This window comes from Panicum virgatum, chromosome 9K (genome assembly GCF_016808335.1).
Source record: "Panicum virgatum strain AP13 chromosome 9K, P.virgatum_v5, whole genome shotgun sequence".
Lineage (NCBI taxonomy): Eukaryota > Viridiplantae > Streptophyta > Magnoliopsida > Poales > Poaceae > Panicum > Panicum virgatum.
In genome coordinates, this window is record NC_053144.1 from 60059528 (window position 1) to 60130172 (window position 70645).

The 70645-nt window shown below is 46.0% G+C and overlaps 5 protein-coding genes, 1 long non-coding RNA gene and 1 pseudogene across 11 annotated transcripts in view; 4 read left to right on the forward strand and 3 right to left on the reverse strand.

Moving 5' to 3' along the window:
* Positions 1-204: 204 nt before the first annotated feature.
* Positions 205-2139, forward strand: LOC120648847 (protein STRICTOSIDINE SYNTHASE-LIKE 13-like). Its single transcript, XM_039925496.1, has 4 exons — positions 205-821; positions 903-1187; positions 1294-1461; positions 1594-2139. The coding sequence occupies exons 1-4, from the start codon at positions 442-444 to the stop codon at positions 1997-1999; spliced, it is 1239 nt and encodes a 412-aa protein (XP_039781430.1). The 5' UTR covers positions 205-441; the 3' UTR covers positions 2000-2139.
* A 78-nt stretch (positions 2140-2217) lies between these two features.
* LOC120652929 lies at positions 2218-9737 on the forward strand. Of its 3 annotated transcripts, XR_005666689.1 has the most exons (8): positions 2218-2946; positions 3332-6284; positions 6412-6544; positions 6645-6751; positions 7004-7150; positions 8066-8728; positions 9004-9426; positions 9505-9737. It is a non-coding gene; the product is annotated as an uncharacterized LOC120652929 (long non-coding RNA). The 3 variants fall into 3 exon arrangements; XR_005666691.1 differs by lacking the exons at positions 9004-9426; positions 9505-9737 and having other exon boundaries at positions 8066-8555; positions 8640-8912; XR_005666690.1 differs by lacking the exons at positions 9004-9426; positions 9505-9737 and having other exon boundaries at positions 8066-8912.
* Positions 9738-10428: 691 nt separating this feature from the next.
* LOC120652928 (splicing factor 3A subunit 2-like) lies at positions 10429-13245 on the forward strand. The gene is made up of 7 exons (XM_039930880.1): positions 10429-10656; positions 10756-10925; positions 11683-11759; positions 12167-12232; positions 12346-12420; positions 12498-12572; positions 12665-13245. The coding sequence occupies exons 1-7, from the start codon at positions 10505-10507 to the stop codon at positions 12986-12988; spliced, it is 939 nt and encodes a 312-aa protein (XP_039786814.1). The 5' UTR covers positions 10429-10504; the 3' UTR covers positions 12989-13245.
* A 1457-nt stretch (positions 13246-14702) lies between these two features.
* LOC120652930 lies at positions 14703-17364 on the reverse strand (annotated as a pseudogene). Its single transcript, XR_005666692.1, has 6 exons — positions 16850-17364; positions 16400-16762; positions 16271-16314; positions 15420-15634; positions 15127-15251; positions 14703-15029 (listed from the first exon to the last, which is right to left on the reverse strand). The product of XR_005666692.1 is annotated as a mitochondrial phosphate carrier protein 3, mitochondrial-like (transcript).
* Positions 17365-34157: 16793 nt separating this feature from the next.
* Positions 34158-36254, reverse strand: LOC120648848 (protein NODULATION SIGNALING PATHWAY 2-like). Its single transcript, XM_039925497.1, has one exon. It carries the CDS (start codon positions 36123-36125, stop codon positions 34449-34451), a length of 1677 nt encoding a protein of 558 aa, XP_039781431.1. The 5' UTR covers positions 36126-36254; the 3' UTR covers positions 34158-34448.
* A 23918-nt stretch (positions 36255-60172) lies between these two features.
* Positions 60173-61442, forward strand: LOC120648849 (ethylene-responsive transcription factor ERF014-like). Its single transcript, XM_039925499.1, has one exon. It carries the CDS (start codon positions 60329-60331, stop codon positions 61067-61069), a length of 741 nt encoding a protein of 246 aa, XP_039781433.1. The 5' UTR covers positions 60173-60328; the 3' UTR covers positions 61070-61442.
* A 1076-nt stretch (positions 61443-62518) lies between these two features.
* Positions 62519-70645, reverse strand: part of LOC120652931 (vacuolar protein sorting-associated protein 9A-like) — an 8560-nt gene continuing 433 nt past the window's right edge. The window contains exons 1-6 of one of the 3 annotated variants that reach the window (XM_039930882.1): positions 68857-69146; positions 68692-68765; positions 67528-67675; positions 65306-65476; positions 64754-64933; positions 62519-63758 (exon numbers count right to left, since the gene is read on the reverse strand). In XM_039930882.1, the coding sequence (XP_039786816.1) occupies positions 62916-63758; positions 64754-64933; positions 65306-65476; positions 67528-67675; positions 68692-68711 (1362 nt within the window). In that variant the 5' untranslated portion in view covers positions 68712-68765; positions 68857-69146 and the 3' untranslated portion in view covers positions 62519-62915. Of the gene's footprint in view, positions 63759-64753; positions 64934-65305; positions 65477-67527; positions 67676-68691; positions 68766-68856; positions 69199-70645 lie in introns of those variants that run through there. The other 2 variants (XM_039930881.1, XM_039930883.1) reach the window with 2 other exon arrangements.

Genomic DNA, 70645 nt, shown 5'->3' on the forward strand with positions numbered 1-70645 from the left:
AAATTTCATGTACATGTCGCGCTAAGATACCTGCACCCCCTTCACCCCTTGTGTCATCTCACATGGTAGAAAAGGCTTGTTGAACCGTTCGCCTTGCACCGTCGCCCAAGCAACGAAAACGTGCAACACCGAGATCACTCTAAAGTGCTAGATTCCTTGGCTATTCTGAACCAAGAGGACACCTACTCCTGTCCTCAAAAAAAAAAAAAAGGAAAAAAAGAAGAAAAAAAGAGGACACCTACTCCCAAACAATCCTTCTTACTCATGCAACTTCCATGCAAGTCATTTCAAAAAAAAAAAACTTCCATGCAAGTCGATAGAGACACCTACGCACGTAGTCTTTCCTGAACAAATCCATTAAGATCACAGCCTCCCCTGTTTAATTTCCTCTCGATCCTCTGGTTCTGCATCCAAGCCGAAGCCCTGCAGATCCCGCCCTCCATGGAAGAGAAGAGGAAGCTGCAGTGGCGGCGAGGGCGCGATGGCATCGTGCAGTACCCGCACCTCTTCTTCGCGGCGCTGGCGCTGGCGCTGGTCGTCGCGGACCCGTTCCGCCTCAGCCCGCTGGCCGGCGTCGACTACCGGCCGGTGAAGCACGAGCTCGCGCCGTACGGGGAGGTGATGGGCAGGTGGCCCAGGGACAACGCCAGCCGGCTCCGGCGCGGCAGGCTGGAGTTCGTCGGCGAGGTGTTCGGGCCGGAGTCCATCGAGTTCGACGGCGAGGGGCGCGGGCCGTACGCCGGCCTCGCCGACGGCCGCGTCGTGCGGTGGATGGGCGAGGAGGCCGGGTGGGAGACGTTCGCCGTCATGAATCCTGGCTGGTACGTCTCCTCCATAGCTAATCACACGGCATGAGCTCGCACAGTGCTGACACAATGTGCAATTCGTCTTTCTTGGCAAAGGTCAGAGAAAGTCTGCGCCAATGGAGCGAACTCAACGACGAGAAAGCAGCACGACAAGGAGGAATTCTGCGGCCGGCCGCTCGGGCTGAGGTTCCACAGGGAGACCGGCGAGCTCTACGTGGCCGACGCGTACTACGGGCTCATGGCCGTCGGCCGGAGCGGCGGCGTGGCGACCTCCCTCGCGAGGGAGGTCGGCGGGGACCTGATCCGGTTCGCGAACGACCTCGACGTCCACAGGAACGGCTCCGTGTTCTTCACCGACACGAGCATGAGATACAGCAGAAAGTGAGCAAACAAACCAAAGCACTCTGGCCTCTCTTCGGTCGAGTAAAAAATCCTTCTGTCCATTTCTGCTGAAAGAAAGAGTGGCTGACCAGAGCTAGTTTTGCAGGGATCATTTGAACATCCTGCTAGAAGGAGAAGGCACCGGGAGGCTGCTCAGATATGACCCCGGAACAGGTGCTGTCCATGTCGTGCTCAAGGGGCTCGTCTTCCCAAACGGCCTGCAGATCTCGGAGGACCAACTGTTCCTTCTCTTCTCCGAGACAACAAATTGCAGGTGAAATAGACTGTAAACTCGATGCTCACGATTCTATCACACGCTACAAACTTCATAACCAGCTAATTAATGGTTCCAATTAGCACGATCAAATAATAATTTACACATCAAATTCTCCTTGCTTTTTATTAGGATCATGAGGTACTGGCTGGAAGGCCCGAGGACGGGCGAGCTGGAGGTGTTCGCGAACCTGCCGGGGTTCCCCGACAACGTGCGCTCCAACGGCAAGGGCCAGTTCTGGGTAGCCATCGACTGCTGCCGGACGCCGGCGCAGGAGGTGTTCGCCACGCGGCCGTGGCTCCGGACGGTGTACTTCAAGCTCCCGCTGACGCTCAGGATGCTCACGCGGAGGGCCGCCACGCGGATGCACACGGTGCTCGCGCTCCTCGATGGCGAGGGGCGCGTCGTAGAGGTGCTCGAGGACCGGGGCCGCGAGGTCATGAAGCTGGTCAGCGAGGTGCGGGAGGTGGGGCGCAAGCTCTGGATCGGGACCGTGGCGCACAACCACATCGCCACGATCCCCTACCCCCTGGACTAGCCCGAGCCACACCGTGTGCCGTGTCCCTTCGTTTTCAATGGCTCCTAGACTGTATGAAGTCTGATGGAGTGATTAGTGTTCGTTGTCTTGTTTGTATCTATCTATACTGTAAGGATCTATAACAATTGAAATAATTGTCATTAAAATTAGTCTCCGTACTTATTTTATAAACTCCACTTTAAGACTCACATATAAAAGACCGAAATGTTTAACAGGGGCCTGCCACACGGATTTCGTCGCCCCGCCCGTTCAATCGCGCGGGCGCGCCCCCCTCCGTGAGTTCTTTTTTCCACCGCAGGGTTCTCTACCCTCTCATCTGTACCCGCAATCGGATTGGCCTGGCAGCTTCAATTCACATGAGCCCTCCTTCCGTGATTGCATCCAATCCCCGCGAAACCTACCCTCCTCGATCGCTGCCTTCCCGTGCCCTTCCGTGATTATTGCAGCCGGCGCCCACGAGGAAGAGCTTGGCCTTCCGTGATTGCAGCAGGCGGCCTTTCGTGATTTTCTTCTATAGACCATCGTGATTTCCTTGGTTTCTTGATCCAGCCCGCCGGTTGCTGCCCCATCCACCTGCTCTCCTCGAGCTGAAGCAATTATATACGGCGGGCGGGCGTACCGGCCGGCACGGCGCTCGGAGAGGCGGTGGCCGGCGTATCTATGGAAGCTCCATGCGTCCCCACGCCTCCGCGGAGGCCGAACTGCAACAGGCGTGGCGGCAGCTCGATGGGGAGCAGCACGGGGGCGGGATGCCGCACCGGGGACGTTGGTGCCTCTCTTTCTCCCAGATCCGGCGGGCGCAGGATCCAGTGCCGAGGATGACCGGCGTGGGAAGGGCTCCGGTGGGGAAGGTCGGCGAGCGCGGAATCTGGCCGTGGGGACTGCCGGTGCGGGCGGCGGCCGCGGGATGCGGCTACGGCCGGTGCGTGTGGACCTCCGATCCGCAGGTACATATCTCTCTCTCGCTCTCGCTCTCTCTCTCTCTCTCTCTCTCCGATGTCGCATCCACACTCCGTCGCATCACTCCCGCGCCGCCATGGTGGACAAGGGAAAGCTCCACCATGGTCGACGAGGGCCAGCGCACCGAGGTCATGGTGGGCGAGCGCTGTCGAGATAACAGACGAGTCGAGCGCCGGCGTGGTGGTGGAGGCCTCACAATAAACGCCATGGCAGGTCCGCTGCCGATGTGTTGACGGACCACAGCTCCACACCCGAGCAGAACATGCCATCATCACCATCATTCATTCTTTTTTTTTATGGGATCTCCCTCTCCATTGGATGTTTGTCGATCTGATCTGCCCATTCTCTATGGTTTTTTGGGTGCGGCGGCAGTGGACGATGCCCGACGAAGGATACGCAGATGGAGATGGGTCGGATGTTTAGACTCATCTGAATGAGCATCGCATGATGAGATTTTTATGATCATCGTCAAAGATGAGTGAGCAGCTGGTGGTTCCAGAGGGGCTTCCCCTCTGCCTCCAACACGTGAAGGGATCCCCTGAAGATGACTTCAATCTCCATGTAGCTGCGTCCTTCCTGAGGTATTCCTGTCCTCATTTTTAGATGTCATGGTGCCATGATTTCAACAATCTTTCTGCTACAGGCTTGCAATCAAGATGCTCAGTATATCAGCTCTAATATTATATTTAGTGGAAACAATCATTCTGCTTCATTAAATCACATTAGAACACAATTTGTGTGAAAATTACTTTTGGCATTTGAACTATAATATGAATCGTTGTATGATAGGTTAACTATTCAGTTTGAGAATTTGAGTACCTGATTTATATCATGGTTTAAAGCACCTCGTGAACTCTACCTTTAAATTGATAGTATTCTGAGATCTTTTATTCTACAAGCTAATCTCATGATCATAAAATTAATTGGCGTCGTCCGAGCTGAGAACAAGGATCGACAGTTCTATAGTTTTAATCAAATCCTGGCAGATCTTATATGATATGCTTGGATAGCGGAGTGTGATAATTTTTTTATGGTGAGTTTTGTTTGGCAGAGTTGTAGGGGTGCCTTTTGTCCCCCTTTCACAGTTCATCCCATTTGTTTATTATAAATTCTGATTTATGGACCTACCTGAATTTGAAGTTTCAGTTAGATTAGTTTTACTTTTGCTCCCTGCAATTTCGCCCATCTACTTCTAAAAGATTAACTTGGTACTTGTCATGATAGGAAGTTTTTTCCCTAAATGGTTTTTTATTTCATGTTTGTTACTTTTGAGCTATTTTCTTTTGGTTCTTGTACTTTGGGTCTGCATGCTCATGAGTAGGGTGGTAATGGTTGTCTGATGCCTAGAAATATTAAGAACCTGGTGTCGGGTACCACGATTAGGGATACCCTAATCAGGGTACTAAGACCACCCTAAAAACACAAACACATATTAGGCAACTGAGCCCACGAAGGCCCACGGCCTCATTCCCAATCTGGAAGAAAGAAAGGGACTCAAAGAAGCCCAGCACGCGGCCCATCCGCACCCCCCCGGACCCGCGGGATGATCTCCGCCTCGCTCGAGGGCTCCCATCGGGACCCTCGACTGCGCCCCGCATCTCCGCCTCGCTCGAGGGTAGCGAACCTACCCTCGAGCGGGCGAAACATCTCCGCCTTGCTCGAGGGTAGCGAACCTACCCTCGAGCAGGACGAATCATCTCCGCCTCGCTCGAGGCCACCCGTCGACGTAAAGGACAAACGGCCCTTCCGCTCACCCGCCCGTCGTACGGAGGCATTAAATGCCAACCACTCCTCCACAGCGCGGACAGACGGCGTCAGGCCGCCATTCCCCACAGTGGCTGTGACCGGAGTCCCGTCCGCCACGTCCGCCAACTCCGGTCACTGCTTCGCCATCCCGGACGCTGTGGCAACACTGTGGAACCTGCGACGCGGGACGAGACGTGCTCGGCACAGCTCCCGTTACTATTCTACCAACTCCGGCTGTCCGGACTCCGGACTCCACCTCACCACACGTATGGCCCCGGGCCGGCCCCCTGCTCGGGAAGGGGTCCGGCGTCGCCACGTGCCCCTCAAGGAGGGACGCTCAGCGCTAGCAGCCGGAGGCCCGGACCTCCCCCCTCGAGGGGTCCGGGATCTCCACGTGACTCCCGGACCTCCTTAGTGCACCCGCCAGCACTCCGTCCAAGGGGGGTCCGGGACCGCCACGCGCACCATCACCGTTGGCGCACATATATACGCAAGACCATGACCTGCAGGGCTCATGGAGCGCCACCACGCCACATCTGGAGGACTGTACACCCTACAGCGACGACCACGCTGACTGCTGGAGCAGGCAGGACGCCGGTGCGATCTCCGCAAAACAAGGACGATACCCAGGACGACTGCCACGCCCGACGTCATGCCCCACAGTGTACTTTCCACAGTGCTCGACCACTGCACCCCCGCGATTCGGGGGAAACCGACGACTTCCACGTTCCCCTGCGCATGTACACCGTCCCTCCTTGTGACTATAAAAGGAGGAGGCGGGCTTCCTTTAAAGGGGACGTTCGCGATCATCGTCACGCAATCCGACCACTCGATAGAACACAACACTCAGCACCCGATATTGGCACTCGCCTCAATCAACTTCTCCTCTAGCAGAGACTTGGGAACTTCCCTCCCTCTCTCGCCTCGCCTGTACCCCCTACTACAGATACCTCCGGTGCAAGATAATACAGTGCCCTCGCACACCCCCTTTGCTGGACGTACGGCCCCGTGGCCGGAACCAGGATAAACCCGTGCGTTACTGTGTTGCCTCTTGCATCAACATCTGGGACGAGGAAACACGCAGCATTACTAGTTGGGATCCGGACCGCCGGGTCAGGACACCGACACCTGGCTCATGGATGGCTGTCTGATTTTGCAAATATCATATATCCATATCATGCAGAACAGGCTTGATAGGAGCACTCCATCTTCTGATCGACAAAATCTTGTGGACATGTTTAATGACCTTGAAAATGCAAGAGTAAAATGCGGGTTGATATCAACTCATGCTGGATCTCTGGGCATCAAACAACATGCTGCAAATCATGTAGTTCTTCTGGATGCATCCTTGAATCCAGCACACGATCTGCAACTGCAAGCCATTTATCGAGTTTAGAGGCAAGAACTTGTCACCTGAGTTGCTCATTAGTTGCACTTGCGATTATTTATTTGAGCTATAGATGCGATTATTTATTTATTCAGTGGGAATATTCTTTCCAGGTATGGACAGACCAAAGTTGTATATGCTTATTGCCTAATGACACATCGAACAATGGAAGAGAAAATATATAAGCAGCAGGTAATTTTGTATTTTTCTTCTTTTGGTCTGCAGTTCTCAGTTTGAATTATCGAAGTTATTCTCTTGCACTGGTAGATAAAGGTCCATCTTTGTTTGAAAAAAGTACTCATCTTTTTGGAATTTACAGGTGGATTGCAGGTTAACATGAACATGAAGCCCGTCTCCAAGGTATCAAGCCTGGACAGCTTACTGATTTGGGAGTACCTTACATCCTGTGTTGCAATTTTGATATGACAGCACGTTCCTGTTTAACCAGTGATGTATGTATTATTCAGGAACAAAAGCTTTCTTTTACTGTGTGTTAGGCTGTGGTACACATTATGATCAATTAGTGACAGTATCTTGCTTCTTGTTTCGCAGGTAACCAAAGGAGGTTATCTTGAGGTTGGGGTAACAAAAGGAGGTTATCTTGAGGTTCCCTAGGTGGTTTGGTTCGCCTTGATAGACACTTCATCAAGAACCCATTGGTACTTATTATCTATAATCTGTAATGGCTGGTTTCTATTTCTTAAGGAAATTCACATCATCTTTCTATCATTTGAGTGTAGTACATATTATCAGTGACAATGCGTGAAACATGAAATTTATTTTTTAAGCAATAAGTTTTACTGATTTTAGGATGTGCATTTCAGTTTACCAATGATAGGATCATATTTTTCTATGCTAACGATGGGTAAAAAAGAAACTTTCATTCAGATAGGATCATCTTTTTTCTTCAGGTTCTTTTTCAGAAGTGCTCAACATAACCTTATCAAGCTTATTTAGTATACTGTGGATGTTCTTGAAGCAATGACAGGGTATTCTTGAAGCAATGGCCTACATGGTTATATGCCTTTCACTGGCTTCATTAGACAATGGAAGATATTGTAACTTTCTATTTCTGCTTGATTCTCTTTCAGTTCCTGGGTCAATAAGTGATTAATATAATCATCTGTAAATAGTAAGTGTTTGAAGGTATTTGTTGCAAAAGATAGATAGTTTTTCACTAGCCTTGATCTGCCAATAAATTGTGCAAAGCTTGAGGATTCATATAGTGTCCATGAGACCAAGATTGATTATTTATAAGATATGCCATTATCAATTTACAGGGCCATTTACCATTGTGTTGAAGTCCAGCAGACCTGATGAGAGAATGTTTTCTTTTAGGCATAATATGGTCAACGAAATTCCTGCTATGCATTGATTCTATTATGTCTGTCCTTGGTGTTTGGTTTATGCATCATCACTGCAAACGGAAACGTAATAAGGTCGCTGTGTGTTCGCTCTCGTAATGGCCTTAACTCCCTTCTTGAGAGGAGCTTGTGGTTTAAATGTCCTGTGAATAGGAGTTGTTTACATCGAGTTTTGGTAGATTGATGCGGTGCTGGGTCTGCTATTCATGTCCTGCTGGGCTCTGAAATTTTCAGCAACTTCACCTCTATATCATGTGATGCGCGTTCATTTCTGTTGATCTCTGCACTGCAATTCTATTTATTGATTCAGTGTAACTGCAGCTAGCTCTTTTTTTGAATTACCCTGCTAATTATCTGTGCCAGATCTCTTGTAGTTTGCTAAGCAAGTATATGAATATTTATATTTAAAATATTTATTATCTAAGATTATATGATGCATATGTGGTGTTATGGTCAATATTTTTTAATTTTTCCCAAAATTGTAGAAAGTTTTTTGATAATGTGGATGGTTAAGAATAAGGTAAACAAATTAACGAAACTGATATCTTCCTATACTTAACATTTTATCGAGTCTAAACTTGAATTGATAATGGATTCTTTATTATATAGGTTCCTGGAATTTAACTTGCAGAAATGATACATAACTATGCTTTGGCAAAAGGTGAGAACGACAATTTCTGATAGAACTAGCTGGTCCGCTTGGTGTTTGGTGAAGATAAACAACCATAAGGTAGTAAGGTACATGACTATGCTTCTATTTTTTTTTAAAAAAATACATTTCCCCTACATCATGGCGTCAATATAATCTGCAGCATTAAGATTATATTTTTGGTAATTATTTTCTCATATTCCTTTATGCGTCAATATAACTTGCTCTTCAGTTGTGTTTCCTTCTCAGTTCTATTGTCACAACTTCTGATCTGTCACTAGCTCCACCATATTTTTCCTGTTACTCTACTTAAGCAGCTTCATTGCTTGGTTGCACATTGAATGTCCTGACAAATGGGAGCATTGCTAGCAGATTTCTCTTCTCTGGATAACCGTACCAAACATGAGGGAATCGCCTTCAACACAAGGGGAGCCATCTACGTCTGCTACAGTTTGTTGAATTTCCAAATTTTCCCTGCTGTTATCCCATGCACTGAATTGCCATAACTTCGTTCAACTCTTATCCCTTGGTCAGGCAGATTGCAGTGGAAGCCCCTCTCAAGAAAACACAGGTCAAATTGTGCCTTCACATGTTTTTTAGAATAGAGCTTTGCTGTTTCAAGGGTACAGTTTGTTCTTGAATCTTTATGCTTTGTTCCTAAAGATGCAAGTTCTAATCTATGCATTAAAGACTCAACACATGTAGTGCTGCACTTCTCATAGAATTTGCTATGCTGGGGATGTCTTGCCTATTCTGAAGATTAAACTCTACGTCTGAGAGTAGAAAATAAATGTCATCGTGATGCGATTTTTTGGCGCCAATTTTTTTTTGCGAAATCAAATTTAATGGATGTAATAGTCTTTCACGACATAATATGTTCCTTTGATTTCTTGTGCAGCCTTGTAGAGCGTGCACAGAAATTGTTCGGGATCAAAGCTTTTTTTTTTTTTTGAAGAAATGGATCAAAGCTTACCTACAATTGAGGATGGGACAGCCGGATTCTTGGAGATCTTGGACTCTGTGTGGTCAGCAAAAGCACCAAACTGAATGTCATTGCGGATGATTTGTAAAAATGCTTTCAATGAAAGATGTTATCTGAACTGTCTCATGTGAACCATCTCACTGCTCTTCAGAAAAAATGAGCAAAAGCTACCTGATTCAGTTGTTTACTTGTTGGTTCCAGGCCAGTCGGTTACCACGCGGATAGTGAGCTATCAGTTTCCAACTTTTTTATGCTAACATTTTTATAGGTCTGTTTAGTAACCATGGATACTTCTCCAAGATGGGTCTAGCTTGTCATATTGCCAAAGTTCATACTGAGGTACTGCCATTCATTAGCCTGTAATTTTCCTATCGATATTTGTTTTAATTAACAAATACATAAAAAAGCACCTTGCAGTCTTCATTGAGTAAAAACACAGGAGATAAAGGAATACATAGAAGAAATATTTTGGGGTCAAGGAAAACGAGCGCTACTTCTCGGTCATAGCAAGAGCAGTGTAGATTTGGCTGCAGTACTCGTCGTATTAGGTTATCCGCGCTTGTCATATTTTAAAATTTATCCTCTAAAAGAATATTCTATTCTGGTTATTGAGTTTTTTTCTCTATTTCCATTTCTCTTGCACTCGTCATACTCTAAATTCATTCTATTTTTAAATATAATTATTTTTTAAACACGTGCATGTGGCAGGCACGTGCAACTGACTATTCAATTTGTGTATTGCGAGACTACATCATTGTTACAAGGTTTCCTCAACTCTCAAGTGTGCATGCTCAATTTGCAATGAGGAGTTGGATTCAGCGGGTGATGACGTGTTATACCTGCCGAAGTGTATTCATAGGTTTCACATCTATTGCATCATCAAATGGTTCAGACAATCGGCTACATGCCCAGTGTGCTGTCATGATTATTCAAATTTTATTTATGAAGATTACATGCTTATGCGTGAGAGAATGTTGACTAACCATGTGAACGACAATCAGTAGATGAACCAACTTTTTGCCCCATTGTAATAAGCAATGTAATTTTCATATTGTTCGGATTGCTATTTATAATAAATATTTGCATTGTTCAGATTGCTATTTATAATATTTGCAATTGGCAGTATATATTTTTAAACACGTGCGTGCCACACGTGCACCCTACTAGTTTGCCATAATAATGGACAATTTCAGATTGAATAATAATATTGTTGGTTTAGCAGCAGCCAGCAGCAATCCAAATCGATCGATGTGTGCAAAGTATGTTTGGGCCGAATCAGCTCAGGGCTTTGTTACTACGGGCCAGCTCAGGGCTTTGTTTAGCAGCAAGGCATTACCGAGCTGAGCCGCAGCAGATAAACATCGAACAGAAGGGAGGCGTCGGCTCGAGAGGAGGCGAGCCAGACCGAGAGGACGCCATGGATCGCGAGTGGGGCTCCAAGCCCGGCAGCGGCGGCGCCGCCTCCGCCCAGAATGAGGCCATCGACCGGCGGGAGCGCCTCCGCCGCCTCGCCCTCGAGACCATCGACCTCGCCAAGGACCCCTACTTCATGCGCAACCACCTCGGCAGGTGACCCGCCCTAAACCCTAGCTTCCTCCTCGAGCTCGCGCCGGACTCGATTCGCTTCGACCTATGCGCTCACTCCGCTCGGTTTTGGTGTCCGCGTAGCTACGAGTGCAAGCTCTGCCTGACGCTGCACAACAACGAGGGGAACTACCTGGCGCACACGCAGGGGAAGAGGCATCAGACCAACCTCGCTAAGCGCGCCGCACGCGAGGCCAAGGACGCGCCCGCGCAGCCCCAGCCCAACAAGCGCAAGCTCGCACCGCGCAAGTCTGGTGCGTGAGAAAATCATAACCTTCTTTCTCCTTTTTGTTCTTCCCGATTCAGCTCTCTGGGGATTAAGCTGCAATTTATCAGCTATTGCTGTAACTCCGTGTACTAGTGCAAATTACCAACTAGGGCGCGCTATTTACTTTCTCCAGCTGCTTGGACTTTGTTTGGTTCAAAAAGTCTGCTTCTGCGCTCAGATTTTTTAGAGGGCTTATCTGGGGCCTCTGGTTATTATAAAAATAGACTCTTAGTATCAATTTATACTTATATCATATTGCCAGTCAGTAGTTACTTGTTGTAAGGATTCCATGGCTCATCAAGTTCCCTCTTGGTGTAAACCCAAGCGCTTGATTCCATTTGGATATTCACCGCAGCATAGTGGTCTAAAGGGTGATTCAACTTCAACTTTATCCAGCCAACTATTATGCCTTGCTTCTCGTGTCGATCCTGATAATCACTTAGTACAATAAGAGTAAGAAGAACAAAGATGGATGTGTTTTTCGGTTGTCCAGAACAAGGCGTACAATACAGTTGGTGATCATTATATATACTAGCCTAGCCTTCATTTGCCATTTGATGTTTAGATACAGTTTATGATTATATCCTTCGTAAATAACACACTTGGTGATTGTTGCTACTTTATTTACTATATTGTTGCCACCCTTTGGTAGTACCATACATTATCTATAACTTCAGCTGTCCACCCACAATTTAAGCTTTTCTCGGCAGTTGTTTTCATAACTATATTTCCTCCCTCTGCAGTTAAGATCGGCAGACCTGGTTATACAGTAACCAAACAATATGATCCTGACACCAAGCAACACTCATTTCTTTTTGAGGTGAGTATTCACTGTGTTCGCATTAGTTACGAAATCTTCACATGATTGACTGAATAATGTAAAATGCAGTTTTTTTATTTCCAATCTGCCCATATCAACGCATAATTTTTTTGTAATCTATTTTCATGTCATAAAATGTAGGCCACCGTTAGCTTTCAGATGCCAAAGGTCTTATAACGGTACCAGTTAAATTATTTCCAGCTTGCATCTTAATGTTCGTTGCATATGCAGCTAGTCTGCTGTATTTGATTGAATATAAAATGCAATCTTAATAAATGCTGCAGTAGTTGCCGACACATTTCGAAAGATGCTAATCTCCCATTGTAACTTATTTTTTAATGCAACTTATTCACAGTTTGAATAATTTCATACAATGGAGTGCTAACCTTTGATATTTTTCTGTTTAGATTGGTTACCCTGAAATCGAAGACAATACCAAGCCAAGGCACCGTTTCATGTCATCATATGAACAGGTAAAGCTAACCTCTGGACACAGAGGGCTGCCACGTCTGTTTGAACAGTTATGCTGCTTTGATGTTCTATATACTGTCTTGTGTGCTTAAATATACTTTTCTTGTTTCTACAGAAAGTCGAAACTTGGGACAAGAGGTATCAATACCTACTTTTTGCAGCGGAGCCCTATGAAATCATTGGATTTAAGGTAATTTTTCTTGCGGAACTGTTAGGGCATCTGATGCACTGGTCAATTAATATTATTAACACTGTTTTATGTCGCAGATACCAAGCACAGAGATCGATAAATCAGCAGATAAATTCTTCTCTTATTGGGATCCTGACAAGAAGGAGTACCTGGTGAGTTTTGTCCTTTTAACAAAGTTTTTACCTTGAATTTAGCTGGATTTGTAGCTTGGTTTGACGCCTACACTTTGTGCTTATGATAACAGCTGCAACTGTACTTCAAGCCAAGACCACCGGAAGCTAATAAGCCACCACCAGCTCCTCCTGGGACTTTGCCTAATGGGACTGGAGGTCCTAGTGCTCCACCAAGGCCACCGGGACAAGTTCCACCGCCCCCGCCACAAGTGCCACCACCCCCTCACGCACCTCCTCCTGCACCTATGGGAATGCCCCCAAGGATCCCTCCTCCACCAATTGGGAATGCTCAACCTCCACCACCGCCGCCACCTGCAAATGGACCTCCACGTCCAATGATTCCACCGCCACCTAACTTCACTCCTGGAGCACCACCACCACGCCCTCCAATGTAAGGTTTTCCTGGGCAACAGCAGTAGTTGACCTGAGTTTGAAGAAGCGATATCAGGTATCAGCCTGCAAGAGTTTAGCACTTGCCTAGATTGCTTGTGTATTTCAACTCAAAACTGTGTACCCATACTGAGCCTATCTGTGATAGGGTTGAATTTTGTATTTGATTTCAATCCATGTACCTGTTATCTAAAATCGCAAGTGCTCGTGTACTCTATTTCTTGGATATCATCTAATGTTGTGCACTTGTAGACTTCATATATGAGCAGACTACAGGAAACACGCTGGACGGTAATCTGAATTGGTGGGGGCAGACATGAGGTGGATATTGTTATCCGGTTATTCCCTTTCCTAATCACATTGCCCAAGGAATGTAGCCATCAGGCTCATTAGTTCTCCACATTTACTTTTCCCTCTTGTATAGTTTACCACTAGAAGTTTTTAAACTGTGTTAAAATTCTGCCAAAATTTTTTATCCCTGCCCATCTGACCAGGACCCTAAACCTGCTCTGCCTCCGACAGGGCCGGTTCACCACCCTGAAATTGCGTAAAAAAAAACATCACCTTGAAATTTCCTACTTCCTTCATCCGTAGCGCGTATTTTGAGAGGTTCACCAATCGCATAACAAAACACGTAGAGTGGTCTTCTTTTCAGAGTACTGTAATTCTGTAAACCTTCGTACAGGCTCTGGAGGCTTAACAAAAATGCTTTTCCTAATGATTGAACCAGTGTTCCAACGGTAACTCTTTCCGTTCGGGTTCTTTTGGGGTTCCCTTGGTGTTCCCTTATCTCATGTGATCATGTCTCATAAACGAAATTGAAAATCATTAATCATATTACTCAACATTGAATGGACTTAGTCAAGGAAAAAACTGAAAATCATAAACTTGTAACTGAGTAGATCGCATACACTAAGATCCAGTTTGGATCCTAGGGCTAAACTTAGGCTTCTTATTTGAATGTCAAAGAGGATTAACACACGGACTAATTATAAGGCTAATTGAACGAATATTAGCTAACTAAATTAGAAGCCTCCCCTGATTAGCCAATTTTTTTGGCTATTAACACACCTAGGATTAACTTTAGCCCTCCTGTTTTAGCTCATCTAAACAGGACCTAAGATAAAAAAAAGGGCTGCCTAAGCTCCTTGGAAATCCTTCTGAATGGAAAAAAAAGATGTAGGAATTATGTGTTTGGATGCTTCACGAAAGTACATACTCAAAAACAAAAGCGAGCAAAAGTACATGTAATTTTTCACAAGGTGCATGCAACTTGTCTTTTGAGATGAGAATTTCATTAAACCATCAGATCGTTACATTCAGGCAAACTGACATTTGGATCAGCATCAGTTGCACATGCTCTCCTCAGACCCGCCAAGGCATCTCCAATCTATTGGTCGATAGTCGCACGAAACTTTTTGAAGTAAGAAACATGTGGTAAGATCTCATGCCGCTCTAAAATGTGGAGGAATCTTTCGGCCACCAAAATTCCTTTTCGGGCAATCTTAAGACTAAAGGTACACCATGCATAGGAATTTTCCAATTGGATTGAATTCCTCCACTTCCCCTCCAAAATAAACAACACAAACTTAAGGTACAAGGAAATTTTCAGACTGGATTGAATGCCCCCACTTCCCCTCCAAAATAAGCAGCAGGCCTTAACTTCCTGCATAACCATAATCACGAGTAGCAAGTGCACAAGCATGTTCTTACCCTGAATAATCGAGACTGGGCACCAGGCCGGCAAACATCAGATCAGCTTGGCAATGGGCCAAATGCATTTCAAAAGGATGTACGATCATTACAGTGTTGCCTTTCAAGAGGTTTGGAAGAAAAGTCCCTTGAAAGAGAATGTCCTACCATCTAAAACTTAGTTCTGATCTTCAAACTCTAGTGAAAATCTGAGCCAACTCATCTACTTCAGTCTTCAGTACCGGATACCTCAGGGCAATATCTTCTCAAAACAGTCAGTTGTGCTTTTTATGACCCACTTGGTGCAAAGGGAAGGCAGCAGCACAACTAGAACTCCCTCCACCAGATGTTGGCCTGTACAATAACCAAACCAGCCATGAGATAACATAGTATCTCAGCATAAACAGTCGATGATGCCAAACATGCATGAAAGGCAAAAAGGTGCACTTACAATCCAACCAAGACTTTAAATGCGTCATATGTTGCCCATTGCGCTCCTGTGAGAGCACCGACCATAATAATACGAAGAGGAAGGCCGCGCGTGAAAAGGCCCCACATTCCAAGAGTTCTTACAGCCTGGAAGTATGATGCATTAAGAAACAATTTAGTAAATTATTAATAGCAGAATAATGAGATCTGATATTCACATAGGCGTAGTTGTGTAAGCTACTTCTTTTTTTGCATGATTTGTAAATTATAGTTCACTTTGAAACTTATTCTTTTGACATAGGACTAGCAGCTTACATCTGCCACTGTGGCTCCTTTTGCGTTGTTGAGGAAAGAGACCAGGTTATCTCCAGGTTGAGATATAGCAGCACAGAAGACTCCAGCAATATACCCCCCTGCAAAGCTTACTGCTAGCTGGAGTGGCTTACTGCATTGATCCTTCGGCTTTGGCACTGCATGCTTGTAGACCATCTCGACAATGGTTTCAAAGCAAGCAAATTTCATCATAGTGTCTGCAGGGTAGTATGTAAAGTAATTAGGCAACACAGGTGAACGCAAGGTAGAAACAGAAGCAACATATAGGCAAAGATTATCTACATGACTATGTTTCTTGCAAAGCACCTCCTAAGAGAATGGACAAAGGGTAGTCCGCTGAACAATCGACTTATTTATCCATAGATAGACACCATACTCGAAGATTGTCCTATTATTTTCTCTTAGGAAGAAAATATAATTGGTGACATACTTTATCAAATAGCACAATAATCCAATAATAAAGTACAACAGACCAAATGAAATGTAATCTGATACATACTTTAAGCTCTAGTAAATCATTGTGTGTTTGACAACTGGCTGACCTAGGTTTCTACGCAGAGCACAATGAATTGCATGGGTCTAAAAAAGCTATTAATATGATAATTTATCCACTCCGAAAGTTTTTGTAGTATTTCTGCACAAACTAAGGAGCAAGCAATGAAACCAAGCAGGTTCATTCATAGCTGAGGCACCGAGCAAGTGCTGCAATGGGGGCTAAATACAGAAAGTTTGGTATTCAAACTATAAAGTACCAGGTTTATATAAATCAGAAGTGGCGGTTAACTTCTAACAGTGGCAAAAAAAGGTAACTTCTAACAGACATTTTAACTTACAGGGAACTTGACGGCCCCAAAGAGGAAGCAGTCCTTTGTAAAGCCTGAAATTTGCGCATATAGTGTTAAAAGAATGTTGTCCTCCGAAACGTTGCAACACAAATTACACAAGGCTTGCAGTATCTATACCCAAAGACACCTTCAGATTGGACAATCTTGGGAAGCCCATCCATCAGGCACCGAGCAAATCCCGGCTGCGTCTGGACTCGAATCTTTACAGCCTCCATGGGGCAGAGCGCTACATCTGCAATCACCTCCGCAGACGCTGAAGCTGCAAGGTAGACCAATGTCTTGAGCCGTTCAGCATTATCGGGACCAGCAATGTTGGAGTAGCACTCCTTGAAGAACTCGTAGAACCCAAACTTGCAGGCCCCCCTGGCAGCTGTACCCAACCAGCGTGGCCATCCAGCCCTTGAAGAGCCCACCGATGCCTTGCTCCTGGAGCATGACACCAAAGGCAGTCGGAATGTCCCTGTACTTGCTAGGATCCACCTGGTGAGGGAAAGAATATCGACGCAAGCAGCGGCTCCGTTAGCCATTTGAGCCATCAGGAAGAACAAGCGAGGAACCTCCACGGACCTGCATGTTGCACTTGACGAGGTCGAGCGGCGTGACCGCGAGGTGGGTGAGGCCGGTGCTGAGGGTGCCGCCGAGCGCGCAGGTGACGTAGAACAGCGGCGTGTGCATCTTTATGGCCTGCGCTCTCCCCTCCGCCCTCCCGACCCCCGCCCCGTCCCGCTTCCCGCACCGGCCGCGGAGCGCGGCCACCCACCGCCTCCCGAGCTGGTCGGCGTTGGCGGCCAGCGCGGCCAGGACGCGGTCGAGGGGCAGCGCGGCCGGGGAGCACCCGACCTTGTCGCGGTTCGCCATCTCGGGTCTGGGCGGGGGGGCACGCGCATGGTAGGGGAGGGGATAACGGGGAGGGGGTCGCGGCGAAGGCCGCGTGCGCGCGTGGTGCCGCGGCCGGCCTCCTCCGGTCCTCCCTCGCCCCTCGGGCCTCGCCCTAGCTCGGGAGCAGAGCGGCTGGGGGCTCTCGCAATTTTCCTCCCGGCCGGGTCACGAGTTCCCGGCCGCGCGAACCGGCGGCGGCTGGCGGAAGTGGGGAGGCATATCCGGTGCAATCACCGAACTGGTGAAAGCACCGTGAAAGCAAACTAAAAAGGTCTTTAAAAAATTCTGAAAAAAATCATGAATGTACATCTCGGTCTACCCCATCTACATATAAATTTCTACGATCAAATTCATCTTACACTTGCAGTTACAAAAAAGACAAATTTTCTGACAATCATTAACGTTCAAATGCAGTCCAAATTTATCTTTTTTGTAACTGTTAGAGTAAGATGAATTTGATCATGAAATTTTATATGTAGATGGGGTAGACCGAGATGTACATTCATGATTTTTTTCAGAATTTTTTGAAAAACTTTTTAGTTTGCTTTCACGGTGCTTTCACCAGTTCCGTGGCGTGCTCCGCCAACGCGCGGCTGCCGCGGATGTGGTGGGGGCGGGCGGTGTCGCGGGGCACGGGCACGGCAAAGAGCCCACCACCGCTGGGTGTGGGACTGTGGGCGGGCGTGGGGGCGCTGGGCTAGTAGGCCGGAACGCGCCGGGGATTTTTGGCGTATCCGTGATTTCCGGGCTGGAGTTTTCCGCGAGTGCGGTCCGAGCCGGAGAAAAAGATGCGGCGCTGTTGGCGGAGAACTGGAGCCAACATATCAAAATGGTATAACGCGCAGCGAGTGATAGCACAACACATTATCGATGTTGTCAGACCGACCGGGTATACCGGTCAGACCGGTTGTCGCCGGGCAGATAGGAGGCGAAACCAATGAACATCGCCCAGGAAAGACTCGTCGGGGCAGCGCACGCAGGGTTATTCTAGGGTTGGCAGGCCACCTAGAACGTCCTCAATCGACATAGAAACGAAGGAGGAATAGCAGATAGTAGATGAGAAAAAAGCTAGGGCAAAAGAAATAGTAAAAAGATAAAAGTTTTTGTATTTGATCGATTGGATACCCTAATCGGCTGTGACCCTTTATATTTATAGGGTGGGGTGGACTTATCCCACAAAAAATCGTATTACAAAATCTAAATCTATTAAAATCTCTAGTTGTACTTGGATTCCACTTGGACCGGTGAGATCGGTCAGACCGGTCGGTCATGCCAGACCGGCTACAGACGCTTCGACCGGTCAGACCGCTTGAGCGCACCGGTCAGACCGGTCGGTACAGGTTGTTGCCAATTTTGATCGACAACATATGCCCTTCTGTTCTTTGGCAAAGATTGCGTGTCAAAAAACACTATTTTAGACCAAAATTGTCTAAGAGCGATGAATACATCGACCATTTTTTGTGCTAAGGGCGATAACAATTTATCGGCCGTATCTTACTTCTTCTTCAAACTGATGACGAAACAACTTGCTTAGGCCTCCATATCTGCTTCATAGTCGCTGACCTTGCCGGTACAACCTTCGCTTGCTGTTTCATGGACTTCTTCTTGCGCATCCGTTGCAGCCTTCTCTTTTGGGTGTGAGACAAGTCTGAGGGACACCACCTCGGCTGTAGATATTTTGAATATTGTTTTATGTCCTTCTCACACTCCTTGCTGCAATCAATGTCTCTTTTGACCAGATTATCGCTAATCGGTCTTTTTGAAGCAAAACTTGGATATATAAGAGGATAATGAATATAATACGACTGCCTGTGCATCTTAATATAGTTCAAAGGCATATAACAAGGATACCAGCAATACCATGGAGCAATCGGTCCATTAAATGATTTACCTTGACTTAAACTCGATTGCTCTTGAGACGATGATGGCTTTGTATCCTTAGCTTTGTCTGGCCGTCCCCGATTGCTCTTGAGACGATGATGGCTTTGTATCCTTAGCTTTGTCTGGCCGTCCCCTTTACTTCTGGATGACTCCTTTCTTCTCATATTTGGTCAAGAGTTCTTTAAAACTCGGTCTTTTTTGTTCTTTTTTGTTTCTGGAATTCTTTCCAGAATTCCCAGAGTGACCGGTCAGACCGGTTTCCAGACCGGTCTTCGCAGACTCGGCTTCTTTTTTCTGCTTCTGCCTCCCGAGCGTGGAATTATTCAATGAATCTTTAGGGATCTTCTTCGCTGGAGCTTCCTGGTGAGATTTCGAAGGCTCAGATATCTCTTCACCAATAATTATATTTTTTTCCTTTTTGCCGATTCGGCTTGATTTGGATAAATTAATACTTTGGGATTACTCAAGTCAAGTATATGTGTATGTGCAGGGAAAGAATTCTGATCCACCTTCATTTGTGAAACAATTATTCGGCCTTCATAAACAGCCGATTGAATCTGTCTCCGAAGTACATTGCAATTATTAGTCGCATGAGAGAAAGTATTATGAAATTTGCAATAAGCTCGCCGCTTTAATTCTTCAAGCGGCGCTATGACATGCGGCATCTTGATGTATCTATTCTTATATAATTCATCAAATATTCACTCAAATTTAGAAACATCAAAAGTAAACTTTTCTTGATCTTTGTGAATCAGCTTGAGAGAACCACAAACGCAAGATTTATCATTGGAAGACCAAACAAATTCAGCAGTATAAATATCTTTACCTTCATCGTCCGAATAATTGGAATCACACCCAAGCACATAAACAGGACGATTAGATTTTTCATTAGACTTTTGAGAGTCTCTAGCTTCTTTAGCTCGGTTTTCTTTAGTCAGAGCCTTTTGTAGGACTTGACTAACATTTAGAAACTCTTGTCCCTCTAGCTTTGTTTTATGAAAATCAAGTAAATCAGCAAAAGATAGATCAGCCAAATCTCTATCAAAAATTGTCAAACTATAACATCGGTTTCTAATATCTCTAAATCTTTTAATATACTCAGAAACACCATCATGTATTTTTTTATTTAACCGATGAAAGATGTGACAATCTCAATTCAGTTTCACCTGTAAAGAAATAATCATGGAATTTCTGCTCTAAATCAGCAAAAGAGAAAACTGAATTGGGTGACAATGAAATAAACCAAGTAAATGCAGCACCCGATAGAGATAAAGGAAATAACCTCAATTTGTAAATGTCATTAGTGCTAGCTTCACCATATTGTATAATAAATTGACCAATATGCTCCAATGTGGTTCTACTATCATCACCAGTGAATTTAACAAATTCAGAAATTTAAAATCCTTGAGGATATGCAACATAATCGTAATTCTCAAGATATGACTTTTGATAAGATCGGCATTTGGTTTTAGACTCTATACCAAAGTTTGCCAAAATATCTTAATCACCTCCTCTTTAATACTACCGGATCCGACATCATCGGCGTTAAGCCGATTTGTGATCGGTGTACTACTAGGTTGAGCAATGTTCGGCGGTGTAGAATGTCGCAACGAACTTGTTGCCCCATATGGCACATTGGCATTAGGTGATGCATTATAATTAATTCGGCTATGCTGATTAGCCGAATTAGTCGCAATAGCATTATTAGTTGGAATTGCCGAACCACGGATTGTCTTATCAGTATTAGATGTAGACGCATTATTACCGATATATTTCATACCAAGATGTATTTCAATTTGGCTAAAACAGTCATCAAACATATCATGCATATTTTGACCAATAAATTCCAACTTATTATTCATATGAGAAGAAACAGCATCATCTATAGCATTAGCTATTTCAGAATTAAGGACAGGCTGTTTGTTCTCATCAAAGTTTACCTCAAACTGTGAAGCATCGAAGGCGGCATCCGTCGTGACCTTCCCTTGTCAGTCGATGGAGAAGTGCGAAATGTACTGGTTCATGGCTTCTTCTAACCTCTGAATCTCCTCCTTTTCTTCTCTGATCTTCTAGATGTCATCAAGAATCTTCTGATGCTCGGCCGGAAGTTGTTGAACATTCAGCCTCCGGATATTGGCAGAATCAACTTCACTAGGTTTAGGAATACCGGTCATGTCAACCGATTTATTTTTCTTCCCCATCGGAGTCGCCAAAAAGTATGTTGGCGCAGAACTAGAGCCAACACACCAAAACGCTAGAACGCGTAGCGAGCAATGGCACAACACAGCGCCGATACTCAGACCGGTCAGACCGATTGTCGCCGGGCAGGCCGGCGGCGAAACCAACGAATGTCATCCGGGAAGGACCCGTCGGGGCAGGCGCACGTAGGGTTGTTATAGGGTCGGCAGGCCACCTAGAACGCCCTCAATCGACGTAGAGACGAAGGAGGAACAACAGATAGTAGATGAGAAAAAAGCTAAGGCAAAAAGAAAGTAAAACGATAAAAGTTTTTGTATTTGATCGATTGGATACCCTAATCGGCCGTGACCCTTTATATTTATAGGGTGGGATGGACTTATCCCGCAAAAAATCCTATTACAAAATCTAAATCTATTAAAATCTCTAGTTGTACTCGGATTCCACTTGGACCGGTCAGATCGGTCGGTCATGCCAGACCGGCTACAGACGCTTCGACCGGTCAGACCGGTCGGTACAGGTTGTTGCCAATTTTGATCGACAGCATGCGCATGGCGGAATCGAGATAGACACATTCGCGAATTTCGTGGCCGACAGCGAAGTGTCATCGTGCGATGGCGTCCGAGTGGATAGGAGTCTCATGGTTTGGAATTTGAAATTTTAACTTTCAAAAGAAAAAGAATTTGAAATTTGCATGACATGGTGTATCGCGTCTTGGTTGCTTGACCTGCGGACTTTCGAATCTGGCACTGGCGGTGTAGTTTGATTTTGGTCCTCTTTCTTTCTGTTTTTGATTTGCTGATCGGCTACATTTGACTTTGGGGCTTTCAGGCTTTGTATAGCTGAAGCCTTGAACTCTCATCGGCAGCATAGACGGAAGGCAAGTCGGGCAACGGACTGTCACTCCGTGTGCTGGTAACATTCTTCTTTTTTTAATGAGAGTTTTAGGCAAAAGTCCCCATCTCATTGAAAGATAATAGATAATTCAGTTACAACATAACTGCATAAGAGTTACGTACACCAACAAACACCAAAAGAACTAGGAACACTACTCTCACATTAGCAAAAAGGTAGAAAGCCAGATAGCACCTGCTAGCACTAGCAGGGACAGCTACGCCAGATCAGGCAGGGCCATCGGCCAACCAAAACATCATCTTTTGTCTTCAGGTGCCGCTCATTTCTAAAAAATTCTCGCCTTTCCTATTCCTTCACACTGTCAGCAATTCAGCATTCGTGGATTTTTGTTTCCCTAGATGTTGCAGGGTGTCTATGGATGTCTTCATATCCTTTTTTTTTGCATTGCCCAGAATTTGCGAATTTTGCATTAAACTCAAGATTTTCGTCAGAAAGACCTCCATCTCCTCCAAGCCTGAACTGTTCTTTTTTTTTTTCTCAGGGATGTATGGTTATTGCAGCGCCAATTTCCTCTATTTCCCTTTTCCCACGAAATAGAGCTATGGTTTTTTCTTACACCCATTTGTTTCAATGACACACCTAGGCTTCGCCGAGTATTCTACCAGGTTCAATCTTCAAAAAAAAAAAGTATTCTACCAGGTTCCGCTGTGGCGCTGTCCCCGTCTCCAAAGTCCAAACAGAAACAGGAGCAAGGCGTCAAAAACGCCTCAAAAACTGCCCTAAAGTGTCCCCTGTCTGCCGGATGCAAGGCTCCAAAGGCCGAAAGTGCCAACCAGGCCTCAACTATGCTCAACAAGATGGCAAGACGACATGGGCTGGATTAGGGCATTAATCGGCACAAGCACTACGCACCAAGGCGGTCGCTAGGATTTTTTTCTTTTTTATATTTAAAAAAACAAAATTTCAAAAATATATGTCGTTTTGAAAAATTTCAAAAATACCCCCGGTCGCCCTATGGGGGGCGACAGGCCCTAGATGTAATTTTTTTCTTCAAATTTGCAACGAGGTCCATGACCGAAAAAAAATGAAATAGGAGCCTGTCGCCCCCCCCCCCCACACGGGCGATAGGGGCCTGTCGCCCACCCCAGGGGCGACAGGGTCCCTCCCCCTATATAAGCCCTGGCCGCCATTCTTTTGTCATTTGAGCTTAAAAATTCAGGAACAAAGAGAGGGGTGAGGAGAAGAAAAGCGGCGAAGTTCTGCCGAATTCCGCACTTGTGATCCACCGGTAACTTCTGTATGAATCCGTTGATATTGTATAACAATTTAATTTAATTAGCGGATTAGCTGCATTAGATTTGTTGCTTTAGAACACTCGTTTAGTATTACAATTTGAGTACTATTACAAACTTGTTTTAAAATTAATTATGCATTAGAATAGAATTATGACAGTACATTACTGATATTGTAGCATAAGACAATAGAATTATGACAGTACCTATATTTTCACGCATCGATTTGGTATATGATATGTGCATTATTTAAATCATTGTTCGTCATTTGGCGCACCACACTATAGCGCCAATGTCTTCGTCAGGATCAACCTACATTCCGTGGAGCAAGTGTAAAGCCACCGTACCTGAAGGAATTGATGTGCCAATGTGCTTCTGCGATTCGTTATGCAAGTTCATGCAATCTGATGTTTTAGGAGATGACTACGGCATGAGGTTCTTTATGTGTGAGAACTACGAATATGATCCACCTAAGCGATATGGCAAAGACCGGGCCAAGGTAGCAGGACAACATACGCTATTTTTCTATATGACCTAACATTGAGTTATGATTCTAACTTGTGTTGGACAAAGTCTCCTCCGCCTCTTTGTGATTTTATGCAGTGGTTCGACACCGTGCAGTCGCAGCAGGCAAAGGATATTGTCGAACAAAAAGCAAGATGGGCTGCAGAACGTTGGCGCCCAATGAAGCACGAGGAACAGCAAGAGGAGAAGCGCAACAAAGAGCAAGAAGAGATCCGCAAGAGGATGGAGGAGGTGGATCGTAAGGCGGTGGCCGAACGTGAAGCTGACAGGGAGAGAAAGCGAGAGAGGGCACGCCGTGCGAAGGAAGCCGGGCCCGAAGCAATTAGGAAGGGCAAATATCCTAGGTGCACTCAGTAGAGTAGTACCATGTAATCCCGGTATTTTACATTCCATAAGGCATGATAGGTTTAGATGCAACAAGAAATTACCTTGTCGCGTGCACATGCCACTGCAATTATTTGTTTATGTTTTCAGTTGAGAGCTTGACTCTGTGTGTTGTAACTTTTACCATTAATTTGCAGTTGTAGCTGGGAATCTATGAAATCTTTGAACTTGTCCTTAATATTTTCGGAGCTTTTCATGTCACTAGAATACTAAAAAGCACACATTTAATTAATATAACGATAAGAAATAAGAAATGCAATACATAATGGGAACCATCAAGTTTACATCATAATACAATGACAATGAAACACACGTCACACATGCAGTGGCATGGCAGAACCCATTACAAACTACGGTAAACAGATTCTGGACTAACCTAACATGCCTCAGGTAATTAAAAAAACACAATAAACACAACGATGTAGCATGTCACTAGCACTAGGGTAGTCCTAGTAGCCGTACCCCCACGTAGCAAACTGCGTTGAGCCTTCTCCACAGTATCCACCCATTGCAGGTGGTGCAGGCGGTGGTGCCGGAGGCGCAGGGCCCTTCTTCTTGTGACAAGGGCAGTTGCAGTAACGAATAGTGCATGGTTCATCCTATGAACCGGCAGCATTGCTGGTATCATCATCTTCGCCGTCTTTGTTTCCCTCGCTCACTTCCTCATAATGGTTCACTTTGTATTCCAGATCAAAAATCTTTATCTGGAGGTACACGATGAACTCCTGAACATAATCAATTGGTGCAGAATCGACCCACCTAGTAAAAGCGCAGTTTTCTGGAGCATCAGAAGACTGCAAAACAAATTTCATGTAAGGTGTCTCATTGAAGATAAAGAAATGAGACAACCGAGTATTACCCTTGCGTGTGGACATTTAAAGAAACGCCAACCGTCATCCATCCCGTCGGTGCACATCTGCACTAAGCAGTCCTCACCATGTCTGCATTTTGGCCATGGTTCTCTACGGTTATCGTATTGTCGAAGAGGATTTTCATTGGTAAATTCACTCTTGTGCTGTGGTGGAAACTCAAACACTGGTTCCGGAAAGGAATCAGGTCCAAGAGGCCCCTCCCATATTATGGGGTCTCCCTTTCTTCCCCCTTTTCCTTTCCCAAAACCGTAGTAATTCTTCCCGCTAGACCCACCTCTAGACATTGGGTATACAATGAGCTTTGGTGTTTGAGTGCTGCTGGGAGTTCACAAACTTCGGAGTATTTATTGGCGCACAAAGGTCTGATACCTGGAGTGTGGAGTGTAAATGCACCTAAAAAGCCTACATGACAACACAGTGAAGAGGCTAGCTGACCTAACACTGAAAAGGCTAGATTCCATTATCGAAATGACTACTCGATGCATCTCTGTGCATGTAGACTCACAGCACTGCATTGCTGCGGCTCGGTCGATCGCGCCTAGATGCCGCCTTCCCCACTACACGCCACAGACATTCGCTGTAGAATGACAGGTCCGTCGTCCTCGCCAGAGAGACTGCTTTGAAGGTGAGCTGGTGTGGTTGGCCTGTTATCACATCTTTTTGAAATGGTGGAAGGGCACTGCTATTGGGTTGTCGTCTTTTGTCACGTATGTCTGGGCAAAGAATGTGACATTTGGAAAACCCGTGATCACTGTGCTGAACAGTGGCAACCTGTGATCTCGTACTCGCAGCTAGATACACTATGGTTCCTATTTTGATCTATTCGAGCGTGTCACAAAGTTTACACTGTATGCGGTAGTCGTCATCATCGTCTGCGGGATCTCGGCCACTAACTCCTACCGCACCTAACTTGTCCTTCATTAAATCACGGAAAAAATTCGCCAGAACTTCCCTTATTTCACAAGCATTATGGAACCCACAAATATAACAAGTTCACATCAATAGTATCTATAGAAACAAATGACAAGTAAACTAGCACAATCATAAACATCGGATACAAATAAGCGGTACACAGCTATCTCTTTACAAATAAACATCAGAGATACAAACATCAGATATATCTAACCACCCCTAGGGCGTCGGACCCTCTTAGCCCTCTGTTGGGCACGGACATGGCCCTCGGAGTAGGTGAGAATATCCGGAGACCTCACCTGTCGCTTAGGACGCGAAAGGGGCTGCGGTGTCTGCTGCTGAGAGATCCCAAGTGGTGCTCCTCTTAGCTGTGAATACCCCAAGACATCGGGGTCTCCTTGCGCGGCAGGCTCGTCTGGAGTCAAGATGTCGAGTTCGTCTAAGGTGAAGCCCTCGTTATCTGGAACGAACGTACTCGAAACAAACCCTGTGTAACATATAAACGTAAACCAGCATATGTTGCGTGGTAAATTAGTGAGTGTATTGAGAGAGTGTATTGTACCAGGTCGAAAGAAGGAAGAAGAAGGTCCGGCGCCCGCATCGGGATAGAATTCTACGCATAAAATGAGGATGTTAGCGTATGCTCGTGTCTTTCATCATGACATGTAGAAACCGAAATACGAAACATAAACTAACCTGTGTAGGCCGGTATCTGTGGCCCCGGTACCATCCCTGGATACGGTCCGCCAACTGGTGTTGTCCCTCTAAATATTGCAGTATGGCCGAACGCAGTAGCTGGATCGTATCCTGTTTGTAATATTAGTAAATATGTAGGAACACTTGATATAATTTTAAAGAGATATCTACATTACCTGCACTTGTGAAGAACAGCGACGTCGGCCCGTGCACGGTCGACGGACACGGGAACGACGACGAGGCCTGGGACAACCCGTGGCTGTCTTCGTACTGCACACGGCTTCCCAAGTTGTGCACTACCTGATGCAACTGGTCACACTACCTCGACCATGCCTCTGTCTGCTCAAACTGGGTCATTGGGGATCCGGCACGTACCCTCGTCAGGTAAGTCGAGCAGTCGGTCTCCATCATGTTGCAAAGGCGAAACTGCATCCATTCAGTAAAGGAACAGTTAGAAACACATGAATTAACTTATGAATATTAATATATATATATGCAAATATGATCAAGAGACTCACCGCGCCAGCTAGTGCCTCCACGTGGTGCCGGGCATAGCCATCCTGAGGCCTCGCCTGGTGTGGCTGCAGGTGAGTGTCAACATAAACCAGACGAGCCTGAGTCCGGGGTAAGTACCAGGTGAGGTAAGCCCTGAAGGAGCTGTCTGTGTGTGGTCCTGTTGGATGGACCAAGTGCTCATTTGCCTGTTCTCATTGGTCCACCCACGGCTACATCTTGGTGAGCCAATCATCAGAGCACGGCAAGCCACTCCTTGACAACCTACAAAAGTGGACCAAGAAGAAACGTTAGATTCGACACGAATGTATGAGCCAAGTTCATTCATAATTACCTGTGGTCCTGGCGACTGACACGCTCCAACGCGGTGGGCACCAGAAACTCCTGGCACTGCCCAAACTGTCTCCTGACTCTCCAGGGGCAATATGCCTCAACCGCGATGTCACAAACCAGGATGGCTGTAGTAAGCCACAGGCTTGCATTCGCGGAGCAGCACGAAGACAGGCCTGCTGGTGCACGGGTAGCCACAGTCTCTGGGCTGTAAGGCTCCCAGACAACGTCCTCGGGCGTAAGCATGTCGAGCTCCGAAACAAACTCAGGATATGCGCGTCTAACCTGCGGATGCGCCCAGGACCTCTGCATTTTGAATAAGTAAAATTAAATGTGCGCTAATGCATAATGTAACAATGAATAACAAAATTAGATTTATTGCGAACGTACCTGACGCCAGAGCTAGATAGTTCCCATAGTGGGCCTGTCGTCCTCCTCATCGCCGTACATGGCTCCGTGGTAAGGCTCGTGGCTCACCATGGGCCGACCAACGGCTAGCCTCTCGTACGACCAAAGCTGTAGCAGTAGTGGGCACCCTGCCAGGATAGTGTTCCCATGTGTCTTCATGCAGCCATCGCAGAGTCCACCGTAAGTGGCTGCAAGTACCGCCTCACCCCAGCTATAGGCTGGTACGTCCTCGTCTCCATCCGCAATCTCCCGTGCATACGGAAGGAGAATCATATCGACCGAGTTGCCATGAGTGTTGTTGAACATAATGTAACCAAACAACCAAAGTAGGTACGCCTCCAGCGATCTGGTCACACTGTACTCGTCGGCATCCGCAGCCAACAGGGCAGGCTGCATAAACAATTAAGATTAATGGTTTCAATTGACAATGCAACATGTGAATTGTAACAATTAAATTTAAATATGCAATGAATACGTACTGTAAACTGTATGAACCAGATCTTCGAAGGACCAGCTGCTCGCGGGTGCGGGTTGATCGGACCTGCTTCTTCCACGCGGTCAACTAGGGCAAAACGGGCCTCCAGGTCATCCTTCCACGAGGCCGCCACCACACGCAGACCTACAGCCTCCCCGACGATAGGGAGGCCGAGGAGGTAGGCCACGTCCCGCAGTGTAGGAGTCATCTCCCCACACGGGAGGTGGAACGTGTGTGTCTCCGGCTTCCATCGGTCAACGAGCGCCGTCAGGAGGGATCGGTCGAGCTGAATAGGCCCACCCTCGACAAGATGGCCCAGAGTCAGTAGACCGGCCTCACGTAACCTGCAATAAACAAAATTGTTGAAACCAAGGAATACCGACGAATACATAAGTGATAAACAATAATAGTTCATTACATACCTGTCACACCAATCGTGGTGTATAGAGATCGCCTCCCCGGGTGGACGAGGACGTAGCACCTCTAGGGCTCGGTGCTCAACTGCTGGAAAGTAAGACCTGTGGCTCGAGTCGATAACTGGGTCTAGCAAGGAGTCCATCTCCATACCTGCATTCAAAACTATATGAGAACACATAGGTACATATATGTTTCATACAAACTGGACGTGTGTAAGGATCACCGGGGTGTCCGACCCTAGAGGGGGAGGGGGTGAATAGGGTCGCTAATCACTTTTCTATCCTAGGGCTCAATCTAATTGCATAAAAATAAACCTAACACGTCCTACACAAGCTAGTTATGACTAAGGTTTATCTATGCTACCCTCTACTTACCCCAAAAGACTTGCAACCTATAGCCAATCCTAATCAAACTAACTAGGAAAGTAAAGGTAAGCAAGAAAGAGTAAATGCGGAAACGTAATGCGGTAAGTAAAGCGGTAAGGGAGAGGATATGCAAACTCCCGAGTAGACACGGTCATGTAACGTGGTTCGGCACAAACGCCTACGTCCACGGGGCACCGAGGCTCTTCCGATCACCGTCTTGCACTACGCCACCAAGGCGATGCCGGCAAGCAAAGGCAAGTGCGCACAAGACACCGAGTCTAGTGCACCGCCACCGTCTCTCTCGGTCACCCGGCCGAAATCCACTACGGAGCTTCTCCACCAAGGAGGGGGCCTCCTCTTCCCCCGCACAAAGTGTCGTTGCCACTCCACACCAAGACGGAGGGTCACACGATGGATCACAAGTTGCTTGCCGCAGCAAGACTTCTCTCAAGGGAGCTCTCGCAAGAACTAATCCCTAAACAAGCACTAAGCACTCTCACAAGTGTGCTTAAACCTATATGATGTACAATGAAGCTCTATGGTGGTTGGAGATGTTCTTGGGTGTGTTTGGGATGTTCAGCAACTCCAGCACACTTCAAATGGCCGGGGTGAGGCGTATATATAGGCCACCAAGTCTTGTAGCCGTTGCTCCAACGGTCAGCTGAAAATCTGCTACCACCGGAAGAACCGATGCCTCTTGGTGGGGTAGCGTCGGTTCATCCGGTCACTCACAACATGAAGTAGCCGTTGAAGTCCTGACAGCTGACGCAGAGACCACCGGTTGAACCGATGCAATGCACCGATGCCTCACCGGTTCAACCGGTGCTGAAAGAATCTTCTCCTGGATGCTGACGTCATTACACCGGTGGTATGCACCGATGCCCCATCGGTTGAACCGGTGCTGAAGACACTTCTCCTGGGCACCTGACATCGTCTCTGGTACAAAGGACAGCCAATGCACCGATGCCCCTTTTTGACCCGTCGGTTCAACCGGTGCCTATAGGCTGACTTGGCTTCGATTCACTTCTGCACCAAAGTATCAAGGCGTCGGTTCTTCCGACTACCATCGGATGCTCCGATGCCCTGGCGTCGGTTCTTCCGGTGCTCCTGAATCGAAGAGCTTTCAGGGCGCTGCCCTGAGACCCGGGTAGCGGAACCCCCGTAGGGGCAGTCCATCGGGCCTTGCTACGCCTATCTTCTCTTTCTCTTTGTCATCACTTGAACCTAAAAGCCTGAGAATGATCATCTTAACAATCATATTAGTCCAAGTGTTGTGTTGTCATTCGATCACCAAAATCACTCGAAATGGCATCAATGGTGCCATGTTCGTTACAACGTGTAATATTTATACATTACATATATGTTCGATACAATTGTGGATCATGACACCGAATGCCTTCCACGAGCAATTCTCGTCGATGGTCGTCTGAACGTAGGAGCTGCACCATCTCTGGGATTTCCGGAAGGATCGACATCAGCAGCATCGTGAAATGCATTCTGAGTACACTTCTTGTAGTTGTGACCCAATGCTCCACATTGGCTGCAATACTTTTGTGCCTTGCTTGCTTCGGACTCGTCCATACCATTCCTAATACGACGTGTCTGACGGCGGCCTTTGCCTTTCTTAGTGGCTGGATCAGGAATGGACATCTTATTCTCATTATCCTGAATGAAAGGCCCCACTATTCCAATCCCGTATACCTCATGTCCCCAGGTGGATACAGCTGCTTCCTTGCTGAAGTAAGGTGAAACAAATACTCCTGGCTGCAACCCAGACTCTGCACATGCCGTAATGAGATGCGAGCATAGCAAATGCAATAACTTATGCTTCATGCAGAAGCAGAAGGCTTTGCCATCTACTGTAATCAAACTCTCTTGTACCACTTTATCTCTACGGATACCACGACCAGTTCTATCCTTGCATAGAACCTCAAATCTATGCTCTATTGTACCTGTCGATATGACGCGGTGTAGTTTGGCCTTTTTAATCTTCTCTTGCATATATTGTGTCACTCTTGTGCAAAAATAAATTTGGGAGTTGCTGATATTTATGCTTGCAGCCATGTAACGCTCTCTGAAATACTTCATGCACCCATACATGATGAACTCAGCAATTCCCAGAAGAGGAAAGGCACGACAAGAACGCATAACCATATTGAAACACTCTGCATGGTTCGTTGTCTGAATACCATACCGTATTCCATTGGTATCATAAAGGAATGACCATTTCTCCTTAGGTGCACCTCGAATCCAATGTGAAAATGGCTTCTCAATTGAATCCCAAGCCTCTACAGCCTGACTCGTGCCTGCTCCTGATGCCCTTACCTTCACTAGCTCTGCAGTCAACTGATCAAGCATCTGCCATAATGCATTGAATTTTCTCTGTTGATTTTGGGTGCACAACCTCTTAAACATGTTCTTAAGATCCTTGTTCTTGAAGTGGTCATAGAAGTTTGCACCCATATGCCTAATGCACCACCTGTTTTGGACATCGGGCCACAGTGGAGGCGTTGTCGCAGTTCCACGTTGCAACTTCAGTATTAATTGCAGCAGACCTGCATGCCTATCACTAATAAAACACACATCTGGACGTGCAGCAACAACATGAACCTTCACTCGTTCAAGGAACCAATACCAACTGTCTAAGTTCTCATTCTCAACAAATGCAAATGCGAGCGGAACTATTTGGTTGTTGCAATCTACCTCGATTGCGGTGAGTATCTGACCTTTATACCTTCCAGTCAGAAATGTGCCATCAATGCAGATCACCGGAAGACAACACTGAAATGCTCTAACACAAGCACCTATGCAAAAGAAGGCTCATTGCAGAATGCTTTGCCCCCTAGTCACGGCTAGTACGAGGTATGTGTTATAAAAGCTTCCAGGATTTCTAGCAGCAACCTGGGATAACATATGAGGTAGGTTATCATATGCTGCCTCGTATGTGCCGAAACGCATCTCGAACACCCGTTGTTTAGCCCGCCATGCCTTCAATAACTAATGGTGTACTGGTAAGTCTGCTTAATATGTCGAACAATCATTTTGGCTCATAATTTAGGTTGTCCATAATCAACCCATATATTTGCTTTGCAACAAAGTCGCATGATATATTGCGATGCGAGGGAAGAACTTCTGACAGCAAATAAGTGTGCTCTGTCACAATGGACCATTTCCAGTTCTACTTCCATTTTCCCTTAAATGCATGTACTCGCCATGGATATCCATCATTCACACACTTCACCTCATATTCTTTACTGCCAGACTTTAGGACTCTAAATTCTCATTTCAATGATATTGTCCATAGTCTCGCAGCATCTTTTACGGCCTCAATGTTTGGATATGTTGCACCTTACACTACCTCATTCCTTCTGTACTCCCACTCCTGATTTCGTACGTCTTCTGCGACATAACTGCCAAAACCATGCTCCTTCCACTCTTTTGGCAATGGGTACTACTCGTCATCAGATGAGCCCTCATATTCTTCCATCTCTATTGTGGTTTGGTCTTCTGCCTCCATCTCGTCCACAATGCTATGTATCATCTCTCCCTCATCAGCAAGGCCCCGTGGTCCCATATTTTGGTTCTCTATCTCTTCTGGCTCATCTTGCTCAACATAGTTGGTCTCTCTTCGAATACTCGGAGTTGCTTGATCTGCACCATGTTGGAGTTTATTTTGTGTCTTCTCCCGGATTTGAACAAGAATGGCCAGAGGCCACCCACGCTCTAGAGCTGCTTGCATGTACTTCTGCCAGTCATCAGTGCTGTGTATCATCATCAATTCCCATAAATTACTTTCTACCTGCCAATTAACAAGCGACTAGACGGTCATCTCATGTGTCAATGGATCAACACGGAACCCACGCTGCAGCCACTTACATATGGAACCAAAACTCCTTTCCAGAGGTTTATCTATGGCGCTAGATGTGCACTTAAAGGCAGAAAGGTCTACTCCATTTGGCCATACAAAATATTGTAGTCACCATAAAATACTTGAAACTGCATCTTGGTCGACATATCTGTATATCACAGAATACTTATCGAGTTATACTTTATACTTCACTACCTTATTCAATAATCCGTAAAAACTAAGTATGAAATTTAACTACAACATATAAGTATTCATAACTACGTGATGACACTCAAATTCTATACTGCATATGCCAAATTCTATTCTAAATCGTAATTAATTTATAAACACGTCTCTAATAGTACTGCAATTGTAATAATAAACGCGTAGTACTAATTTTCTAAACTAATGTACTACTACGTAACTAAAGTATCATTAAACTCCTACTTAAATGGTTCTACTATAGCACTAATTAAATTAAATTACTCACAATACCAATGGAAAAATACATAAACTAAATGTACTAACCTGCAGATCACAAGTGTAGAATCCGGCAGGGCTTCGCCGCTTCCCTTCTCTTCACCCCTCTCTTTTTTCTGGATTTTTGGTGGATTTTTTGAGCTCAAATGAGGAGGAAATGAGGGGAGGCCTTATATAGGGGACAGTGACCCGGTCGCCCGCGGGGGGAGGGGCGACAGGCCCCCCTGGCGCGCCTGTGGGCGGGGCCCGCCGGTCGCCCGAGGGGGGGTGACAGGCCCCCCTTTTTTCGGCCAGGGACTTCGTTGCAAATTTGAAGAAAAAAATTACATTTAGGACCTGTCGCCCCCATAGGACGAGCGGGGTATATTTTTGAAATTTTCCAAAACGAACATATATTTTTGAAATTTTATTTTTTTTTAAATATAAAAAAGAAAAAAGTGCGCTAGGACTTCAGACCAACAAAGAACAAAGACCAATTTTTTTTAGGTGGTAGTACTTATTTGGATTATTGGACAGGCTAAAAATGTGAGAATCTGACAAATGGAGCTCGAGATATCACTCTTCGATTGATGATGCCGACTTCAGTATCGTGGACCAACAAACATTCTAAGGAAGAAATTCAACAAATTTTGTGCAAACGATCAGGCTGCGCCGTACTGAACGTATAGCCTTTTGAAGTTCAAGGGGATTGGCCACCAGAGCTAGCAACTCTCAACCTCTTGGATTCAACACCAGTGAAATTGGCGAAGCAACTAATCCCAACTTTTTACAACTGATGGACAACTTCTAAAACAATCCGGGCTAAGCTGCTGAATCGCTCAACCTCAACCTAACCGCGATCAAACTAGCGCGTAGGCAGGCTCGACGAGGAACGAGTCGATGTAGTCAAACTCCATCCGGCCCACGCCACCGCTGGCCGGCGCGATCCCCACGGGCTGGAACGCCCCCTCCGCCGGCGACGACGGCACCGACATCGGCGGCGGCGCCCACACGGACGCCGACAGCAGCCGCCGGGCCTTCCAGCCGAGCACGATCTTGTTCGGCGACGTCTCCTCCATGGTGTACCCGTCGTTGAACAGGCCGAGCAGCAGCCTGGCCTGGCTGTGGTTGAAGCAGCTCAGCGGCACGGCCCTGAACCCGTTGCCGCGCATCCACTCCCCCCACCCGGCCCTCGCCTCGCCGTCGCTGTCCACGGCCCGGTACGCGCGGCTCACGGCGCCGGCGATGTTCGGGGCGAGGATGGCCCGCTCCACCAGGCCGCGCATGCGGCTCTGCGTCGGGAACCCGGCCTCCAGCGAGTCCCACACCGCCGAGTACCGGTGGAGCTCCTCCATGAACCGCGCCACGAAGCCGCGGGCCTCCTCCTCGTCCTTGTCGGGCTCCCCCTGATCCTCCTCAACCACCGTCACGACCTTGGCCCCGAGCGTCGCCATGCCGGCCAAGAAAGACGCCACCGAGCCGGTAGGCCGCCTGACTGTTCTGGTCGCCGCGGCTTGGCTGAGCACGCAATTGGCGATGAGCGTCTCCCCCTTGACCATGCGGACCGTCGCCGGCCGGAACCTCTCGTCGGAGTCGAGACGGCACTGCCCGAACGAGAACGGCTGCCCGATGGACGCTGCGAAGGCGGCCAGGCGGCGGCCGGCCTCCTGCACCGCCCGGGCGCCGCCCCCGCCGCCTCGGGAGACGGCGGTTATGCGCAGGTGCGGCGGCGGCACGCCGTCGGGGCGCGAGATCATGGCCTGCATCAGCGACGCCCACTGGACGCCCTCGGCGATGTCGTAGTCGACGACGTGCACGCGCCGGTCGCCCGCCACCGCCTCGAGAATGGCCTGGTTCGCGGTGAAGTGCCCGAACTTCATGTACGGCGACATGTCCTGCAGCATCTGGAACGCCGTGAGCACATCGCCGGTGTGCTGGTGGCTGTGGTGGGACGCCGCCGCGGCGGCGTGCCTGCCGGCTCCCCCGACGGGGTGGGAGCCGTCGAGCAGCCCCTGCAGCGCGTCGGTGAAGTGCGCGGCGAGGCGCTCCATGTTGGAGACGGCGGCGCTGTCGCCGATGTGGGAGACCATCTGCTTGAGCCGAACCAATATCACCCGTGCCAGCTCCCGGCTCTTGTGTGGGCCGGAGAGCGCCTCGGCCGCCGCCATGAGCAGGTGGAGCAGGCGGAGGCCCTTCTCGGGGCCGTCGCCCTGCGCCGCGTCGCCGTCGTTCACGGGCGTGCCCGGGGTCGTCGTGGTAGTGCTGCTCGGGGCGGAGCCGTTGGAGCAGCAGTACACCTCGTCCGGGAAGTGGAGGTCGGCGAGCGTGTCGTCGCAGAGCATGGACTCGATGAGGCCGTGCAGGTCCTGGCCGCCGTCGTCAGGGCAGAAGGAGCCCCAGTCGGCCACGGGGGACAGACCATTCCACGCGTACATCCCCATGCCGTCGTCCAGCGACGGCGACGACGACGAGGTGGTAGTGGAGCTGCAGCCGGAGAAGTCGAGGTCCCCGGGCACGTCGTCCATGGTCACGTCCATGGCCTGCGCGTCTCTCCCGTGGATCGGTGTCGTGTCGAGCTGTGCTCTGGTTCGGTGCTCGCAAATGTTTTGGCCCGTGGGAGCAGGGGAGGAGGATGGATCGGTAGGAAGGGAGCAGGGAGGGATTCGCCCGAGTACGGGAGGACACAGGGGAGAGGCCTTTTTATAGACGAAGGCGCTCGCTAACCATTCCGGGCGCCGGGACCCGGACGGACCGGCATTGCCACGCTGAATTGGGAATTAACAGCATCACTACACTATCAGACACCGGCATCTCAATTGGGACTGTATATTGGATAGGATGGATGAGTTTTTGTTTTTTCCCGTCAAACCGTACAGAGTACAGTAAGTTTTGTCCACCGTGTTCTCGGTCTTACTGTTATGTTTGTATAATCTTTAAGACCTAGGAGCCGAGTGGTGTTAGGATCAAGATTCTAAATAGTGGGCTAAGGGATTTAGCGGTTGGACTAGAAAAACAGCTAATAGCGGACTAAATGAGGCAATAGCAGCTAAATTACACATAAGTTCAAATAGCGGTGCCATACCTCAAAACAGCTATAGCAGGCTATAGCAGAAGCTAAAGCGGGAGATTTAAAATCTTGGTTAGGATAAGTCATATAAATTCCACAAATAAACAAACTATTAACATCTCTGTTAGTGTTAGAGACACGTATGCCTCGTCATTTGAGCAAACAAACCACCATCGCTGGCATACTGTTTTGTCAAACTAAATGGCATAAGCCGTCTAGTTATGAGTTTTTCCTTGGAAGCTGTCATGAGAAACCAGCTATAATAATTTATTAGGTGTTACTTAATCCGTTGTAAAATATAACATCTAGTCTAGGATAAACATGAATATCAATACGTTTGCCTTAATTGTGACAATAATTTCTTTTGTTGTGAGGTAACAGGAAGACATAAATGTTTGTTCTTCAACTCATGTCAAGTTTGCCTTTTTCAAAAAAAAAAAAACTTATGTCAAGTTGCCAACACTCCCCCGCCACCACCCCACCCCACCGCACCACCACGACGCAACAAAAAGTTTATTTTACATGGTAATAATATGTTAAAAGTTTTCTGCAAGAAAATAATTTTTCAAGCTCTTAATGGTAAGATTTAAAAAGACATAAACTTCTCTGGATTTTGTGGAAATGTCTGTATGTTCCCACATTCCATACGGCTCTTAACAATTCATATGGTTTATCCTGTTGGGTACCATCAAACAATACAAAAGTAATAATTTAGCTTGCTTTTGTTTGCGTCCATGATTCCATCCTTTTCTCGTCGCTACTGTTGGACGGGAGCGCTAATTTGTTTGGTATTGTTTCTGGTTGCATCAGTGCACGTTGAGTTGTATAGGTTACAAATGATCCAAAAAGATTCTTCCAACTCACTAATTAGTAGTGAAGCTTTGTAAGTGAGCAGTACCTTGTGTCTAATGATGTCTCATCTGCTGGACTGGAGATTAGGCAATAACAACCTTGGTGGGTGGACTATGAAAGTATAGCCACAAGCTCTAATGATTTCGATTAATATATCTATTACTAATTATTATACAACTTTGGAAATCGGAATTTGCAGATCTTCCTAAGGAAAGGAAATTATCTCTGCAGCTTATTAACTAAACTTGCTGCAAAAGGGCCTCGCTTGTGCTTGCCAAATACTTCGTGCAATAGCAGCCAAATGAAGGTGTGCTCACAGGTCTGGGCCTACACCATAGGTGCCAAATGAAGGTTTCCACATGGGATTCCAAAATGGTGTCCCCCTATATTTGTCTCTCTGCTAGGGCTGCTAAGGACCTGTCTCTGTATTAGTAGTATTGATCAAGGAGCTAGCGTCCAACAAGGGGCCGGGAGAGATTGAATTATGTCCCATAGAATTCTTTGTAATTCCTCTGTTTCAAACAGGCTCTGAATTTAGTTGACATTTTCTTTGTGGACTTATGAGTAATAAGCCATATGCTAGTCCATATGGTGTTGCACCTACCAAGTACAGGGTTTACAGCACACAACAATAATAATCCATTTGACAATCTTATTTGCTTCCTTTACCTTTCATGGGGGGAAAAATCCACATTTGTTATTTGCGTTTTCTGAAGAGCAAATTGGCAACTTGACCTCCCAACTTAGTGAGCCATCAGCATTTAACTTCTTTTAAGTAAGCCATGAACCACTGTCAACCTGTAAGCACAAAAGCTGACAGCCTACCTTTTTCTGGAGCAACTTGCTCTGCAAAGACCAGTGGAGCAAATCTACCTTGAGCCTAACGCCTCCATGCAAACGTCTATGATTGAGAGCTCTCACTCACTCCCCATCATCGATTCCATGTTGCTCTGGAATCTTGTAATATGCCGACGCTCCCAGTGGTCAACCAAACACTAGAATTTCATGGATCAGGGGAAAGAGCCAGTGCCGGCCGGCAGTCCAGTTACCCGTTGGCATGATGCATCTGCTACCAGCTGATCGATCGAGGCTAAAAAAATATTAGCTCCAGCATCAACGCAGTCCCAATGCTGACATGTGGCTCCATGCATGGCTGCAAAGCGCCGCCTCGTCCTACGCTGGGCTCGGTGCGTTCCGCCATTAGTAAACGGCAAAGCTCCGGCCGGAGCCGTCGCGGTCGCCGCCGCGGTCCGGACGACGACCGAGTAGCGCGAGTAGTGGTGGGTGACTGGGAGGATAGAAGAAGAAGCACAGGGACAGGGGGGCAGCAGCTAGCCTTGTGTGCCGTGTGCGTCCAACCGGAACTGGGAGATAAAAACTGCGCTCGCTTCGCATCTTTGCGAGGTCCTCTCGCTCGGGATTGGCGGGCCGGCCGGAGATGAGAGCGACCGGCCGCCGTAGGGGCGAGGATGTCGCCAGGCAATTATTGCGATCCGGTCGCCAAAAAGCGCCCCGCTGTTTCTTGTTCCTGGAGGAGCGTTGTGTGCCCTACTACTGTGTCAGCGTGAACACTGCTCCGCGGTTGTAAACTGAATTTTTCATTTTTTTTTTCTTCTTCATAAAATGATGCTTAGTTCTTCTACGTATTCGAAAATAAAAAACCGTGCTGCCTGTTGCGTTGCTTCGGTCATCCGTGCAATTTTTTTAAAAAAAATTGTGGCTGGTGGCATTAAAGAAATGGTTGCGTCCCTCGTCGTCTTCTTCGCGTCCGACTAGGCCTACAACAATGGTGGAGGGGTGATAGATGGTTTGATGCTGACAGGGGCTAAAAATCATGTGGTGGCCGCTTTTGGCCGTCGTCTTGCAATTTGCAGGTTTAAACTAGGTTTTCCTAGCGAGCTGATCTAGGAGCTTTTGGAAGAAATGATTTAATTTGTTATTTGTATGTTCACTTGGACTAGGTAAAGTTTTCTGAACTTTATGACTAGGGTCAGTTACAAGGGTGAAATCTACAGAATTATACTTTAAGTGTTGCCGGCTGCCCGGCTCTCTCTTTAAAAAAGAAAGATCAAGTGTTCTTGCTGCATTGCATTAGTTACTTTAGATGCATCTATTAATCCATCAGGTTTCTTGTGTTGGCATCTGGCTTTTTCACACCTGGAGGGACTATGGACTAAAAGCAAGTAAAACGCTCTCGACAGTCTGTGACTGAACAGGGATACAAAGCAATCTGAATTCGAGCAGTTAAGATTTTATTCCTTGAAAGCAAAAGTTCAAACTTCCTTGTGATTAAATCCCTGGCAATTTTCGCTGCAGACAAACACTTGTCATTGCTATATATGCAGCCTGGTTTATTTCTCAAACAAAAGACCAGAAAGAACAATCTTCAGATCAAAAGAGGAGCAGAGAATAGAAATCTGAATCAATTCCAAGAAGAACCAAACAGATAGCAATCCCTAATTCGGCCACCTGCTCTGCTTGTTGTCTCCAACCCCATTCCATTTCCAGCTCCATCTGCCCACTTGACGATGCTCGATTAGGAAGACGGCCAGGGACAGCTTTCCAGTTTGCAAACACGAGGGATGAACCCTTCCGCTGTCTCTTCCGGCAAGTGCAGCCCAAATCGGTGGCATATTCTCGGCATAAACCCAGGCATAGCCTCCTGGCCGATTGCATCATCCGTTGTGGTATTACAGGACTTCAATAAAGTGGTTTCTTGTCGCGGCCCGGGTCAGACAGAGCAAGGAGAATCAAAATGTGATAACGTTAACATGCCGGGCGATGCCATCAGCGGAAGGCGAGTTGCTCATAAACTATGGATCGAGCCGCAATGCGAAAAGGCGCGGCATTTGTTTAGCTTCCGATCCGGCGATGGCCGATGCTCCGGTAAGCGAGGCTGAAATCATTGCGTGCGGTGGTTGTGGAAGCGACCCATGGATTCAACGGGCTCCGGCGGCTGAATCCTGCGGCGTGCATGCCTTATTTGACATCATGGAGCTTGCTCACAACCTAATAAGCCTTTTTTAAGGAATCAGACAAAAAAACTACCGATTATATGTGACAGACCCGCCGAGTTAAAACGCTTAATTAAGCGTAACCGCCATCATCTAGTGTATTAACTTAATTAAGTGTAACTTGACAGGCTGTTTCCAACCCACAGGCCGATCGAAACACACCAAAAGTCTCACATGAAGACGAGTGTAGAAGGTACCAGCACGATATAAACTTACAAAAATAGTAAATTATATTAAGACTTTTACAAAACAGCTTTAAATTTAAAATATACACAAGAAAATATAGCAGCGGGAAAGAATCTAACTTACAGAGTATTTTTATAAATAAAATAAACTAAATAAATCGAGAACTACCAAGATGTGGAGACAAGGCGCCACATCGAGCCCACCGATATGACACCTAGTTGGCTCCTAAACCTGAAATAGGATAAACAACAAACCCTGAGCAACTAATACTCAACAAAACTTACCCGACCAGTGGGTATAACTTAGCCCATATACCTAGACATGCAAGTCTTTTGGCTTGTGGTTATTTTGCATAAAATCACTAAAGTAATTCCTTACTTTTATTATTTTAGCCCCAAATTCTATATATAAATGAACTCTAATCTAATATTTGCAGAAATCAACTATACCAAACATGGTGAAGCAACAAATATTAATTCAATGGAGTAATCCTCATATATATATACCTTATCTTCCCAACATAATACTACGATGTGACTCGGTGACCAATGTGCTCATATTCGAGAGCGACTGACGGCGAATCGATTCGATTTAACCTTACAAGGTGGACCTAACCAACACGGCACGCAAAAACCCCGTCGGACCCCACGCACCAACATTTCCCCTCCCCGCCTCGAACTACAGGAACCAGCCCAACGACATATAGTCAGCCGAGCCCTATGTGAGACCACCAAAAGTAAACATATGCGACCCCTTTCTCCGCAGCCACTCGACTCGCCCTAGGAGTTGGGTGCGGGTTACTGTACTTTCGAAGCAAAGCAGTACTTGGCTTACCGGTTTCGACTACCTCCTACTCCCGGTATGCGGTTAGTACAATTCAAGCATGATCAGCAGGGCCAACAACGGTACGATCCTCAATCGACTCGGACGGGGCTAAGACACCCAGGAACCCTGTCCTGCTGCCATACCTATACATCATCATCATTCCCCGCCAGATCTCATATTTCCATATCAATTTCAACAACTCAAGTACTGTAGATAATGTAAGGATCACCGGGGTGTCCGACCCTAGAGGGGGAGGGGATGAATAGGGTCGCTAATCGCTTTTTAACCTAGGGCTCAAACTACTTGCATAAAATAAACCCAACACGTCCTATATATGCTAGTTATGACTAAGGTTTATCTTTGTTATTCTCTACTTACCCCAAAATACTTGCAACCTATAACCAATCCTAATCAAACTAACTAGGAAAGTAGAGGCACGCAAGGTAGAGTAAATACGGAAACGTAATAAGGTAAGTAAAGAGGTAAGTGTAAGAGGGATGCAAACTCCCGAGTAGACACGGTCATGTAACGTGATTCGGTACAAACGCCTACGTCCACGGGACACCGAGGCTCTTCCGATCACCGTCTTGCACTACGCCACCAAGGCGATGCCGGCAAGCAAAGGCAAGTGCTCACAAGACACTGAGTCTCGTGCACCGCCACCGTCTCTCTCGATCACCCAGCCGAAATTCACTATGGAACTTCTCCACCAAGGAGGGGATCTCCTCTTCCCCCGCACAAAGTGTCGTTGTCACTCCACACCAAGTCGGAGGGTCACACGATGGATCACAAGGATTGCTTGCCGCATCAAGACTTCTCTCAAGGGAGCTCTCGCAAGAACTAATCCCTATTACAAGCACTAAGCACTCTCACAAGTGTGCTTAAGCCTATATGATGTACAATGAAGCTCTATGGTGGTTGGAGATGATCTTTGGCTCTTATATACTTCCTTGGTCTCCAGCAACCTCAAATGAGCCGTGGGGTGGCATATATATAGCCCAACCCTCCAAACTAGCCATTGGGAAAAAGGCTGACGAAATCCCTTAACGCCGGTTAAACCGACGCTCCAGTTTTTGTCATCACCGGTTTAACCGGTGAGTGTATTTTTCCAGCAACTAGCCGTTACAATCTTCCCACGGCTATTTGATCAATCGACCGACGCTCTCAAAATTAATGTCGGTTTAACCGGTGAGTGCAAGCTCAAAAACCCCCTGAAAAATGGAGTCTCTGGACAACTGCACCGATGCTCACTTTTTCTTTATCGTCAGTTTAACCGGTGCCTCTGGGTCAGTCTTCACTTCAATTCATTGCACCGACAAGTTGTCTTCAGGCATCGTCGGTTCAACCGGCGCGGAACCCCCGTAGGGGCGGCCCTTCGGGCCTAGCTACGCCTATCTTCTATTTGTCATCACTTGAACCTAAAAGTCTGAGAATGGTCATCTTAACAATCATATTAGTCCAAGTGTTATGTTGTCTATATCAATCACCAAAACATTATATTGAAATATGGCATGAGAGGCCATTTTCGCTACAGATAAGTATATAACCTATATCTCGCGAGTAACCGGAAATTACTCGACTTCTAAATATCCTATATCTCGCGAGTGCAAGAAGGCACTCGACTTCTATCGAGAACTATTAAACATAGCATTTCTATCGTCCTATACATGATAGTATAACTCAGGGAAACCTAGGGATCATGCAATTAGGGTTCCACTCAACTCCTGAAACGTAATGCACAAGTAATAAATACATATATATGTATCATAATTTCAAATAATAGGATGTGCACCGGGGCTTGCCTTAATTGCAGGTTAAGTTAGTTTGATTGACGCCAAGCTTGATCCATGGCGATTCCACCTGGGTGAACTCCATATTGATCAACCGCAACTTCGTGAACGATAAGTGCATATTCCGGCTCTACATGAATGATAAAATGCTATGCATGAGTGCAATGGATGAATGCATGCATTTATGAAACAAACATAAACTACACAGTGAAGTGCGATGATTACTCGATAACCAACGGATAGGGCAGTCAGTTACCGAACCACTAACTATTTACTAAACCACTATAAGAGGCAACACTAGTATATCTACTAACAACAAGAAAACTATTTTAATTAACTAAGTCCTAATTAAATTCAACTAGTTTATCAAGCATAAAATAATTATTAGCAACTAACTAAATTATTTTGGCATGAACCCCAAAAATATGTTTTTAATACAAACTAGCTAAATTCACCATGAGCAAAATAGATTTACTAAAGTAGATCATGAGTACATTCTAGTGATGAGCAAAATCTAGCATGAAACAGCTATTGATACAGTGTTCTAATTTAAATTAACAAGATTTTTCTTACATATAATTTATTCCTTAATTTATAGATATACTAAGATATGGAGAACCCAATTAACATATCAAACTATGTTTTCTGGACATGAAATTTTTATAGTGGACTACACATGCATAAAATGAAGTACTGCAAAAATTTCATAATTTTTGGACTAGCATATTTGCAGAAATTAATTAATTAAGACTAAACACAATGTAAATTTTTTTCAAGGGTAAAAAGATCATTTTGCAAAAATTAATATTTTTCCCTTATAGATACAGATGTAACCACTCTAACAAAACTAATTTTGTATTTTTACTATTTTTTTTATTTGTTATGCAGTCTACAAGTTTTCGTCAAATGAATAAAAATTAGAAAATCCTACCCACTGGTAAGATAGGTCGCGACAGGCGGCGCGGCGAGTGGCTCCCGCCGGCGGCGAGGACGGCCGGTGGCAGGGCATGGTGGCTCGATGACTAGCGCAGCTAGGCAGAGCCGGCGTGTTCGGCAGTGCGGCACACGGGCACGTGCGCGCGGCTCTCGGCGAGCAGCACTGCAGCAGCATGGTGGCGGCGGCGACACCATGAACGAGCGCGGAAACAATGAGAACGCGCAAGAACGAGGAGAGCATGAGCATCACCGGCTCACGTACAGTCGATTTGAGCTGTTGGGCAGTGGAAACGATGACCAGAGGAGGATCGTCCACGTACTGAGGCTTGGGCGGCGATGTCGAGCTCTGTTCCGGCGATGAAGGTGGCTGGGGCGGCGGTCTGGCAGCTCAGGGAGGTGCCAGGGGAGGTGGTGAGTGGGTCTAGGAGTTTGGTGGAGCTCGGGGCGAGCTCGGACGGCGGCTCGGCGTGGGGCGTCGAGCGGCAGCCATGGCTCGGCTCTGCTGGCTCACGCTCGAGCTGGAGAAGGAAGGGAGGGAGAGGAAGAAGACGGCTGCTGTCTAGTGGGGCCTGGGGAGCGGCCGAGTAAAGAGCAGGCGCGTGGAGGCAGGGGCACGACGACCCATCTAGCGACGACCCCGTGGCTGGCCAGCTCAGTGGAGAGGGAAAGCTGGTGCGAAAGGCTTCGGGAGAGAGATGGGCAGGGAAGGAGGGAGGGAATGACAAGTGGGCCATGGGTGGCTGATGGGTCCAGTGGTCATAGAAAGAAGAAAATGATGACTACTATGGACTCTTTGAGTATCCAAAATATCTGGTAAATAAACTCTAATAATTAATTAAATTAATTTTTTTGTTTTATATCAAAACAACAAACAAAATAAAATTTTTAGAACCATATTACATAGGAAATATTTAGTTTTCAAATATTTAGGCATGAAATGTCATATGCACATTAAATGTGATATATATATACCTATATTACATCATGATCTTTAAAAAAATGCTTCATTAAGGCTAATACACATGTTTTGCGGATAATTTGTGCTTAATGAATTTTTCTAAACACCAGGGTGTTACATTATATTAAATAGAAGAAATGTAACCTAATAAACCTCTGAAACCGCTTCCTGGAGTTGATCCGAGGCATGGTTAGTTCCTGGTAGAGCAGTGGTAGAAAATGGTGGGTCGTCATCTCTTAAGAAGGAATGACCTTGTTTGTAGCCAAGGGCTTAGATTAGCTTTAGGCTTTTTACGTTCTATCCGTATGGTGCGTACGGATGCAGTCTCGTCTTTGTATATCGTGGGTGAGCTTCTGGCCCTTTGAACCTCTCAGAACCAGGGGTTTCGCGTTCTGGAGATGCCATGAACCCCCGCCTCACGGCACGCTCCCAATGCCTTGGTTCCCCCAACAATCTGTGGTCAAACTACACATAAGTAGCCCCTATCTCTATATATTAACACCTTTCGATTATAAACCTTATCATTGCTAAAAACTAAACTAAACGTTATATCATGGCACTAAAAATTCCTAATAATTTACTTGGTAGGTGTTGTTTGGGGCCTGACCACGTAATCATGGGGTTGTTTTAATCCTTGTGCTAGGAGTAGCGGCAGGCAACTAAACAATATTGAACCATGATGAGTTCTTGGCCTTTTCTGACGTTGCGCGCGCAACAAGTTCGTCATCGAAAAAGTGTTTCGGTGTCTCTACCCACAATTTTCTGTGCTGTCCCTTTTTGTTTTTGTGAAAGTCTCCATCACAAAAAAAAATGGCGGTTTCCTGGTTGGAGTTGGGAGCCAATAGAACCGGAGCTCTTTATATCTAAGCATGCAGCTGACTACAACCCGGAAAGATTAATTTTTGTAGAAAGGAACTTCAGGTTTTAGAATCTTAGAATTGCTAGCTCATTCAGCTCTCTGTTATTTTCTCTAACCAGTAAGAGGCGGTCAACAGGCTTCATAATGTCCATTTAATTAGAATGTTTTCATGGCTTCTAGAAGCATGAGTACCTACTAATCTTCTTGAAGAAACCACAAGTATACTAATCTAATTATGATTTTAAAATCTCGGTAGATAGCTTGTAAGTTGTAATTACCTAGCATTTCAATGGAACCAATTACAGCCACAATATAGGCAGCAAACTGCTTATTATACCCGGCCCCATCTAGTTCACTTAGATGTTGTTAAAAGTTCGCTTAGATCATTAGATGTCATTAAAAATTCACTTAGATGTTGTTAAAAACAAATGTTAAACTGTCAAAAGTATCTAACGCGCAGTTCGTAAGCTCAACTGTCTGTACGAGTGCCAACAAGTTTTTGAGGGCGTTCATCCAACTAGAATGTAATTTACAAGTTTTTTTTTAAAAAAAAGAGAAATCACAAGTAGTTTGCCCCGTCTTGGTTGTAAACTTCAGGTTGGTGAATGTAATTTCTGGGTATTGAAATGAAATCAAATAATGCTATTGCATCATCTATAATATGTAGCAAATTGCTTGCTTATTTTACTTTTGGATACTTCCTCCATTCAATTTTAGTAGGGGTATTCGAATTTTAAAAAGTCAAAGTTCATATATTTTGACCGTCTGGTCAAATACATGCATGGTTAAATATATAAAAGTCTAATACAACATTGATTTTGTAGAAATTGATCATATATTGGAAGAGAAATTGATGGTCAAAGTATACTTCTAAAGACCTTTCTGACCTAAGATGGGTACTATAATTGAATTGGGGTAATTGTTTGCTATTATTAAAAGTGCACATATGTTAGCAATTTAACAAATAGTACTTACAATTTTTCTGGCGCCTTATAAAGCCATAACATATAAGATCCTTTTTTAGATAAAGAAAATAATTCTGGCCTTGAACATTCACATGTGAATGTCTACAACCAATTGTTACAAGAATTCTTAGACTCTAAACCTCAAACAAGGAACTAAAAATACAAGAAAGAAAACTCTATAAAAAATCAAGAAGACTAAACTTATATTCTTCTTCTTTTCGTCAACATTTCATCTTTGCAAAACCTTTACGTTGCATCAAACCATCACATATCTCGTTTTCTTAGAAACTCGATGTCCAAACCGTTTGATACCGCTGAGGTAACTAAGTCAGATAGAAGGACCTCCAAGACAAAGCTCCAAGAAGAAACATCGAAACGTTGTCGGCGCCTTACCCAGCAAGTCAGAATTGAGTTTTCACCTGAAGATTCATCAATATTCGTAGACGCCACCGCGGCAACGTCTCACTAGGGAAACAACACCTAAAGCGCCATCGTTGTCGACACAGACACGATGTTAGGAAAGGCTTTCGTTCGGAACGCCTGCCAGTGGTACCACCGCCCCATGAGCGATGCCGCAATAGTAGATGAGGGACCGAGGCACTAAGCCTCCACCAGCGAGCCGAAGTTACCCCACCACCGCGCCAGCTTCATGGGGCGAGGCCGTCTGGGGATCCGACACTACCACCCCCAAGCGGTGTGCCAACGCCGCCGCAGCACCGGCGCACGGAGGGGGTCACTCAACGGCGAGGAATCATGACGAGGGCATGGGCTGCATTCGGCACAACCACAGCATGAACTGGATCTGGACGCGCGCCCACATGCACGCCGGCGACACTCCCCTACTCCCTATCCCCCTCCCCTCCAGCCAGGGGGAGTGGATCCGGCCGCTACAATCTCCACTGCCTTCAAGGAAGCCGCCGCCTCCACCACGAGCAGATCGGGGTGGGGGTGAGAAAAGAAAGAAGGATCAAAAGAGAGAAAGGAAATGAGGGCCCCGCCACTACCATCCCATAATATATAAGATCCTAATATTTTATAATATAACTGAATGTGTTTCATGCCACTCCATGCTCAATCATTAACAAAAACACATAAATATTGGCAATGCAACTAAAAGACAATTTTTTTTGAATATTTTTGCATTCTAAAGTAGGACATTGTGCTGACACACGGGTGCAATGTTTCTTCCTGATAAGCCATGCTTAGCCGCATCTTGTGGCTGGAGGCATGCTTTAGTGACACAACAGTTTTCAAATGTGAATTTGTTAACCAAAACAATGCCAAGCAAGCAGTACCATCGCATGAAGTAGCCTGAGCAAAACAGGCAAATACATTTCTGTATATTGAACCGAAAAACAAAGGTACGGTGCAGCGTAATGTAACATCAGTACAACAGATGGGACAGCACATGAGATATACTTAGTGCCCCAAATAAAAATTAACGAGTTTGTCTTGAAGTTTTGAATCACGACCAAGCAAAATATTTTTGTCAGCATGACAACAATGTTTTGATAAAAGAGTAATTTACGACCCCAGAAAAGCCTCTGAGCCAGGGTAGCTCCAATGTTTTGAGTAGTTGGAACTTGGAAGTCCTAATGAGTAATGATGCTATATGTCCCTTGTCAAGGGACCATAGATATCCTAAAAAAAAAGCGTACCCAGTGCTGTAGTCTTCCCGCACTGTACGGGGTCTGGGGAAGGATTGTTTTTAAGCCCCAAGCTTTACCCACACAAATGTGCAGAGGTTGGGGCTCGAACCCGGGACCTTCCGATTACAGACGGTAGGCTCTACCGCTGCACCAGGCCCGCCCTTCTGGACCATAGATATCCTAATGCCAAATTTTTACCAGCTCAAGTAGTGTCATGCCAACAACTTGCCGCCCGCCCTCCGTCCAACCATCGTCCGGATACATGGGGCGTTTGTTATTCTAAATAGTGCCCAGTTGCGTGCCAGTGGCAATTCAAAACACTCCTGTGCCTGAGATCATTATTAAGAGTCAGACAGGATACCAAACTCACCTCAATTTTCACATCCTCCCAGCAGGCAGCTCCATGCTGAGGTCAGGCGTGCTCGCCACCATGTGGATACTGACTGAATTGTAGTGATGAAGCTAAAGAAAGGCTTTGGACATGTGCCAGGGTTTACTGGGTTAGGTTCAGAGAGAGAGAGAGAGAGAGAGAGAGAGAGAGAGAGAGAGAGAGAGAGAGAGGGAGAGAGAGGGAGGGAGAGGGAGGGAGGGAGAGGGAGAGGGAAAAGTGGATTTTTTTCAGGGAAAAGTGCTATAATAATGTTCAAGTGGCTGAACGCGGAAATGAACCTTTTAAACGTGGATGGATGATGCATGAAAGCTACTAAGCAAAGGCATGGATCTGCAGACACTCACGGGCGCTGCACTGCAGACGCGGAAATGAACGGCTGCAGCGCGTGCGTGCTTCAGATTTCAGAACGCGCGCGGTCTCTCTTACATTGTTCTACTAGTACTTGAGGATTATAACAAGCGCGAGAGATGCTTTGAAACGTGGACGGCAGACACCACATGCTCAGGGTCGTCTCTCTTAATTTATGGACCATCTCTCGTGTGGAACTAGAAAAGATGGTGCGGCATTGCCGCACCTTAGGGCCCTTTCTCGAATTTTTTATATAAAATGTTGATAACAAAAGATTACCACGCGTGCTTTTGTTCTCAAATTTCTAATGTTAATATTGAACTGTGAACCCACGTGTTCCTTTTCTTTTGTTAAGTAATGTTTAGGCCTGTTTAGTTTCTAAAAAAATTCCTACAGTACCTATCTCATCGAATTTTGAACACATGAATAGAACATTAAATACAGTTGAAAAAATAACTAATTACACAGTTTAAGCCCTGTTTAATTGGTGAAAAGTTGTTGGTTTTGGTACTGTAGCACATTTCGTTGTCACTTGACAAATAATGTACAATCATGAACTAATTAGGCTTAAAAGATTCATCTCGTGCTAATCAGTTAGACTGTGTATTTAGTTATTTTTTCAACTGCATTTAATGCTCTATGCATGTGTCCGAACATTCGATGTGACTGGCACCGTAGAATTTTTTTTAGAACTAAGCAAGGCCTTAACTGATTAGAACGAGATGAATTTTTTAAACCTAATTAATCCATGATTGGTCATTAGTTACTAAATAACAACGAAATATGCTACGGTATCCAAATTCAAACTTTTTCTCGAACTAAACACACCCTTAGTGCATTTTTTTAACGATCGTGCCTAGACACGTTTTTAATTAAGAGGAAGATGTTCAGTGCATTTCTTGCTGCCGCTCATAGGGGTTTTTCTATTTCATGGCAGCGTGGTTATGTTGAGGGGTAGTAGTCAAGAATTAGTTGGTGCACTAATTATATATTTTTTACTCATGACAAAAATCTTCATACTACACATAACATTAATTTGAGAAGCTAATTTCTGGTGGTAGTGATGGCTGCACTAATACTTGCAACGTTTATTGACAGCATAGTCATTAGGTGTCTCTTCTTTCCTTCATCGTTTCTTTCTCTTTGCACTGACGGATAAATCAGTACATCACTCTTTTCTACTCTTTCATCTCCCTCGTAGCAGTCCTCTATTCTACGTAGAACAGTAATTACCAGTGCCCAAATTGGCCTCCAGGAACTGCAAATCTTGAAGTATGCCATCTCTATGCTACTCCCCCTGATGTTCTACTGCCGTCTCTCCCACTTTCCCCTTCGATTTTGGGCTCTAATGTGTTGTATTTCAACATGCTAGCTGGAGTCCCTGATTAAGGCTGGCTGATCATGTTCTCTGTGTCCCTAGCCTAGGAAAAGCGTGGAATGGGATGTGTGCGTGGCGCAGCGCCGGTCTGCTTGGAGGTGGAGGTTGACGGCCGCGTTGCCTGCTCATGCCTGTAGCAGGCACCGTCATCTCTGGTCGCCTCATCCGCGCCCCCTCGCAACTGACGCTGCGCGCGGCCGCTGGTCTGTTTGGAGATGGAGGTCGACGGCCGCCTCGCCCGCGCGTGCCCGCAGTGGACGCCGCCGTCGCTGGTCGCCTCACCTGTGCACCTTTGCAACTGACACCGCAGGCCTTCTCGCCACTCGCGCGGCCTTCCGCGCGCTGGGGCGCAGTGCGCGGAAGAGGAGCAGAGGGAGCCAATGCGTAGCTGGGCTGGGTGAACCGGGAGTGGCCGGCAGGAGGGCGGGACGGCGGGCTCGGGAGGCGTCGGGACATCGCGGCCAGCCGAAGGACCGAGCGGCATGGCTAAGCTCGAGGAGGGAAGCAAAAGGTGAAGGCCGGCGTGCGGAGCGGCAGCCGCCAAACGGAGAGCACGACGGTGAGCTCGTGAGGCAGCGGGATGGCGGGTTGATTTCTCTAAGGGGCTTTTTGCAAAACTACTGGGAAACGAACACTCTGAACCATCCATATAGCCGATCGGACGGCCGGGAAACACACGCTCCGTGGCCACGCTCCCAGACCAGGGAATGGATCGCGTTGGGACGCCCTTTCGTGTTTTAGAGATCAGAGAGGACAACGCCGGCCTGTGATCTCATCACCCGCGCAAATTAAAAACCTTTTAAACGTCATGAGGAATCAGAAGTGGGTGGGCGAGCACTGAACAGCAGCGGCGCTCAATCTTACACGAGGAAGAAGTCGCCTGCAGTTCTACGGATCATATAGGGAACAAAATGGAACACGAAGCGACTCAGAGGATAGATATCTCGTGTGATCAGAGCCTGAACGAAAGATTCTTGGTTCCTGAACGCATAATAGCTTTCTTTTTTCTTTTCCTGCGATGCACACAAAACTTTTGTTTCGTAGCCCACCACACCACTAGACAGTTGGACTCGTACATGGGTCGGGCCTTCGTTCCGCGCGAGCTGGGCTGACCGGCGTAGAGTACCTGGCGCCGAGCCCACCACACACACACACAACGCGGCTGGCCTCCGTAGAAAGCCCAAACGAACTAACGGAGGCACAGCGGTGGACACTCGATTTCAGCTCTGCTGTGCTGGCCCTGCTAAAAACTCTGATGCCATCTTCCACTCGGCTGCATCGTGAATTCGTGATCGGCTACAAGTGAGGCGCCGTTTAGTTCGCGAAAAAGTTTTGAGACTACAGCACTTTTGTTGTTATTTGTTAATTAATATTTAATTATGGATTAATTAGGTTTAAAAGATTCATCACGTGCTAATTAGTTAGACTGTGTCATTGGTTATTCTTTTAATTGTATTTAATGCTCCATACATGTGTTCGAATATTCGATGTGATGTGTTCGAATATTCGATGTGATGGGTACTGTATAAATTGTTTTTGGAACTAAACGGGGCCAGCTGTCAGAGTCCGGAACCCTCCAGCTTGCGGAGGCAGTTCTCCGCTCAGCGCAGAGCTTGTAGCGGAGGCTGCGCACTGCAGCAGCCATGACAACGTAGCGCACTGGCACTGATGTCAGATCGGGCGCTCGATTCCTTGGGCTGGAGAAAAGCAAAAGCGGAGGGGCTCGGAAGAGATATCGACGAACCCAATCCACTGGCTACTGTGTACTCGGTCCTGCTCCTGCAGCGTCTAGCAGAGCACAGCGCACCCGCCGCTTCCTTCCGTGCCATGGCATGCAAGGCGCCCATGCAGGCGCACGCTCCATCGAACCCCTCCCATGTGCGAACGTGAGGTAAAGTGCCCGGCTAGGCTAGCTCCCTAGGCGTATTCATTCATGGATGCGTCCTCCTCCTTTAATCCTTTTTGGTGCGCAGAGAAATACAGCTGTGCGTATACTGATCGAGCATTTGAGCCCCCTGCACAGGTGTGGCGTTTTCGCGCTTCGATCGATCTCGCGCAATGATGGGTGGTCGGGAACGAATCCATCGATTGGCGCCCACCTATGAACAAGAAGGAAGGGTTGTGTTTAGATCCGCGAAAATATAGCAGAAAAGGGCATATCGGACACTGTAGCATACTGTAGTTTTTTTCGTTTATTTGTGGTAAATATTGTCTTATTATAGACTAATTAGACTCAAAAGATTCGTCTCGCAACGTACATCAAAACTATGCAATGGAAAGTGAACACAGGGCGTCTCTTCCTCTGCAGACGCGTCAAGGCCTGACGCAGCGGGGACCCAGACTGAGCATCAGCAGCATGGAAAGATCAGTCTGTCTGCAAAACTCATCTGCGAACCCAGGCCCAAATTCCACATTAGAGATGCAAGCGGGCACTCGCTTCTACAATTTTCCTTTTGTTGTTCTCATTTTAAAATTAAAATCAGTTCATCTCAGTGAGTTTTGAGTCGAGGCAATAATAATTAAGACTTCAGAGAAAGCAACTCTCGCGTCCCTTATTAGTATCATCATCACGAATATCGATGGATCACGGGCGCGCAGCAGAGTTGGTAATGGTATTTGGTAGGTGCCCCACGTTTCCCGTGGTGGTCTTGCAGCATCTGGCTTTGGCATTATTACCCCACTAAAACCGTGGGTCATCAACACTAATGCCTGTGAGATGAATCAGAGGGCAGATGGATGAACGCCGGCCCTGATCTTAGGTGCTAGGCAGATGCGTGTTGAATCTATATATTGATTGGAAAAGCCCCAACCGTAGCATACAAATAGGTGTACACAGATCACAGTCCGTAACTCAAGGAGCTATATTTGGTAACCTATAATTACATGACATTCTATTCTCAATGAGATCCTAAAAGTCCGGACTGTTCTCTGTATACACAGTTTGTTACACAAGGCAAGATACACACAGCAGATTCTTCTAGAACTCTTTCATCTAACATCCTCCCTCAATCACAGCCGAGATAGGTTGAGATTGAACTTGAATTGTTCCAGAGATCGAACTGGCAATGGCTTGGTGAAACCATCTGCAACTTGATCACCTGAAGATATAAAATCAATATCCAGAAGTTTTCTAGTTACTCGTTCTCTGACAAAATGATAATCCACTTCTATGTGTTTAGTCCTGGCATGGAAAACTGGGTTTGCTGACAAGTACTTTGCACCAATATTATCACACCATAGTTTAGCTGCTCTTGGGCAATTAATCTTGAGTTCATATAGTAAAATCTGGATCCACATCACCTCAGCAGTAGCATTGGCAATTGCTTTGTATTCAGACTCAGTACTAGACCTTGATACAGTGGGTTGTTTCCTTGAACTCCAGGATACTAAGTTTGATCCTAGAAAGACAGCAAAACCACATGTAGATCGCCTGTCATCTATATTACCAGCCCAGTTTGCATCAGAAAAGGCACTCACCAAGGTAGATTGTGACTTATGTATTCTTAGTCCCAGTCGTGTACAATACTTTATATATCTCAAAATCCTCTTTACTGCTTCCCAATGCACAGTAGTTGGTGAGTGTAAGAACTGGCAGACTTTGTTAACAGCAAATGCAATATCAGGTCTAGTAAGAGTAAGATATTGCAATGCTCCTACAACACTTCTATAATTAGTTGCATCTCTTGGACTGAGATGAGTACCTTCATATAAGGACAATTTCTCACTTGATGCCATAGGTGTAGTGACAGGTTTACATTCGGCCATATTAACTCTCTTAAGCAAGTCTGTAGCATATTTCTCTTGAGTTAGAATAATTCCATCCCGTACCTTATTCACCTCAATGCCCAAAAAATAGTGAAGCTCCCCTAGATTTTTAAGTGCAAATTCTGCTTTTAGATCTTGTAACAGGGCTGCCGTGGCCTTTTCTGTAGAGTTAGCTACAATGATGTCATCCACATAAACTAGAACAAACATAGTGACGTCACCTTTGTTATAAAAGAATAAAGAAGAGTCAGCCTTTGATGCCTTAAATCCCAGCTTCATCAATTTAGCACTTAGACGTGAATACCAGGCTCGAGGAGCTTGTTTAAGGCCATAGAGAGCTTTGTCCAACTTACAAACATATTTGGGTCTAGTAGAGTCTTCAAAGCCTGGTGGTTGCTCCATATACACCTCTTCATCTAAATAACCATGCAAGAAGGCATTTTGAACATCAAGTTGCTTCAGACTCCAGCCTCGAGAAACAGCAATAGACAGAATAATTCTTATGGTTGCCGCCTTTACTACGGGACTGAAAGTATCCTCATAATCTATGCCATATTGTTGTTTAAATCCCTTAGCAACCAGCCTCGCTTTATATCTATCCAGACTACCATCAGCTTTCCTCTTAACTTTGTATACCCATTTGCATCCTATTATATTCATGCCTTTTTGAGGAGGAACTAAATGCCATGTTTTATTCTTCATAAGAGCATCATGTTCTAATTGCATAGCTTGCTTCCAATCGTCATTTGCTAAGGCTTCATCAAGACTGTTGGGTTCACCAGTACTAGCAACGAGGCCATACCTAACAGTTCCGTCCGTGTAGACCTTGGGACGCCGGATGCCATGCTGTAACCTAGTTCTTGGCGATGAAGGACCGGCTGCAGGCAACGGCACAGAAGGTCCCAGCGAATCACCGTGCGCAGGATCCAACGGAGTAGAAAATTTGGGCTGACGCCGTCCCCCCTCGGTCGCATGTGCGGGCGCCGGTGCAGTCTGTGTTGGCCGCATGTCGCCGCCAGACTGGGCCTCCGTCGCTCCTGAAGGCAGCAACGAGCCAGACTCAACTCCCGAAGATGATGCGACCGTTGGTGTCGCAGCAGCAGGAGGCAAATCCTCCTCGTACTCAGTGACCGGAGGCAGCATAATGTTAGCTGCGCTGGCTAGCTCTTCTGAGTTGTTTTCTTCAGGATTTTGCGCCAAGTTTTCTTCCTGCTCATCAGACAACTCAGTAATACGGTTAGATGAAACATTAGCATATGGGTTAGCCACAGATTCACCCCTAAAGAAGGAACTTGGGACCCAAACTTTTGGTGGTAGTTGAATAACTTCAGCACGTAACTTTGCTCCAGCATTAGGATTGAGGTGGGAAAAAGGATATATTGTCTCATCAAAGATCACGTCACGTGAGACATAGATACGTCCCGGGGCAACATCTAAACACTTGAAACCCTTGTGGAGGACGCTATATCCTAAGAAAACACACTCTTTCGATCGAAATTGGAGTTTGTGAGAATTATAGGGTCGTAGGTGAGGCCAACATGCACATCCAAAGGTGCGCATGGATGAGTAGTCAGGTTTCTGGTTGGAGAGACGCTCAAGGGGAGTTGTGAAGTGAATGACACGGCTAGGTAGGCGATTAATAAGATGTACAGCAGCAATGAAAGCCTCGTCCCAATACTTTAGAGGCATGGAGGCATATGAGAGGAGAGAAAGGCCGACTTCAATGATATGGCGATGTTTACATTCTGCGACGCCATTTTGTTGATGTGTATGAGGGCAAGACACGTGATGCACGATGCCAATTTTAGTAAAAAAAGAATTAAGTCTCTCATATTCTCCTCCCCAATCACTCTGCACAGTAAGGATTTTCTTATTGAACTGTCGTTCTACCATGGCTTGAAAATCTTGAAACTTATGAAAAACATCAGACTTGTGCTTAATAAGATAGATCCAGGTAAATTTGCTAAAATCATCAATGAAGCTTACATAATAGCGATATCTCCCCACAGACTCAATGGCAGGACCCCATACATCAGAGAAGATGAGCTCCAAAGGAGAACTAGACTTGCTATCAGATCTAGTGTAGGGGAGTTGATGACTCTTTGCCTGTTGACAGGCATCACAAACCAAAGAACAAGATGCCTCACCTAACAAAGGGAGTTTATTCCTATTGATAACTTGCTTCACTATAGCTGACGAAGGATGACCCAAACGACTATGCCACCGTGAGAAGGGGACTTTGGTGGCGATGTAGGCTTTCTTATTGGATGGTGCTGGGAAAGGGTAAAGACCATGGCGACACTGCCCTTCAAGAATGACCTTCTTCGTGTCCTGATCCTTTACCAAAAAATAGCTCGGGTGAAACTCAAGAAAAGCATTGTTATCAGTGGCAAGACGATGAACGGAAATAAGATTTTTTTGAGCTTCTGGAACATGGAGAATATTTCGTAGATGAATATCATGATTACTAGGGGTGTGAATAGTGGCATGCCCAATATGACTAATGTTCATACCTGAACCACTTGCGGTGTGGATCTGATCTGTGCCGTAGTACTTGTCACGGATGTGCAGCTTCTCAAGTTCTCCGGTGATGTGGTCGGATGCTCTAGTGTCGGTGTACCAGGTAGGATCTACCGGTGCACGATTAGCAGCAGCAACAAGTCTTTTGTTGGGGACGAAGTCTTCCTCGAAGCGATGCCAACATTCAGCAGCAGTGTGATTTGGCTTGAAGCACACCTGGCAGAGCGTCTTGTCGTTGGCGGTGTTGTAAAGGTTGCGCTGATTATAGTTGCTGCTGTTGCCGCCACGGTTGTAGCCACCATGGCGCCCACCATTGCTGACTTGGCGTGGCAGCTGATACTGACCAAAGCCACCATCACCTCTTGCTGGCCCCCGTCCACATCCACGAGAGGACGAGCGCCCGCCGCATGATCCACCGCGACCACGCCCGGAGTAGTTTGCTGAGCCGCCATGATTATGGCGCCCGCCATACAGCAGCTCCAGATGTGTCTCAAATGCAAGGAGCTGTGAGAAAAGTTCCTCAAGAGAAACTGGTTCCGTTCTAGTGATCAAGGACGAGACCAGCGGAGAGAACTCCTCATCAAGTCCAGCGAGGATATACTCGACGAGTTCGTCGTCCTTGAGCCGTCGTCCTGCGGCCGCCATGTCGTCGCCGTAATTCTTCATCTTGGTGTAGTACTCCGTGGCAGTCATGCTGCCCTTCTTTGTGCTGGAGAGAGCCATGCGCACATTCACAGCCCTCGCTCGGGACTGAGATGAGAACGCACCCTCGATGATTCTCCAAGCCTCGGCTGCTGTTTCACTTGCGTTAACCTGAGTCAGAACGCTAGGTGATATATTTGACAGCAAATAACTTAGAACCTGCTGGTCCTGAGCTCGCCACAGCGCATAGGCCGGGTTCGGCTTCTTCTCTTCCTTGCCGTCGGCTCCCTTGATGATGATCTCTGCATCAGGAGCCTTGTTTGCTCCGGTGAGGTAGTCTTCAAGCATGGCACCGCACACGGCAGACTTCACTTGCGCTTTCCATGAGGCGAAGTTTGTCTTCGTGAGCTTCTCAGCCACGGTGAGTCCTGCGAGCGGATTGATGTTGGCGGTCGAAGAAGAACTCGCCATGGCAGGAGCAGATCTACACGATGAACTCTAGTGTTTGTTGGCTCTGATACCATGTGAGATGAATCAGAGGGCAGATGGAGGAACGCCGGCCCTGATCTTAGGTGCCAGGCGGATGCGTGTTGAATCTATATATTGATTGGAAAAGCCCCAACCGTGGCATACAAATAGGTGTACACATATCACAGTCCGTAACTCAAGGAGCTATATTTGGTAGCCTATAATTACATGACATTCTATTCTCAATGAGATCCTAAAAGTCCGGACTGTTCTCTGTATACACAGTTTGTTACACAAGGCAAGATACGCACAGCAGATTCTTCTAGAACTCTTTCATCTAACAATGCCCACATGATCATCATGAGCTAGCTGATGGAACTGAAGGAGCAATACTACTCTACCGCTGCGCCCTAGCTACCTCTCCCCCCTCCGTTCGGGAATGCTGGCAAATTATCACCTGATCACTTGCCGTGGGGAGCAAAACTTTCCCTAAATCGCTTGCTCAGTCTTTACATATATAGGGCACTCGATCATCACCCTGCTGGGCCCGTCACTTACATTTTTGTCCTTGTGGTTGTGGGGCTCCTGAGGTCTGAACTTGCATTGCTTGGATATGACGATTTGCATGCGACTTTGATCTGGGAGTACTGGTGCTTGTACAGTTGTACTTCAGCTTACAGGCATGCATGCAGTAGGCAAATGGTGTCCGATCCTGTCCTCAGAGAAATCATGACCATGCTGGGTCCATGGCCATAAACGAATTTACAGACTGCTCCAATTAGATGCCCAACGACCTTAGTTATTCTGCTGCAGATCTTGAACTAGTAGTAGTCCAATAAGAGACGTAACCTAAGCTTTGTCAGGGACAAAAAAAAAAGAAAATGAATAAAAGCTTACTCTGGCTTTTGTATTTTGCTTTCTGGCAGCTAATCGATCTAGTTTTATGATTTCTAAATGCAGACTTTATTATTATTGGTCTCCGACAGCATCAGCGAAGTTGGCAGTGCGTGCATGTGATGGTTTCCATTTCTTTTCTTTCTGACGCCGAATAATATTTCCTGAAACTCTATTGGGATTTGATCCGTTCCCCTATTGCCATGTCTAGGTACGTAGCTTCTCAAGTAAGAACAGCCAAGAGCAAAGTCGGGTTCAGTTAACCTTTACTGCTGTGTTGTGCAGTGCTGCTTACACTTCAATCTTCTCTATGTATGTTGTAAAAAAGGAGGTGCAAAATAATTGTAATAGCCTTTTTGGCAAATGAAATTAAGTTTAAATAATTATGTATAATAGAAGCATGCATTGATCCCCCACACGAAATTGTTGTAAAACTTAAATTTCTTCCCTTCCAACTTAGATTAAAATGAAAAGCAGGAAGACAAAAAATGAAAGCGGCTAAACAAACTCCAAAGTTACGAAATGTGGTTCCACCAAACATGATTATCTCAATCTAGGACAATGTCAAACCACATATCACTAGTACTTTCTCAAGTAAAAAATGTCACTTTCACATACATCGTCCATATCCTTTATTTAAGCTTTGTTATATCAGTGACATCTTCTAAATTATTTGGAAGTGTAGTCTAACAAGATCGAGAATATCAAAAACTTGCAAATTACAATATTATTTCATAAACATATCAAAGTAGGGAGCTCTCTCGTTATAATGAAGGTCTCAGTGTTCAGAATTATGCTTTGATGTTTTCTTGATGATGATGATGTCTGAAACAAGGATGTTTTTCACTGCACATACCGTGTTATAGCACGAACTCGACCAGGAGGCTGGAACCACAGATTTGTCCCAGCTTGTATGTGAACGATCAACAAGACTGGAAAAGTTGAGCATCCGAGAAGTACATATGCTTTGTTAAAGGAAGGTGAAGAGTGGTGGCATGACACCTCAGCATGCGCGTCTTCCAAATCTTTCTAGCCCCAACCCTTTCTCCACTGCTACTAGCTGGTCACCCCCTTGCTTGCGCGTGTGAACAGCCCAGCGCAGCGCTTGCCCTTTCCCACTCGAGCTCCTCGACGACACTATAAATACCAGCCCACTTGCTCACGCATCACCCTCCCCCTCTCCCCGTCGAAGGCACGCACGGAGGAAGATCTAGCGCCGCGCGGCGAACAGTGATGGTGAAGAACACGAGCAATGGCGTCGCCACCGCGGCCGCCTTTTCGGACGACAACAAGGCCAGGCCGGAGAGCGGCGTAGGCGGCAAGTCGGCGGCGAGGCCGTACAAGGGGGTGCGGATGCGGAGCTGGGGGTCGTGGGTCTCGGAGGTCAGGGCGCCCAACCAGAAGCGCCGGATCTGGCTCGGCTCCTACGCCACGCCCGAGGCCGCGGCGCGCGCCTACGACGCCGCGCTGCTCTGCCTCAAGGGTTCCGGCGCCGTCCTCAACTTCCCCGCCGCCGCCTCGTCGCCGTCGTCGTCCTCCTCATCCTCCCCGCACCACGTCGATACCCGCCACTCGGACCCGGCGTCGTCGTCGGGCGCCATGTCACCGAGGTCCATCCAACGCGCGGCGGCCGCGGCCGCCGCGGCATTCGACGCGGGCCTCGGCGCCACCAGCGTCGACGACAGGTGCTCTTCAAGCGCCGGCGCGACCACACCGACATCTGCGGCATCTGCCTCTCTGTCAGTGTCAACGCTGTGCAGCGCCGATCACGTCCAGGAGCACACTACTACCTCGTCGTCCGCTGCGGCCAGCACCGGCTCGCCGGCCGAGGGGGACGAGCTGTGGACGGACCTGGATGCCTTCGCCTCGCCCAAGTTCATGGATCTGATGGCCGCCGGCGCCGCGCCGTTCTCGTCGGCGTGGGAGGATCCCGAGGACGACGGCGAGGTGATGAGGCTGTGGAGCTTCTGCTAAAGCCTATAGGGAGATCACGCCCTGTTCAGCAATACATTGTTCCACATTTTTCGTCTCCCCTGTCAGCACTGCAAGCTAGGTGCATGCATGCCTAGCGTTTACCAAAGATTCTTTCGTTTTTTTTATATAAGATCAAAAAGATAAGTTATATTTTTTTGTTCTGAACAGTAAGTGTGTGGATTGTTGAGCGAGCGAGAGCATTGGATACTTGCTAGATTTGCATCCATTTTTGTTAAATTATAGGCTTGGCGATTACTTAATGTAATCGGAAAGTGCTCGGAAGGACGCGCTTTGTGTCTCCTGGAAAGGCTTCGTGTTTAAGCAGTTTGCAGTTGCACGCTAGCTGTGCTGTGCAGCTGATCTATCTGATCCATCATAGTTTTTGGTGTTGTAAAGGTGAATTCACACCGATGCTTTCGATCTAGCTCGAATCTAGCGCTACCGTCGTTTTCCTTCCTTTCACATTAGGTTAAGTGCGTTGCGGTTAATGACACCCAATCTGTTCATTCAATGTCGTCTAACCTGTGTTGACAATGTGAAGAGGAAGAGTTGGTAATTTAAACGGGTCGTCTGTTCATCGGCAAAACTTCAGTCACAAACTCACACGTACACATTTGTTTACCACATGATATCGTCAAATAAAATTCTACTCCGGCGAAGTCCGATCCGGTGACGACGCAGGACCAACCGGCCAAAGAAAAGACAACGTACATGGTACTGCTTCATAGATAGCAGCCTAGCTAGCACATTCCATGTTACTATGAGATAATCTAATGTATTTGCCGTGACCAATAATTTGTTGAGCAAGTCCTTGTTTAGGATAAACAAACATCGGATTGTTCACGTCGGCAAGTGTTCAAACAAACTAGGAGGTACACGCGTCCGTTCTGGAGCATTTGAATCGAATGGTGTTTGAATTGACTACGCAGCAATTGGGGGGCTACAGGCAGAAGTGCGCATGTTCTGCACAGCTCAACAGAGGAGGAAAAGCATTGTTAATTTGTTGATGCGGTACTAACCTTTCGTAGATCTCGAGTTCTCGATTCTTCTCCCAGTGGATCCCCTATGATTGAGCCGACGAAATTGTACCATCGGAATCTACTTGACGGGTGGTAATCATCAATCAGCCTCCATAAAGTTAGCACAAGACACTCGGAACACTGCTATTAAAATTTGTAGAACCGAAACAGACAGCAAGTAGCAAGATAGTTACCTCATTCCGTGCATTGTGATACACTCGATACACACGGTGTCTAGTGGTCCGTGAATTATCGTGCTGATGTAGCATTTGGTTCGTGTCAGTACAACCGTTGAAATAGACATCGTGTACCTGAAAACAGCACGCAGTTATTTGTTTCATTGAGAAGATGGCAACAATTTTCTCCCAGGGGAAGGTCACCCCTAGCTGATACAACTGCAGCGGATGCGGGATCAAGAAGCACGGGCGGATGCCTCCATGGCCCACTAAGCTCATGGAATGTAAATGCTGGTATGAACTATCTTCACTTAAGAAATTCTAGTTACAAAAGTATTAGTTTTAAGGGAAAGAAAAGGAAGGTGTGTTCATCAAAAACAAACTTACAACAGAGCCAAGAACTACAATGCAATGAACATGCATTTGGATCTAAGAACAGCTTCGGCAGAATGGATTAATCTCCCACAATGCGGAATATCTGCATTCAAGCTTCCAGCATGCACATTTGTAGCTTGAAGAGTAGCTGCATACCGCTAAGGGAAACATGTACTCTGTTTCGTGGTCATTGTCAATTGTCATCTCGGGGTTTTCAAACTTCAGAGTACTTAACTCCTTGTATCCCCAATTCAGCTGGGCTTTTGACCATACAGGTCACGCATTCTCAGCTTGACGCAATGCTTCATCCTTCGTTACCTTCGGATCATCACTGGAGTCAACAGCGGTTTTCTGGGTCATTTGTTCAGATGCTTCCGTATGATGGTTTTCACTTGGAACGTCATCAGAAGTTTTACTAATTCCTTCACTGTTACCGCTATTATTTACCACACTATTCACATTCTCAGGCTCCTCAGATGCTACAAGATCAGACGATGTTTGACCACTCTGAGCAAGTGTGGTTTCAGGGCTCACACCCATACCTTGTGCAAGTGATACGTACCTAACTACTAGTTGCTTGTAAGAATTCAAGAGGCTTTCAACATCGGCAATGGTCAGGTCACCAGCCCGGGCAAATAGGTACGGGTACTCCTGGAACTTTTTGTTCAAGTCATCATCATTGAGGAGTTCAGTAGCTCCTCTCTTCTCTAAGTCAGAAACAGATAGCACCCGATCAACTGGTTTACCACCCACACTCACATCACTGTCCCTTCTCATGTCCTGTCCTGAGCCTTGGATGGGGTCTTTCAAGGATAAGCTAACATCAGAACTCCTATTAGCTTTAAGATTTTGTGATCTCCGCTCTTGGACATCAGGATTGGCTTGATTATCCTGGTTTTCTGAGTCAGCTGATAATCCCAACAAGCGCTCCCTTGCCCAATCCATCTTCCTTTGGAAATCTAGCTCATTCATAGACAGTGATTCCCCATCAATGTTCCATATGAAAGACTCAGCAGACAGTATGTTTGTAAAAAAGTACTGAGCCTCTGACACCAATCGTGTTTGCCGTCTATATCTCTGTATGTATAACAGATTTGAGTGCAGCTGTGGAGGATTAGCCTGCACTAAGAACATATGTGCTTAGTTATTATAATAATCCTGGGTGTGAAATAAATTGCATAAAATGATATACAGAAAAAAAATTGAAACCTGATACCTAACATTATAGTCCAGATGAGGAATCAAAATTATTAAAGCTAGACTCGAGGCCATATTTGACAATTACTATTTTAAGATAACCAAGCAATTCGCTAATGCTGAGTGAGACTTCTGCAGAAGAACACCACAGGATGGGATGGGGTGGGGCGTGGGAGTTACACTAACCTAGGAGGAATTAGCCAGCTTCATATTAATAAGCAACGTGCACCCAAATTCACCTCAATAAGGACTCGAACTTCTGTAGCCTGGGCATGCATCCACACCCTCCACCAACTGAGCTAGGTTCATTCCAGATCAACTTAAAACTATAATGGCACCTACACAAGATATCACCCCCAAAGTCTCTATTGAACATTTTGGCACAAAATTTTCATTATTATGTAGCTCAAGTGTTACTCCAGAGGCTCCTTTCTTGAAGGTAGATATTTTCTAGATCCTTATAAATACATAGTAGGTTTGTTATTGAAAGTATGATCATCATCCTTCAAAGCAAAGCTCAAGCACATTCTAACTAGAAGTTTCTGCGGTCAAACAATTGCATAATAAGTTCATAGGTATGCCAAGTTGATAACACAAGCTACAGCTGTGCAGATTGAAGGGAAAAGCACTGAGCAAAGAAAGGATGCACAGTACACCAACAGTTGGACGCACTAAGGGACACTCATGTGAGACAAGTCCCACAGATCAGACACAGTATGACCAACATCAAAACTTTGTCGATATTTTTCCAACATAAACTAAAGTCAAGTTAAATTCTACTGAACTGTCAAATTGGCATGTCCAAACTTGCCCGTGCAAGGGCAAGAGGGGCAATTTTTCTTCATCCAACACAGAACCGCAAATAAAAACAATACTGCTGACAACGTATACCTTTATGCAAAGGCTATTAACCATACCTTTATGGTAACATAGATGAGGACTGGAAGGAATTCATCGGCTCCTGGGGGGTTATCATTGGATACAATAGAAGCATTTAGCAGTAAGTTATTGATGACTTTACAGCAGTTTAGGATGCAAGAGAGCTTATCCCTTGGAGCCTTATACATATTTATCTTCTGCAGCTCCTTCTGTGCAAGCTGTACCAAAAGAAAACAAGGAAACAAAATAAAAAGGAAAGAAAGAAACAAAGAAAGGAGTATTAGTGAATTACACCAACATGACGAATGAATAGCAGTCATAAGGTCTATCTAAACAAATGGATTAGCCAGTACATAGAAGTATACATTTGTTAGCTCTAATTTGAATATTGGTAGATATGCTGACAATGGATCACACAAGTTCATATTCATTTAAAAAAATAAAAGGGTCTTCAACTACTCCTTGATAAGGTGGCTGGCAACAACAGGGAATTGAATGGCAAAAATGTGCAATGGCAGTGTAACAGAAGTGCAGCAAGACAATCAACGATATTACAAAATCCCAATAGCGAGGCAACTTATGCTTCATACCAGCCAAGATGTTTCATTCTGATACTCTGGTTTTATATCCAAGTTTTCAGGCCTTATAAACTGTTGTAGCAAAGACATTTTCTCAAAAAGCTCTTCATCACTCTTCACATCTTCTGGGACCGAAGCAAATACCCGATTAAACAGCTTTGTCATAACATATTTCTCAAGTCCCTAAAAGCACAGAGCAAACAATATTAAATGTTGTTATATGATACAAAGAGCAAATATTCCAGCACATACAACTGTACAAGGAAAATAAGTATACAGCAGAGTATTAGTCGGTGAATTTTAGCATGATGAATTAAAACAATTCAAGTGTAATATGCATGAAACTAGGTTAGAATGTCATCTGTTTGTATGAATATTGTACAATAGAATGATGGTAGAGTATTTGTATTAGTACTTGGCAATAGCATGTTGCCATTTACCACTGCTAATCTTACTCGAATTATAATAGAGCAGCATGGCTACTGTAACCTTTATGGCTGAAGTAAAGTTTCAGGACCAATTTTATTGTATTCAGAAGGAAAGAATTACCAAATTAGTACCTTTCAGAGTAATCAGATCAAGATATCATGATCAAAGCAGAGAAACTGCCTCTGCATTCATATACCTTGAGTACAGAAATTAATTGAGATAATTAACACAAGAACACACAGTGCAACCAACTCCAGTGGCAACTGTTTGGTCATGAGGTTAATTGGGAACAAAAGTCAAGTTCTTGTACCCAATCAATAAACCATGTGTGAGTTCAGTATAGTACTATCTGGCGAAAAGGATGGCCAAGTCCCAAGAGGATTCAAGAATCTAACAGACAATTCCCAGAGAAGTCTGTTTGTAAATAGTCCAACAGATCCTTGTAGGGGATTAGCAACACGATTTCATGGAAAACTACATGTTCCAAGAAAATTAAAATGTATCTCTGGCCAAATAGTATTTAGTGACAGTCCTGTTTCAAGTAAAGGCTACAGTACTCGTAAACTTTTAGGATACTCCCATGTGCTATTCTGTACTGAACCTGAAACTACTTTGTACTCTTTTTCTCCCAAAGTTGAGTTGCTGTCGCAGATTGGAGCATGATAGCTCAGAATTTAAATGCTTTTTGCAATGAACTTTCTTTGCAATAACAATGTCTGGGATTCTGGGTAACCCAATATTTACCAAGATGTACATGTCTCTACTCCTATGACATGAAGGAAGACATTTTATTTTGAACTGGATACTGGAGGATATAAGTGCTAGTGTGGAAAAGAGCCAAAACAGCGACTCCTCAATGTCATCCTGGAAACCTATACAAGGCACAACCGAAGAAATCAAGCTAAGGTAGCATGCCTGAAGTGGGTTGGTTACAGATGTAGACAACCAATGTACACTGAAGATTAATGTGCCCAAAAGGGCGAGATAATGATACAATTTTTTAAAACATGTTTGGTTCTTGCACTGTTGAGTGAGTGCTATTCTGCTTGGTAGAATGTTATCCCTTTGGCTGGGTGCTTTTGCCAGGTTTTTTACTGCATATGTGAGTCTCTGTCTGCTTGCTGTGGTATATGAATGCTGAAGATTGGTTTGCTCATATTTTCCATGTTTTCAAATCGTCTAGTCGAACCTAGTCGCCATGGGACTGATTAGACGACTAGTCGCGATTAGTCGTCGATCAGGCCGATTAGTCGAGCTTAGTCGGTCCTAGTCGTCTGCCTAGTCGTCCTATGTGTCCCAGGACCGATATGATATATGTACTACATATTACTTAATAAAAAGCAAGTATGAAGGCAACAATAATAGTCGATTTTTCACTTATTTGTGAGAGATGATTTGTGAACTGTCCAGAACTCTGTATTCCTGTCCCATAGTCCATATTCCTGTCTCTCAGCCTCTATATACCAAAAACCTAATGGGCCACCTTGCCAGCTCATCACCGGCCGAGGCCCACAACTCAAACAGCCCACAAAACAATCTCAAGTCTGATCGTTTTCCAACCTGATCGTGCGACTAATCGCGACTAGTCGGACGACTAGAAAACTAGTCGCCCAGACCTACTCGGTGTCCCTTATCGGGGTCACCGGACCGATAAGACTGACTAATCGCGATTAGTCGGACGACTAGATAACATGGCATATTTTCATCGTTATTTCTAAGTCATGTGTCTGTAAAAACAAATATACCGAACCCTGTCTCTGTATGCATACAAATGGAGTAGAAGCACTGCAGAATAACGAAATTACCTCACCAGCACTCTCAAGTTCTTCCTCTGAACTGCCAGCCCAAGGAGTGTGTGCTCTGAAAGCACCTTCCATGTTTTCCAAGAACTCTTGAACAGATGCACTATCATTCTCTGGATCAGGAGCTCTGTTCGAGAAAGTCAATATAAAGCTGTAGAACAAAACATAACTAAGTTAGAGAAAAACATTAAACAATAATATCTACATGAATGTCATGTATAATTGCTACCAGGTCTAGAAAGAAAACCATGGTATCTCAACTGCATACATTAGAATGATCAAGTATGCCCAATAGTTCAGGAAGCATTTATTCACAACTCTGGGCTTCTAGCATCATTCATAGCTTATGCTCAATTAGTAATATATACTTCATCCAATCACAAATATGAGTCCATCTAGGTTTTTCCTAAGTCAAATCTTTTCAATTTTGGTTAGCAAAATATATTTAAAATATTATCTTAAATGGAAATAATTACATGCTATGGAAGTATTTTTCATAGTGAACGTAAATCTTGTGCTGTCAATCTATATAAATTTTAGTATTCATAGTCCAAGTAAAAAAAGTTTGACTTAGGACAAACATAGATGGGCTTATGTTTACGGTCGGAGGAAATACTCAAATATGATTACTACGGCACAGCTCAAGTCAAGTTCAATTTTGTAGCTGTAGCAGGTACTATGGATAAATTCAGTACTCTAAGCCTAATAGGGATTTATCCTGAAAAAAATCACCAATTAAACAAGCACATTAAACTCCATATGTGTGTTCAATGTAGATACTCCGGTATATTCTACTCAGATCTAGCGGCAGTCTATCTTAGCTGAAACCTACCAAAAAAAAAACAAGTTTCCTCTACATATGATACACCTCAATGCATAACTATTTCACATCGACGAACATCTTGGTACAATATTGCAGGCCGTGTGTCCATCCAAGTACAGTAGGCCTGACCCCCAGAGGTGACATGGAGAGGAATGCCATGAAATTCAGCTCGAACCTACACAAATGGAGGTTGCAGCCTAAATAGCAAACCTAGGTGGCCATGCCCAAACCCCTACAAGCTCGCTAACACCATGGGCTGACATTCCGAAGGGCACAGCAACCAAATCCCCTACGATGCTGCTCAAGGAGCCCCGAATTTCCACTACGCTTGAACAATCTCCCACCTCGCAGTACTTAGTCCCATTCGCGCCGCCAGAGCTGAGCCCACGGAAATATGCTTCGCCTCGGATCTCACCACCTACGAACCCACATAAACCCAATTTCACCCATGGGAATGATGAGGGGCGGAGGCGGGGGCGGGGGCGGGAGAGGGGGGGACTAGAGCTGACCTCTTGATGGACCTGACGAACTCGGCGGCGGAGGGCTGGCGCATGCGCTCGAGGAAGTCGTGCCAGGCCAGCGGCGCCGTCGAGGACCCGAAGGCGTCGCCGCCGCCCTCCATCGTCGCCGGATCAGGGGTGCCCGGGAACCGACAGTTGAGATCAGCGGATTGCTGGGTTCTGTGGAGGGTGTAGAGGGGAGGAAGTCAAGGGACTCGAGGGTCGCCGTAGATGGACCGACACCGCGGCGATTTTCTGTACTGGTCGGAGTCGGAATCGCCGAGGCTCTGTTGGGGGCAAAGATGGCCGATGGGATACAAGTTTTTTATTTTTTCAACTGATGAATTGAGTAACTATACTAAATTGAGTAACTATACTAAAGGGCCAAGATTTGGGGCATTCTTGTGAGTCGTGGCCCACGCGGGGCCCGTGCACTGTTCATGCGAGTCCCACATACTATTCACGTGGGACCCACGTGGGGCCCACGTACTATTCAGGCGGGACCCACGTGGGACCCATGTATTTTTCAGGCGGGGCCCATGTGGGGCCCACGATTCGATTAAGTTAGTCTCTTTATCTTAAAAAAATATTTTCCTTCTATTATTTGTTGAGTAACTATACTAAAGGGCCAAGATTTGGGGCATTCTTGTGAGTCGTGGCCCCACGCGGGGCCCGTGCACTGTTCATGCGAGTCCCACATACTATTCACGTGGGACCCACGTGGGGCCCACGTACTATTCAGGCGGGACCCACGTGGGACCCACGTATTATTCAGGCGGGACCCACATGGGACCCATGTATTTTTCAGGCGGGGCCCATGTGGGGCCCACGATTCTATTAAGTTAGTCTCTTTATCTTAAAAAAATATTTTCCTTCTATTATTTGACAATACAAAATATATTTAACTACTTCCTACATACAAAAATAATAACTAAACTTTGTATACTACATTTACATGTGGTAGTTGTACTACTTCTTGGGTTTTGATTTCACTCCGTAAACCCACAAAATATAATTAAACTGTCCATTCATTTCTAATCTTACTTTTTTCCCTACTAAAGTAATTGAGTAACTATACTAAAGGGCCAAGATTTGGGGCATTCTTGTGAGTCGTGGCCCCACGCGGGGCCCGTGCACTGTTCATGCTAGTCCCACATACTATTCACGTGGGACCCACGTGGGGCCCACGTACTATTCAGGCGGGACCCATGTGGGACCCACATATTATTCAGGCGGGACCCACATGGGACCCATGTATTTTTCAGGCGGGGCCCATGTGGGGCCCACGATTCTATTAAGTTAGTCTCTTTATCTTAAAAAAAATAACTATACTAAAGGGCCAAGATTTGGGGCATTCTTGTGAGTCATGGCCCCACGGGGCCCGTGCACTGTTCATGCGGGTCCCACATACTATTCACGTGGGACCCACGTGGGGCCCACGTACTATTCAGGCGGGACCCACGTATTATTCAGGCGGGACCCACATGGGACCCATGTATTTTTCAGGCGGGGCCCATGTGGGGCCCACGATTCTATTAAGTTAGTCTCTTTATCTTAAAAAAATATTTTCCTTCTATTATTTGACAATACAAAATATATTTAACTACTTCCTACATACAAAAATAATAACTAAACTTTGTATACTACATTTACATGTGGTAGTTGTACTACTTCTTGGGTTTTGATTTCACTCCGTAAACCCACAAAATATAATTAAACTGTCCATTCATTTCTAATCTTACTTTTTTCCCTACTAAAGTAATTAAACTATACCTACTTACACAAAAAAAAATTCCTA

Coding starts and splice junctions, on each gene's coding strand:
- LOC120648847 (XM_039925496.1), top strand. CDS start 442: ATGGAAGAGAAGAGGAAGCTGCAGTGGCGGCGAGGGCGCGATGGCATC. Junction 1,188..1,293: donor AGCATGAGATACAGCAGAAA/GTGAGCAAACAA, acceptor CTAGTTTTGCAG/GGATCATTTGAACATCCTGC. Junction 1,462..1,593: donor TCCGAGACAACAAATTGCAG/GTGAAATAGACT, acceptor GCTTTTTATTAG/GATCATGAGGTACTGGCTGG.
- LOC120652928 (XM_039930880.1), top strand. CDS start 10,505: ATGGATCGCGAGTGGGGCTCCAAGCCCGGCAGCGGCGGCGCCGCCTCC. Junction 12,421..12,497: donor ATGAAATCATTGGATTTAAG/GTAATTTTTCTT, acceptor TTTATGTCGCAG/ATACCAAGCACAGAGATCGA. Junction 12,573..12,664: donor CTGACAAGAAGGAGTACCTG/GTGAGTTTTGTC, acceptor TTATGATAACAG/CTGCAACTGTACTTCAAGCC.
- LOC120648848 (XM_039925497.1), bottom strand. CDS start 36,125: ATGGACGTGACCATGGACGACGTGCCCGGGGACCTCGACTTCTCCGGC.
- LOC120648849 (XM_039925499.1), top strand. CDS start 60,329: ATGGTGAAGAACACGAGCAATGGCGTCGCCACCGCGGCCGCCTTTTCG.